The 72,089-nt window shown below is 26.8% G+C and overlaps 4 protein-coding genes across 27 annotated transcripts in view; all 4 read right to left on the bottom strand.

Annotated features, from left to right (window-relative positions):
• The window catches only part of LOC107165905 (High mobility group protein 2), a 10,843-nt gene extending 232 nt beyond the window's left edge, over positions 1 to 10,611 (bottom strand). The window contains exons 1-18 of one of the 23 annotated variants that reach the window (XM_089216982.1): positions 10,322 to 10,611; positions 10,131 to 10,181; positions 9,930 to 10,055; positions 9,715 to 9,839; positions 9,471 to 9,605; positions 9,109 to 9,159; positions 8,436 to 8,480; positions 8,326 to 8,370; positions 8,216 to 8,260; positions 8,106 to 8,150; positions 7,996 to 8,040; positions 7,886 to 7,930; positions 7,776 to 7,820; positions 7,666 to 7,710; positions 7,556 to 7,600; positions 5,927 to 6,026; positions 5,638 to 5,853; positions 1 to 558 (exon numbers count right to left, since the gene is read on the bottom strand). The exon at positions 1 to 558 is cut by the window's left edge and continues 232 nt beyond it. In XM_089216982.1, coding sequence (XP_089073108.1) covers positions 413 to 558; positions 5,638 to 5,853; positions 5,927 to 6,026; positions 7,556 to 7,600; positions 7,666 to 7,710; positions 7,776 to 7,820; positions 7,886 to 7,930; positions 7,996 to 8,040; positions 8,106 to 8,150; positions 8,216 to 8,260; positions 8,326 to 8,370; positions 8,436 to 8,480; positions 9,109 to 9,159; positions 9,471 to 9,605; positions 9,715 to 9,839; positions 9,930 to 10,055; positions 10,131 to 10,167 — 1,341 coding nt within the window. In that variant the 5' untranslated portion in view covers positions 10,168 to 10,181; positions 10,322 to 10,611 and the 3' untranslated portion in view covers positions 1 to 412. Of the gene's footprint in view, positions 559 to 5,637; positions 5,854 to 5,926; positions 6,027 to 7,555; positions 7,601 to 7,665; positions 7,711 to 7,775; positions 7,821 to 7,885; positions 7,931 to 7,995; positions 8,041 to 8,105; positions 8,151 to 8,215; positions 8,261 to 8,325; positions 8,371 to 8,435; positions 8,481 to 9,108; positions 9,160 to 9,470; positions 9,606 to 9,714; positions 9,840 to 9,929; positions 10,056 to 10,130 lie in introns of all 23 variants that reach the window. The other 22 variants (XM_089216981.1, XM_089216984.1, XM_089216985.1 and 19 more) reach the window with 22 other exon arrangements.
• A 13,821-nt stretch (positions 10,612 to 24,432) lies between these two features.
• On the bottom strand, positions 24,433 to 32,382 carry LOC107165901 (uncharacterized). Its single transcript, XM_015514338.2, has 11 exons — positions 32,237 to 32,382; positions 31,121 to 31,297; positions 30,296 to 30,406; positions 29,000 to 29,217; positions 27,567 to 27,625; positions 27,339 to 27,492; positions 26,499 to 26,642; positions 26,219 to 26,390; positions 24,795 to 24,943; positions 24,622 to 24,714; positions 24,433 to 24,509 (listed from the first exon to the last, which is right to left on the bottom strand). The coding sequence occupies exons 1-11, from the start codon at positions 32,311 to 32,313 to the stop codon at positions 24,433 to 24,435; spliced, it is 1,431 nt and encodes a 476-aa protein (XP_015369824.1). The 5' UTR covers positions 32,314 to 32,382.
• Positions 32,383 to 33,983: 1,601 nt separating this feature from the next.
• Positions 33,984 to 51,244, bottom strand: Pu (GTP cyclohydrolase punch). 2 transcript variants are annotated; one of them, XM_089216649.1, is made up of 5 exons: positions 50,729 to 51,244; positions 50,193 to 50,402; positions 38,706 to 38,903; positions 37,900 to 37,984; positions 33,984 to 35,046 (listed from the first exon to the last, which is right to left on the bottom strand). In XM_089216649.1, exons 1-5 carry the CDS (start codon positions 50,895 to 50,897, stop codon positions 34,917 to 34,919), a joined length of 792 nt encoding a protein of 263 aa, XP_089072775.1. In that variant the 5' UTR covers positions 50,898 to 51,244; the 3' UTR covers positions 33,984 to 34,916. The 2 variants fall into 2 exon arrangements, with proteins under 2 accessions (XP_089072775.1, XP_015369831.1); XM_015514345.2 differs by having other exon boundaries at positions 50,741 to 51,242.
• A 19,197-nt stretch (positions 51,245 to 70,441) lies between these two features.
• On the bottom strand, positions 70,442 to 70,885 carry LOC149060773 (uncharacterized). Its single transcript, XM_089230690.1, has one exon. The coding sequence runs from the start codon at positions 70,883 to 70,885 to the stop codon at positions 70,442 to 70,444; it is 444 nt and encodes a 147-aa protein (XP_089086816.1).
• Between the last annotated feature and the right edge of the window lie 1,204 nt (positions 70,886 to 72,089).

Here is a 72,089-nt window from a genome sequence, read left to right as displayed (position 1 = left end):
ACAAGTTGTTGTTGTTTTAAAAATATGTAAAATACAGTCTTGATATTTTCATAATTATTTAAAGTTAAAATTTTTACCTAAGTTGTCAAAATCATGAAAATGTATAAGTAAACTATCTTTTGGTGAATAAAAATGCATACTATTTTCAATTTTTATAGTTGAAAATATATTGATATATTAAGTTAATGCTGCTTGTGTTACATTAAAAATAATAAAATATACATAAGACTTTAAATTGTTACTGGTTTTAAAACAACAATCACTCTGATAAATAATTTTTGAAGGTACTTATATGTACATATTAATTATGCTAAATGCAATTTTTTTTTAAATTTAATTACAAAATAAAAATATAAAAAATCCTTTGGAAAACATATGACTTATACTTTGCTAAAATTAAATATATTTTATATTAACATTGAGAAGGGTCTAAATTAGATAATGCTTTTTTGAAATATGTAATCCAGGATGGATCAGTTTCAGTACCAGCTGTTTGATGTCTGGAATAATTAATGATGTATTCGTCAATATTCTCGTAAGTAGGTGGTGCAGTGTTATCTAAATAAAGAAAAAATATGCTCAAATTATTAAAATAATAAACAAGATTATTTAGAATTTAAATTATTTGTTTATAAAATAGAATATTATATAGTTATTTTCAATCAAATTAAATGTTTTAATATTTACCTAATACCTTAATATTATAATATGTCCAATAATATAAACACTTAGATGGTAAGATATATAATGTGTTTATGACTATACATAATATCATTATATTTTGTTTATGTTGAAGTGTTATACTAAAAATAGCAGTAAGAAACTTTAGGCAGCTAATCCTTTGACATTTATCAACTTACTAGGTATTAGTTTTGCACAATTGAAACGGCTATTAAAATTTTAGATGGAATTTTTCTTTCTATGATGACCTAGATAAAGTGAGTATTTTGTTTTATAGATTGTTAATAAAAACAAAGTTAAATAGTCGTATAGAATATTAATATTAAATATTAAAATAAAAAAATCCAGAGACAGAATTAGGTAGGTAATGGGGAACTTGTCTCGTTTACCTGGATAAGTAAATAGTATAATAATAATAATCTAATATTTAAAAAAGCTATATCATTATTTCTTTATAGTACTACTGTAGTACTGTTACCCACAAATATTTACAGAAAAAGATTATTACCTATATTTAATGATAAAACCAATACATTACATTACTTAGAATCAAAAATAATAGCACAATTTAATTAATTTTGTAGAATAGATTACTTTAAATACAGCTGGGTAATAGAGACGATAAGATATATTTGTGTTAAGTTTCAATTTCACACAAATATTTTTGAGTAAGTTACAGCAAAATAACTAAAATTGTTATTTCAACCCAAATTTTAATTTAAAATATCTACAAAAAAATTGTACTAATACATTTTTTTGGTTTTAGTATGAACCATTTATGATGAAACCTTCAACCTTGTATTAAATTATTAAGCTTTAAGTATAAAATTGAATATTTTATACATTTTAAATAATTTGTCATGAACTCATGAATAATAGATTCTAAATTCACGATTCAAACTACGATTGTAAAACTAAAGCTGTGTATTTAACTTCATTTCTTACATCATGAATATTGTATTAAGTACCTAGATTTTGTAGTCCCGAAAAATTAATTTAAGTCATTAATTAAACATAAATTATTATATAACTAAGTGCAAATTATAATGGTTTATTTTAGATGTTGGATAATTTGGACAAAATTGATAATATATTAGTGCCCCAAAATAAGTTTTCACATAAACCACTAACGCACCTTGTTATAAACCCTGTGTAGTCTATCTTATACTGTAACATAAATGTACATTATTGGACACTATTTTTTTTAAAACTAAAATAACTTAATGCTAGTTATAAATATGTAAAAATAAAAGTACAGAAATAAGTAGTATTAATGATACGGAAGATTCAAAGTTTTATTACTTTGTTATTGTACATAGTTATGTGGCAGACACAATTATGTACGTTTTGTAAGTAAAATTGCAAATAAAAATTGGTTTTTACTTTGCTGTCTAGGCCTATCTGGAGTGGTTTTGCAAAGCAATTCAAAAGATATGTTCAATTTATGGAGCAAAAGAGCTGAGGAGCATAGTAACAAATACTAATCACTAGATGTTCTTTTTTCCAACACAATCCAATACATCCTATATATATTTTCCAAGTGTTAAAGGTATGTATTTAAATAATGACTTATTAATAATCAAAACTTGGTGATTTCTGTACTTATATTTGTATCATTTTTGAAATGTTATTAGCCGATAGCCAGTTAATGTGCATTTTGTTCCACAACTATTATCAGGGCCGTGCCTAGGGGGTTGCAAGAGATGCGTGTGCACCAGGCACTATTGACCACAGGGGCGCCAAAAGCATTTTTATAATCTAAGTAATATATATTACTAAAATACTCAATATTAATTCATATTCTTTTTTCTCGTCGAACACACTATTTCGACATAATAAGCATTGCCTTGATTGTCTACCAGTTGACAAATATAGTGTTTATATTTTTATTTATTTTTAGTGTTAGTATTTATTTTTTTCCCGTAATGACGACGTCGCTGATCGCGATATATATAATATATTATTATTATTGTTACTTAATAAAATTAATTTAATAACATAGACTGCAACATATAACAACGACTGGAACGAGTGGAAAGAATTGTACGATTTAATTTTGAACCCATGATATATAGTGTTCAGACATTGTGTTCACGGCATAGTGTATATTTTTCATTAGGAAAGTCAATTGAAGATCTTAATAAACACGCTGCTGATCTAGTTTTAAAATATAGTTCAGATCTGAATAGTGAATTACTGAATGAAATTTAATGTTTTAAGCATCAAGGAGAAGCAATTATACCTAATTTAAAAATGGCAACTTATTTAGACACATTAAATGGCATAAAAACATATGAACTAAGCTCAGTGTATCCAAATTTAGTTATCGCTTACAGACTATTACTAACTTTTTCTGTAACTGTTGCATCTGGGGAAAGATCATTCAGTAAACTTAAACAAATCAAAACATATCTCCGTTCAAACATGACTCAAGAACGATTATCAAATCTTACTATACTGTCAAACTGTCAATAGAAAATAAAATGACATAGACTATAAATTTTGATGATGTTATTGAAAACTTCGCATCGGTCAAATCTCGAAAAATAAGTTTATGAAAATCAAGTCTAGTACTTATTATATTTTAAAAACTTAATTATTATAGTATTTTATTAAGATTATTTACTATAAATCCATTCAAAAGTTTAGTAATATTATACTAAGAATTAAAATAATACACATTTTTAATACTTATAACATGTTTATACTATTTCATACTTATAAGTAGAGACCGGATTTTTATGTTTTTACATCTTTTTACTGAGAGTATGCAGCTCCGATTGGATAAGCTTTCTGGACGATTCATTTACCTATGATCTGATATAAAAAAGTTTTTAGAGCATAAAAAAGAATATTTCAAGGTTAGAGAATATTTTGTGCAAAAAACATGTTTTAAGAATATATTGGTATATTGGGGTTTAATTTGAATATTTTATTAAAAATCTAATAGTTTATAAAAAAAAATCCAAAACAATTTTTATTGTAGTATCATATTATTTATCTTGACGAAAGGAATATTGAAAAGAACATAAAATTGATAAGAAAATCAATTATAATAATAATTATTATTTCCTATACTATATTCTCTTATCTTCTTTTTATAGATGGACCATGGTAGTTGCATAGAATAATATAGTACAATAGAATAGTATTCTATGGTAGTAGTTCCCGCGTTCTACGTGGGTAGCACTGATCGTGTTCCGCACACTTCATTGTCCTATACTTCTGCGCATGTGCGTAGAGTACGCTAACATCTCTATCTGTTATATACTGATATCACGGAATACAGATATCAAATAATCTTTACAAATTCATTAATCATTTTAATTTTTAATAATTGTTAAATCTCAAGTGTATTACTACTATTACCAACTACTAATACATTTTTATTTTTTGAATTCATAAGCCTGAATTATTTTTTTTTTTTGATTTGTTTTAATACATAATATTATTCTGTTATTCAACAATACATTTATGTTTTTATTATTTAAAACTTGTAATTATTATTGGTTGTAAACTCACACATCTAAAATACAATTAAACATATAGTTACACTAGTATATCATCATATTATAGGTTAAATTATGACTGTTTGAATATTTTTTAACAATTAGGATTAATTTATCTATCTTATACATTTTGTAAACTATTACTGTTATTTATTTTATCAGTAATCAATACATTTTTACGAAAAAGAATATTTTTGCATATTAAAGAATATTTTGATGAAATTATAGAGCATAGAAACATCTTATTTCTATGGTTTTAAGTGCATATAAATCCGGTCTCTACTTATAAGTGATAATTATTATATTATATATACAGATTTGGTGAATTTCTTAGTTCAAATAAAATGTATAATAATTATGAATACTATTGCATTTGTCAATAATATTCAAAAAAGGCTCTCTTCCTGTTTAATTATCATCTTTAGAAGTGTTTGTACAATGTACATGTCGATAAAAATGTTTAATGTGAAAAATAAGGTAAATCTGACGATTCTATCTCCGGCTCTTCCCTAATGTTTTTATATGTATAAAAATATTTGGTAGAGGGGGTGGGGGCGCTAGAAATGATTCTTGGCACTGGGCGCTGATTATGCTAGGCACGACACTGACTATTATTAATTATAAGGACGTCAACATAATTATATGTATATCTTATAAAGAAAACTAACTTAACTATTGTAGTGAGCCCTTCTAGGATCATCAAGAAACTTAATGGAATAATCAACACTTGATGTTTTTGAGTAATATTTTATTTATTATAAGTCCAATATTTAATAATATGGAAAAAATGACTAAGTTCAATTAATTTATTAATGGCAATAACGATATGTGATTTCTAGTGTATTTAGCTTCCAGTTGCTAGTTGTTGGTAAGTTCGTCTGACTATCGTATCACTGAAGAGCTCCTCTCATAGAGAATCCCTAGTCCCTACTCCAGTAATCATATCCATGTTACGCAAATCCCATGGTCATACATGGCGCGCGTGACTCAACCGGATGTCCCTTACACAATTATTTATAGTGTGATATCCGTTTACATAAAACACACAATTCCTGTGTGACCTACTTTAAGGAATATTCAAATGAGTAGTGATTTATATAATGTCATATGTATTATTATTATTATTATTATTATTGGCACTACGCTGTTGCTCTCCAGCACTATTATTATGATATTACTACCAGGGACTCATAAGTAAATATAGATAAAGTCACAGCTCGTTACACTATAGAAGTGTTAAAATATAGATAGTTGGAATTTAAAACAGCCAATCCTATAAAAATTCCTAATCATTATTAATTTTGCTCAAGTGACAAGACAAACTAAAAATTTGTCATTCATCAATAATTTTAAGATTGGAAATTTAATTTGATTATTATTCATTAGATAACTATTAACTTTAAAAAATGTAATAAATCAATTTGTTTAATTACTTTGAAATATTTACCTGGGAATTCAGCATTAACAAATGCATCCAGAAGTTTAGATCGTAATTTAATTAAATACTGTTCATACTTTGAACATTCAGCATTGAGTTGTTCATTGTGAGCCACTAATCTTGTACTAAAATTTTCAATATTTTCAATATGTTTTTCTAAAACACATACTTCTTGTTTTTGATCTGTTACCTTTTTACGAAAGTTCCTTAGTTCAACATCTCTAGCTATATATAATATATATATATATATAAATAATAATAATTATTATAATTACATAAAAATAAAATAAATACCAACCTTTATTGAAGTTTAAGAATTCTTCAGTAAATATAGTTATGTCATGAACTTTATTATTATCACTAGATATAGATAGGTTTCCCTTTTTAAACTCTTGATCCTAAATAGAATAAATACATATATAATTAATAATTAATACCAATCAATTTGCTATTCTACAAAATTCAAGGCCTGTAATATATATTTTTCATGCAGTTATCTTTATCCAAAATTCCAATACAACAAAAAATACAAAATAGAATTCTTTTTTTAGTTTGATATCATTGGATGGTTAGTTAGGATCCAGAATTTAGGGAGTCTTTTTGCCTTTCTAGAATACTGTTATCTTTGTCAGTAACAAAAAAACTTGTGTTTAAAAAAAAAAAAACAGATAATAATAATCAATAAAATTAATATCTTCTTCATTATTTTATGAGTACTATTTGAATCAGTGTTTGCATATTGTGTATATATATATATATATAATACATATGTTACGGGCAAAGTGGAAAATAATTCGGACAATGTATACAATGTTCGAGGTATATGGGGAATAGGTACATGAGGTATAGGACAATGTAAATTGTTAATTATTTATACAAAATAATCTGCATAATATATTATGTTTAATCATCAAATGATAAATTAGCTAAAATTATACATTTAAAATATTGTGAAGTATATTTATTCTAACAATTACCAAAATAATGAATAATCATTATAAATTTATAAATGCTACGTCTATTCTATGATTAAACACACTATATAATCAATTATCATCATATATATCATAATTAATTAATTTTTATATTATTATTATTTTTATTTATACTAATTTATTTCAAATAATTTTAATATTTTTTTTACTAACTATACTATTTATTACTCCATAATATATTATTTTTTTATTGCAAATTATTAATATTGCATAATATAATATATTAATATTATGTTTTATCAAATAATTTTTATATACAATTTTTTTTCTTATAAATTATAAATAGTTATATGCTATGTCTATCCTTTGGTTAAATACTAATGACATTTTGTGAATGCACTATATATCCCGATAGTGCTTAAACAAACATTTATTTATTTTCTACATTTTATTTAAAATGGAAAAATTTAATGCGAAATTGAATATCGTGTTTCATGAAAAAAATGTGAATAATGTGTATTTAACCAAATTAAAATACGGCGAATTAATAAGTTAGAAGTTAGAATAAATGTACTTCACAATATTTTAAATGTATAATTTAAGCTAATTTATCATTTGATGATTAAACATAATATATTATGCAGATTATTTTGTATAAATACTTAACAATTTACATTGCCCAATATACTTCGGACATTGTATGCATTTTCCGAATTTTCCACTTTGCCCGTAACAAATATATAAATGAGGTTAAATTAACCACTTATTTTTTAGAAAATCAATAGTCCAGCAATCGGCTCATAAGCTCATAGTTAAAATTTCAACTGTTAGATGATATAACTGTTATTTGTTAATAAATTATGTATCTACATATTTTTATTTTTAATTATTTAATAAAACATAAAATGTATTAAGGAAATTCACCAAGTTTTATATTTTACATTAAAAAAGGGACCCTTAAGTTTTACATATAGTGGTATTTTTATACTTACGCCACTGCTTGATGTAGATGGTTTTTCTTTTCTAAATCCTTGATCCTAAACAAAATAGATATATAGATAATTAATAAGAATTAATGATTGGATTCAATTCTTATACTTACGCCACTGCTTGATGTAGATGGTTTTTCTTTTCTAAATCCTTGATCCTAAACAAAATAGATATATAGATAATTAATAAGAATTAATGATTGTATTCAATTCTTATACTTACGCCACGGCTTGATGTAGATGGTTTTTCTTTTCTAAATCCTTGATCCTAAACAAAATAGATATATAGATAATTAATAAGAATTAATGATTGGGTTCAATTCTTATACTTACGCCACTGCTTGATGTAGATGGTTTTTCTTTTCTAAATCCTTGATCCTAAACAAAATAGATATATAAATAATTAATAAGAATTAATGATTGGATTAAATTCTTATACTTACGCCACTGCTTGATGTAGATGGTTTTTCTTTTCTAAATCCTTGATCCTAAACAAAATAGATATATAGGTAATTAATAAGAATTAATGATTGGATTCAATTCTTATACTTACGCCACTGCTTGATGTAGATGGTTTTTCTTTTCTAAATCCTTGATCCTAAACAAAATAGATATATAGATAATTAATAAGAATTAATGATTGGATTCAATTCTTATACTTACGCCACTGCTTGATGTAGATGGTTTTTCTTTTCTAAATCCTTGATCCTAAACAAAATAGATATATAGATAATTAATAAGAATTAATTATTGGATTCAATTCTTATACTTACGCCAATGCTTGATGTAGATGGTTTTTCTTTTTTGAATCCTTGATCCTAAACAAAATAAATACATAGATAATTAATAAGAATTAATAATTGGATTGAATTCTTATACTTACACCACTACTTGATGTAGATGGATTTTCTCTTTTAAATCCTTGATCCTAAATAAAATAAAAACACGAAAAATATGATAATTTAAAAAAATGAATTTGTAATTATATGATTATCTTAAGAGGATGCTACACACATACTTGTTGCATCTATCTTACAAGTCTGAAAATAGCAATTTTACACTTAGCAGATAACATTGAGCTTTGTTAATTTAAAAATTAGAGTACATTAACCTATTGTGAAACTTGATGGTCTGTGTTTGTATGAAGGTTTTTTTTTACAATAACTTAGTTTTTAAGTAAATTAAGAGTATTTTAAATTTAGACTTTTTTTATATATGCATGACTTGCTTATAAAATTGAACTATCGTAAAAACCCAAATACAAACAAAGATGTTTATAAAATCAAGTTCCATAATAGGTCAATTCACTCTAATTTTTAAACTAACAGAGCTAAATGTGATCTGCTGAGCGTAATTTTGCCATGTTATGCACTTGCAAGACATGGACAACAAATGGATATGTAGCGTCCTCTTAATCTATCATATAATAGAATAAATTCATAGATAATTAATAGTTATTAACAACTAATTTGTAGTTTAATAACATCTTCATCTGTAATAAATTTTTTTTCATGCAACAATATTTATTCAAACTTCAAATATAAATAAAACATTACCTTTTTGAATTTGGTATCATTGGAAGATTTTTCTTCTTTTAATTTTTGTTCCTAAATAAAATAAAAACATATATACTGAGTTTGTAATTTTATAATAATCTTAATTTACAATATATATTTTTCATAAAATTATATTTATTTAATATTTAAAACAGTAAAAAAAAATAATAAGAATTTTTTTTTTTTAAATTTGGTATCATTAAATTACTGGTGTAATCAATCTTTAATATTTATGTTTACAGTAGAGAATTGACGCAACAGAATAATAATTAAAACTTTCTTGTATAATATTATATAGGACATTTTAACATAATATAAACTTTATATAAAAATCATATGTGTAGTAAAATATTTCAACTAACTTTTTTGATAGGTATATCATATTTAGCTCTGTTTGATTTTAACTTCATAAAATTTCTGTATGCATCAGTCTTTTTATAAGCCTCAAGTTCTTCAACATATTTTACTCGTTCTTGTTCAGCGGCTAAAAGGTATGGCTAAAAACAATAAAAGAATAATATGTAAAATTGTTGATAATGTTTAATATATGCATTTATTAATGATCAATACATTAAAGTCGATAATAAATTATTATGTAGAAATTACTTTTTTTTTATCTGCTGGCATTTGGTTCCATTCAGTAGCTAGTATTTTGGTTATTTCAGAAAATGGTAAATTGGAATTTTGAGAACAAAATTGTTGACGTCTATTATTTAAAAATCTTATGTATCCTGTAAATATAGATGAACAAAGAATTTAATTTTAATACTCTGGAATAATACATTATTTTAAAACTATATAAAATCGTATAAATTAATTACCACTAAGTGGAGGTTTTGGAGCTTTTTTGTCACGTAAATACGTTCTACGTTTTTTACTTTTGGCTCCATTTTTATCAACAGTTTTTGGAGTGCCATTTTCATTCGATTGCTTATCTTGAACTACAACTATATGGACAGTAAGAACGGAATGGTATACACGACATGTTTATTATTGAAATATAAAATTATAAACGTTAGTACCTGATTTGTCCATAGACCCAGTGTTTTTAGAATTCATCACTTGCTCTTTCCCTAATAAATACAAAACGTAAAAACATTTAAACACGCCAACGGTTTACGACTATATTATCCGTACGTCAAAATTCAAAACAGCGGAGAGTTGTAAATTAATATCATTAATCGCGATATGACTAAAAGAAGTAGGTACCTACCAAAAAAATAACGCACTCGTACAAGCTACAACGGCGGAATAGTGAAAACACCAGTAACGTGGTCGGAATGTCTGCGCGGGAATATCTCTCACGTGGATAAAATATGATACACTGCAGCACTGTACACAAACACCATGATAATATTAATTATTATAACATTGATCTACACGATAAACAGCGAATGTGTGTAGATAATAATACGAATTGTGAATAGTGATCATGGTATCAACCACGGGTATAGTATCTATGGTTGCACAACGATCACGGATATGGCGGCTGTGAATGTTCTTATCAAATCTAACAAAAAGTCACATACAAGCGCCCTCTACAGCCATTACCATAATATTATACAATAGTAACATGGTATAAGAGTTCAGCTATAATAATGGCAGGCTGTAGGGCGTTTGTATGTGTCATGTGACTTTTTGTCAGGTTTGATAAGAAAATTCGGCGCCGCTCAGCGCTGTGATTCAATATAGGCCGTTGTGCACCCATAGTATCTATATACGTGGTATCAATGCAAAAATATGAGGTTAGGTTTGCGCCACTAAGTACTAGGTGGTCAACGGTCATTGGTCAGCGGTCAGCGCGGCGGCTGCGGTTGTCATTATAGAACAGGTACCTCCGGCATTCCTATCTTCACCACGGGTCCACGGGGCACGGTTGGCTTATCTTTTTTTTTTTTTTTTTGTTATGCATTTTCGGGAAATGTACCTCGTCAGCTATTCTAAAATCTATTGAGAAACTTTGCCGGCATTCCAAATATAGTTTTATTTAATTATAATTACCTATACTATTTTGTCATCTATGCTTGTGTCGTTATATAGTATACTAGTATACAGTCCAATAACCATTGAAAAAAAATACCATTGAGTATAATATTATATTGTTAATGAAAATATAAGTAAACAAACTTATAACAATATCTATATAACTTATCTTATAACTATAAAATAGTTAAAATTATGTTTTAATTTTTATAATTTTCAGTGTTCATAAATTTGTGTTTAACTATTCAAAAAAAAAATTTAAAGTGTGAAAATACTAGGTATATTATTGTGAATTTATAATCCTTTTTTGCTATAGGTATATATTTATTTTGTCTTTAAAACAATCTAGTATTATTTCATTGTTATTTATAAAATGTATATAAAAAAAAAATCAGAATAGGGCACAGAGAGAAGGTTGGCATCAGAAAAAATATAGTCTAGTGATAAATGTAGGTACTATCTTTAAAGTTTAAACCATTGAAATAATTTTGTTCTGGGTTCCTTAAAGCTTGTAATTTGTAGTATAAAATTACAAAATCACTCCTATTGAAAGATTGTTCTTAATTTTTATCGAAAATTAAAAAATCTTATTAAGTATTTAACTATTTAAGTATAATAAAACTATTTATAATTATAATTTAAAGTCTGATTTAAATCCGTTTTTAAAAATGTAGAAACCAGCATATAAAACCGAAATCAAAACCATAATTTCCTAATATTGATATTGGAAAGTTGAAACCGAAATCGTAAAATTTCAAAACCGGTATCCAAAATCGAAACCGAAACCGAAACCGAAATTTCGTAATACCGATATTGAGAAATTGAAACCGAAATCGGAAATTTTAGAAACCGATATCCAAAATCGAAACCGAAACCGAAATTTTGTAATACCGATGTTAAAAAATTGAAACTGAAACCGAAAAATTTAGAAACCGGTATCCAAAATCGAAAACGAAATCAAAATTTTTTCAATCGGTTTCAAGCCCGCCTATAATATAAGATATTCGGATATCATACTTATAAGATAAGGAATATCTTAGTCTCGAAATTAGATGTATCGAAAGGTCATATGTATCACCAGCACTGCTGAAAATATTGTTAAATCCGTCAACCGACGCCACTTGCCAAAAATCAATGATATTTTTATTTTGAAGTTATAGTCATATTATGACTTTGTGGACATCCTTCCAGTCATCCGGTCACTACTCACCGCAGTGGTGTATGCACAGGAGATGCTGTCGGGCTGAAGCACTCCTCCCCCCTATGAACCATGCTATTTATTATTATTTGATTTTATATTTTCCCATGGTTTAATATTATATCTTTAATCGTGCATTTTCCTAATAATTACAATCATACTCTAATAATATATACGTAAATATAAAACTACTCTATATGACTAAGAAAGTATTAACTTTATTTTTTAAAGCTTATCTAGTTATCTTGATACAACTGAGTGATTTTTTATTTTCAGTACGAGTAGTAAATATAGACCCTGCGCAAATAACTTTTCTGTTTTTTGCCCGTAACACATTTGGGCACAAAATAATATTTTTAACTGGGATTTGGGAGAACGATTGGAAACACACGTTTAAATACACATCAAAATTCGACCATAACAATTTTCTCCAATAAAATAAAAATAATTCTTGATCATTTTCCTCCAATAAATAAAATAGTAAAATAGTTAATATAAATAATTTATTATGCATAACAAAAAAAAAAAAAAAAAAATTGATTATAATATAATATTATTTTTATAATTATAGGAAATTTTAGTCACGGATTAGATATTATATTTAATATTTACAAATAAAATTAGACATAATATGAATAGTTATTTTATTATTGTAATTATATTCAGATTAGCGATTTTCGATAGCTGATATAAATAGGCTATACCAGAATGTAATCATCAACCGTTAAGCGCAAAATATGATCCTAGCCTTGCTCCATCATACGCTTGCTAAAATGTTGGGGGAAAATAGAAATACTTGCTGTCGAAAATAATGTGGAGGAAAATGGAAACCAATTTTTTTTCTGTGGTGGAAAATGGACAATGGAGGAAAAATTTTTCTCGTTTTCGGAGGAAAATTGAAGCACCCCAAAATTCAATACAACGTTCGGGACTTGAGTACATCATATTTTGTAAATAATGTCACATTGGGTACCAACGCAAAGGTACGCATTTTTTACTTTTATACTTTAACATTTAATTTTTTTAGAGCATTACTGAGTATACACAGCGTGGAAGTTGGCTGTAAATAGTATCCGAAAAATGATAATTATAATTAATATTTTCATCATTTTATTTTTTCATACTACTTTAAGATATTCATATTCTTCTGACAAAACTTGAATCAACGTTATAAGAATAATTCATTATATTATTTTCAACTTTAAACTCTTGGCGATATACCATTAGAGTTACAAAACCATGGCTTTCTCCTTTAGACGATATAATACTATACACAACTATGATCAAACAACTTTTAAGCCATTTGTAGACATCGAGGTTTTCCATGTGATGCATACATTATTTTTTGTTACTTTGTATTTTACAGAACTAACTAGCCTTGACTCAAATAAAAATGACAACCTGATTTCAAACATTTTTTGAAAAATTCTAATATAGGTATTATGGTCCGCTTTCTCAAAGTGTAAATGATTTTGGATGTGTATAGCTTTTTCATGGAATTAAAAAAAAATATTTATTTTATTTTTAATTATCCGTCAATATAAGATTGTTGAGATTTTGGTTCCATAAAAACATATAGAACTGGTAGATAAAATCCATTTATGCATATAATATGTACCTACCGTATACTTTTATAGGAATTGTTTAGGTGGCTATAAAAAGTACCATTAGCAACTATATTACATGTTGCGCATTATTTAATAGTGATAACTCACTAGCAGTCATAAATAAAGGAATACTATCAGCAGATTTCAGATTTCAGGTTTCAAATTGCTCTTCCTTTGAAAGAAAAAACAGTTTTATTCATGGTTAAATATATTATGGATGAAGCTACAGCGTATTATTGTGATTCCGATGTTAGTGACAAGTTTCTGTATTAGGTGTTTGAGCATGTGTGAATGTGTGATTCTATATGCGCAGACGTGATTCATTTCGTTGCATAATTATCTATAGGACGTACACAAAGTCAAAATATAACAGTATAACATAAGGATAAAATAAGCGTCGAATTGTATCGCACATGCGCATAACGAACACTTATTCAGAGACTCATCGCTAATATTGGCAACATTTTTTTTGTATTGATGGTATTAGCTGTGGCTCCATCCATACTATATGATCTAAGGTTATTGGGTATTGACAACGATTATTATCATCAAATTTAAAATGCTGCGTAAAGGGATATTACAAATTACAAAATATATCAATTTTTTCTTATCATAAAAAATTTGCTGCGGCTGGCTAAAAATTCCAGCGCTTATAAGTTTGATTATTATTGACTCCCTTTACGCTGCCATTTTTTTTCTTATCATCAAATCCTACCGTGACAACCTTATTTAACAACTTGAATAGGGATAAGCATGGTTTTTTCCTTGCTTATCCCCTTACATAAATTATAAGTGCAATAAACAATGATCGATGTCTTCTCGGGTCGATCTGGAAAAGTGAGCGAAGTGAGGCACGTATTGTATACTTCCAGAGTAGACACAGGGTGGATTTGTGGGATCCTCTCGAGTATTTCATTTGGGATACCTGAAGGACCACCTGCTTTCCCCGAAGACATCTTTATGGTAGCCTTCAGAAGCTCTTCTACCGTGAACTTCGGAATCACAGTGCTGAATGCCAGTTCTTCCGTATTCAGATCGAAGGGCTCGAAGATGTCCCTAACCTCCGGGAGAGGCATAGTGTCCCAATTAGTGATTGGAGCAGCCGGGAACAGGTGGTCTGATATCGCTAGCTCGTGATATTTGCACGCTAGTCTAGAGGAGCCATCGCCAAACTTTTTCATGACCAGTTTGTAGGGGTTTCCCCAGGGATTTGACTCGACTTGACATCAGAGGTCCTTCTACCCCTGCTCCTTGGACTTTCTTATCTCCCTGCGTAGACCCTTCCTGGCTTCCGAGTAGTCAACTCTGGCCGTCGCTGCTCCGTCTGCGCCGAGCCTCCTTAGGTGAGACAGGTAAATCCTCTGGAGAGTTCGTGATTTTGCTCTAAGCTCCGCGATAATGTCATTCCACCAATACATGAGCTTCCTACCACTAGGACTGGGAGTCCTAGGGGCATAGAGGCGTCGCACGCATCAGATGTGTAATTTTCCAGGATTTTAGCAGCATGTAAGGCTGCGTTCTCACTGACTTCCACTCCGGGCAGAGATCTTGATTTGACATGCTTATGGAAAGCTTCTTGGTAGTTCTTCTTTAGTGCCCATCCTGGACGTGTAAAAGCTGTGATGTCTGAGGCCAGCTAGAATGAGGATCAACAGGTGGAGGGTCGATGGAGAAAGTAATATAAGCGTGATCACTCAAGTTAACTTCATCGAGGACAGCCCAGTTGTGGATCACCACTCCTTTGTAGAAGGGGAGTCTTTGATGGAGGTCGCCTCTCCTCTGACGAAGGTGGGAGTATCTCCGGTGTTAGCTAGAGTGAGACCCAAGTTGGCCACTAACCCTGAGAGGAGCTCACCCCTCGGGTTGTTGCACCGTGAGCCCCACTCTATGGTTCAAGCGTTGGAGTCACCTCCAAGTTCCAACTATCAACCTTGTGTCCCCCATTGATCGAATGACTTGTTCCAGATCCCTTTTTACGGCTGCAAGAACTGCCTCCGCGGTGGAGGTAGATTCGATATATATGACCTCCATGTCCACGTTGAATCCTGATGATTATCAGTGGGATCGCTGCAGTCCTTGACTTTTAGCTCCTGTCGAGATCTACGTCAGAGACTACGTATCCTGGTGGGATACGATGCTCGGTATCACTGTATCACTACAATGTATGAGTTATTAAAATCCGATAACAGTATTGTGGTATTAGATTCAGTACCGACCGGATAAAACACTATAGTTATACTATAAAGTAATATTGTCTCATTCTGGAAAACCTACCTACTTACTGAAAAATCTTGACATGGATAACTGATGATATACTACTATAATTCTGAATTAATTGTTATAGAATATAAATACATATTTATAAATAGGTTTTTAAAAGGATTTCGTAATCAATGTGTTATTTTTATCTTGATAAGTCATATTTAACATACAACATTTTGGTTATGGCGATTGGGTACTGATATTGGCCATAATTAAGGAGTTGTAAATAGCCAATAATTATGGTTTTTCTTTGTTAACTGCTGCCGTTGTGGCTGATACCTTCACTGATCGGACTGATTGAATTCAGATGGGTATTTTGATGGAAAAATTGGCCAGTATATCAATAAACTTAAGATTTTCAGAATAATCAAGATGACTCTGTTATAATAACAGTGTTATTTTTTTTAAATTATAGTAAGTTTAGACAATAAAATAAAATAAAGTAATAATCCTATTTAATTTAAAAATTAAATCCTATTAATATTTAATTATTACATCAATTATATTATGTTTATTTAATTTTAACTTTTAAGGTAAAAATACTATTGATTGCTTTCGTAGGCTTGTTTTTTGATATTTAAATTTTCAAGCAATTTCATGAGTAGTACCTATTTAATTTTTTTTTTTTAATTTCAAAATTTTAATTAAAAAAGAAACTAACGTGGGGCTTTAAATAATATTTTATAAATATGATTTCATTATGTAAGATATTACTATGATATTACTATGATATTATAAACAACAAAGATAATCAAAAAAGAAATAAAAAATGGATAAACCTAAATGCGAAATTTGATTTATTGAAAATTAGTTCAAAAGAAACTACACTGAAACCTCTAAATACCGGACACTCTCGGTCGCTTAAACGTCGTCCGCTATTAAGAGGGGAAATACAGTGAGTACACATTTCACCGTTCCCAAAATTCCGTCCGTTATTTGGAGGTGTCCGCTATTGAGAGGTGTCCGTTAAAGGAGGTTTCGCTGTAGGTATACATGTATGGGTATGAAGTTAACTTAAGTCTTGATTGATAATTTTGGGAGTGGACCAACTGCGTCGAAAACAAATATTGTATTTTAGGGTCAATAAACCAATTGCATTGCATATATTTTAGGGTCAGTGTACCAATTGCGCTAGATCATTTTAAAGTCATTGTAACAATTGCACCTCTTATATTTTACGGTTAGTGTACCAATTGCGCTCTTTATATTTTACTTAATATATTTCAAATAGAGCATATTTAACAAAAAAATTAACAATCAATTGACAATTCTTATATCGAGAAATACAATTCTGGCGAAATTAGCAGAAAAGAATTTTTGAAAGATTGTGTGTTATTATTATTGTAAAAATGTTTAAATATGAATTATATTATTACCTATATAATATACCTATTAATACTCCCAAAAAATCATTTATGTGTTTATATATATTTTTATTATATTTATAATTACGATTTAATTTTGAATAATTGACAATTAAATATGTGACTGGTTATTAGTGTACGTATTAATTAATTTTTATTATATATATTTTTTTTTTTTAAATCAGCATGTTATTATTATATCTCGTGATGACCAAATTAATTACTTTATTGCAATTGCCATGTTATACTTATGATTATATTCTCCTTTCCTCATGGTGAACAAATATATTATTCGGTAAGCTAACCTATTATTCTAAATTGCTATACCATGCTCAAATTAGTATTTAAAAAAACCATTAGGTATTATTCTTAAGTCATGCAAAATACAAACATGATGATTACCTTAAACTCGAAATCTTATTACTTTATGATTTAACCACCTAGGTATTCTCTTATTATTATTTATATTATTTTATTTTAGTTTTCATCAATTAAACTGTATAATGGCTTAATTTCCACCGACTTGGGCTTAGGGTCAACACGCGGCTTATAGGTCATGAGTTAAGTATTCCTTGATTTATAGGTGGTAACTAGTGCAAAGGTAGTAAAATACTAGAAATCTCACAATGTATTATTCATTAATACTCGCAAAAAAATCGGTTAGTAACTAACTAATAAGTTTTCCTTAGGTAATGTAAAATGTATAGAGCGCAATTTATTGGTCTATCGACCCTAAATTTTTAAAGCACAATTGGTATATCGACCCTTAAATTTTTAGAGCCCAATTGGTATATCGACCCTAAGTTTTGAGCGCAATTAGTAAATAAAAAGGTCATTATAAGCGCAATTGGTAAACTCCCATAATTTTAACCATTAGAGATTAAGACAATAGAATAGAATATAAATATATTAAAATGAAATCATTTATCTGATTATCTATTAGTAATATGTGTATTTATAATGTATGTTTGCATTTATTATTGATATACAATGTTATTGGTATTATAAAATGGTATTATTTCATAATAAAATAACCGTAAATAATTGATTTACAGAAAAATAACTATCTAAAATTGCATAAATTTTTTAAAAACATACATTGTGATCCTTTAACTCCCTGTATAGGCCTCTTAGACAATTTTATTCAACTATAAAATTTTTGAATAATTCTTATTCTACTATAATATGCTAGTATTTTTTTTAATGTACCTGTGTATTTTTAAATGATTTTAAATTCCGAGTGAAGCGATAAATGCATTGATTTTAGAATGATGTTTTATTATAATTAATTGAAGAATTACGATTTTTAATTATTTTGTTGTAATTTAATAGTCAAATTATTTATTATTAAAAAAATATTTTTGGGTAGGTATTTAAAATGTTTAAATTTATTATTCTTTTAATACTCAAATTTTAAAATTTAATTTTAATTGGCAAAAATTAATTCAACTTTGAACAATTCTTTTTACCAATAATGTCGTAAAAATAAATAACATACTTAGTTTTACATAGGCTAATAATCAATAGAATTTTTTAGTTCAGAATAGTTTTTCGCATACAATGATTTTATATAATTGAATTAAAATCAAAATTTTCCATTATAATTTATAGTGACTCTTTTAGATACCCTGTGTACAGTTAACGGTAACCAATTGACCAACTGTTTCTCTTTTTTTTTAATTGGTTGCCGGGTGGTAATAAATGGGTTTCGTTTACCGTTTCTGATTTTTGTTTTTACTTCAAGTAAAGGTACTAGTAGGCTATATTCATAGCTTTATACACACTAGATATTGGAAGTAGTTAATGATCATAATACATCATATTTATTGTAAATATTAAATAGTAGACAAATGTGTAAATTGATAGTATATCATTTTGTAAATTTTGTACCTCATAACATGTAGTTTTGAAAAAAATATTTGCTTTATATCCTTGTTAGGACTTCTTTTTCTTATCTGAAAATACAACCAAATACTTATAATATTAATAAGAAATAAGAAAAAAATGTTTTTGATTATATTTTAGAACCATTGAAGATCCTGCATCCAGGTGTATATAAACTTTCTTAAGAGAAATAATGTATTTCCATAGGTACTAACGAAGTGTTAGGAAAAAGAAACTATTGATATACAATAGTTAAAGATTATACAGCGGACGTCGCTTGTAAGACTCACGAATATAAAGTTCTGTCTCTTAGTAGACTCAAAATCGTATGGGACGATCAGGACGTATCCAATTACATTATAAAAAATTCGGTTATAAGGTTTACCATTTCGTTTATAAGACTCAAATTTCGTAAAAAAATATGAAGAAAAATAAACATTTTTGGTTAAAATTTAGAAATTAATTTGTTTTTAAAAATAACATATTTTTATTGATTATTATTGGTTTTGATTCATGCTCTATAATGTGTGTACCTATGTACAATTGGTGATCATCATTTTTTCATTTATTCACTAATAAGTAATTTATAATAAATATGTATTAAAGTAGGTAGCTTAAAATAAAAGCTAGGTATGTAATTAAATAAAACTCATGAGTATTTTGTGTTTTTTTTTCACTTTTTCTATAAGATTCATTTGGTTATAAAACCTCGCTTTATGTTGGCCCCAAAGTGTGTCACATTTATGTGTGACTTATACCATTAAATTTATATATACAATACCTTATGCAAAGACTTTTTCAAAACATTTAGATTTATTTCTTGCTATTGACTATTTATTCCATAAACCTATAATTCACATAGCTCTACAGTAAATCAGTCGGTATTAATTCAAAAATTAATAACAATAATAATATACACGATATAAAATAATCTATAAAAGCCAATGCATCACCTTTCATATAAACCATAATACTATCACACTTAAATTTTCTCCAATATTATCACAAATAAAATATACATAAAATCTCTATTGAATATCCCAGATACTCATACTATTGAATACCCTTTCTATAATAACATTTTTTATAAAACACTAGCAGATGTTTTTGATGAATTAGATAATATAAAATTAAATTTGTCAACAGGTCCTGATTACCGGTTAGTTATATTTTTATATGAATGCTCTTTTGTTCTTGCGCCTTATATACATTTTATTTTTAACCAATTACTAAAATCTGATAAATATCCTAAAATTTGGAAAACTGTATTTATTTCCCCAATTTTCAAGAGACTGAACGTTCATCTTTTGTAATTTATTACCATCCAATTTCAAAAATGTCTATACTTTCAAAAATAATAAGTGCAAATTTTAATTTAATGAATAGTTTTTCTTATGTAACACTCGATATGGTTTTAGTAAAGGACATTGTACTATAATTAATTTAGTCATATTAAAATACAATATTATTGAGCCTTTTTTAGCAATATTCCAATTGGAGGTACCCCGACAAAATATCACCGGTAAAATATTGTGAAATAATTATATCGTAAAGAAATAATACGGCCGTACATTATTATCGCGTCTGTATATTGCATTTGACTTGATCTTATCTAATCATATTAAAAGTATAGTAGGAAATCCAAATACGCCAAATAAAAAGAACAAGACAGTCAGTTGGGCTGAACGAGTAAAGAAAATAGTGGCAGATTGTCATAATCGAGAGTTTGAAGATTATCTTCAAGGTATTTTATTGAATATAGGTATACTTCCAATAATTAATATACATACTTAATTTTTTTATACTATATATTAATAATAATACTAATACTAATACTTATATCAATTTTATTAAATTATGCATATTTTTATCAATTTTACTATATGTATATCAATATAACAATATTATATGCTTGAAATATATTATTTATTTATAATTAAATTACTGCTATATTTCATGCTGGCTATGTATACTGGCGATATTTATTCCATGTGATATAATGGTTTCGCGATATTTTAGTTGCGATAATTTGGTCACGCTATATTTTTCCGGTTATATTTTGTCGTGATTCCCAATTGGATACGTTTTTTACTGATTTTGAAAAAACTTTTAATAGTGTGGATCATTTTCACTTATACATAACCTAAAACAATTGAATTCTGCAACCCACGAATATGGGCTACTTATTGGATTAGTAAAATTATATTTTACTGACTTAGAGACTACGCGTTTGATTCTAAACAATGTCTTAATGGTCATATTTATAAGATAACTAATATAGCTTTTCTAAATCTTAGTTTCATTACACGTACTTGTTTCACTATATATTTTAATAATTTATTATATAATACTGTAAATATTACACTGCATTCTGAATTCGTATCTGAAGATTGATAATTTTCGATGTTAACTATCTGTTCTTGTTCCAGAAAATTGACACGTCTTGTTGGTTTGTTTGAGAATCAGTATTTTCAATAATATTATAATAATAATAATTTTTTAATGTTCAGTAATAATAAAAATAAATACGATAAGATTAAAGATTAGCTATATAAAACATAGTAAAGTCGGTGTCCAAATAACGAAAATTATGGCATTACAAGTGCATAGTTTAATATTGGTTATTTGGTCACACTACTCAACGGCGGTTCTTACCCACTACCACAGATATAGATAATAAACTAGATTGCTAACTGTGATAAAAAAGTGAAGTCAGATACTAATCAAGCCGCCATCTTTAAAAAGGGCACCGCAACAATATTACTAATATTAGTGATGAGTACTTTCATTTAATTTTGATGAACTAATTCATGTGACAACAATATTATACTAAAGAAATTAAAAATATTATTTATTTTACAAAATTTTAGATTAAATAACGAAGTAGTTCCTAGCATAGGCCTTACTAGGGGGGTTTAGAGCGGCTTAGACCCCCTAAATATTTTCATAGCCCCCTTTGATAAAAAAATATTGAATCTCAGTATTTTGTGAATTTTGTGATAAATTATTTATAAAATTTAATCATCTATCTAAATATCAATATTTAAACAAAATAATTATCTAGTTTGAAAATTATTTGTTATTCAGTTATTTTTTATTAACTATAGAAAGTGGTTTTACCACATCAGTGTATTTTCGTCCATAGCTCTATCGGCTAATTGATTCTGTTGTAAGAAACCTTAAATATGGATTTTTCAAAGAGTAAACTACTCATGGCATGCTCTGTTGAATGTTTTATTAAAATGGATTTTGTTGAAAGTTCATACGAGTTTACAAATCTATAATAAATATAAATATAATTACAAGGTTAATTTTACATTTTTTAATAATATTTTTTTCTCAATAAATTTATTGTAATTTTTATTGTTTTAGGTCTTAGGATGTTTTCATAATAGATATTCATGCTTTAAAATCAGAAATTACTGTAGCAAGAAACTGCATGATTACTATAATACTTGATTTTGATATTAATGATATTAGCAAAGTGATTGAAAAACATGTTTATCCCAATCTTTATAAGTTGTTACATGTAGCAATAAGTATTCTCATAAGTTCAACCACTTACGAAAGATCTTTTACTTCTATGAGACGTATCAAAAATTGGTTACGAACCAGTATAGGTACTACAAGATCGTTTCACAATTTGTTAATATGTTTATAGGTAGGTACTTTAAATAACATGAATGTTATACTTGATATTACTAACAGTAACATTGTGATTAAATTAATATTTGATATATTATATTGTCTTAACTACATTATGCATATTGTGATTTGTTTGTTAGTTACACAATAAATTATAAATTATATTTTATGGTGATTGGTGGTACATTAAATGAAAGACTCAAGAGACAGGCACATTATTAGTAGCAGGTAAATTGGTTGTCAACTGGGTGAGGTTGTTAATCAATTATATGTGAAATATGTATTTTGTGAATCGTTTTTTATTTATATACATCAATGTTATAAATGTTTATTTATTAATAACGAAAATATATTTGTGTTGTGTTTTATGTTTTGTTGTACCTTTTATATTAACATCCATGTTAGGTACCTATGTTTCATGCCTTAATTGAGTTATTTAGTATTTATAGTATGTTTAGTAAATTTAAATAACAACTTGAAGGAACAAGATGCATAATATAAAATATATATTGTAATTTAAAATAATATATTAATATAACATGGTTCTCTTGTGTTATAATTGTTCAGCTGCCCTTTTTAAAGATGGTGGACTACCGGCTCGGTGGCTTCAAATTTCCCCATTGCCGATAACAACAGTTAGCAATCTAGTTTATTATCTATATCTGTGCCCACCACCACCCTCATATCAATCCTATGGGGGCTAACAGCTCGGCTGCCAGCGGCCACCGATAGCGCTTCATAGTGGCCATCAGCTTTTAATTGTTGCCGATTTTTTTCCTAGCACGGTCTATCTGTATATTATATAATCAATGATGTAGCAAACCAGCAATCAGAATATCCTATTCAACAATCACTAGATTACAATCTAATTACATCAAATCATCTATCAAACATAAAATGTATAATAACCTCGTGGTAAAAATCTCGGTATTCCATTCCTTCACAAATAAACTTATCTAACTAAGAAAAATATAAAAAATAGATATTCCCTGAGCACATTAACAGCTTCCAAAAAGTTGCCATTATAAGAATTAGATTTGACCAATCGTTCGTCACTTATCTTTTCTCATTTACAAAATTCCTTCATCCAAATGCGAAAAATATCAGACCAAATTCTCCATAAAATACATAATTCAAGAATTCTCAAAATGTCTGGATATACGTAAAAGTCATTCTATTTCTTTGGACATGGAAGAAGCATAAAACGAAATCAACGTCATCAAAATTATCACACTCTTAAACAATAAAAAGCTTACAAATAAGTTCTGATATTGTACAAATCTAATACCTATATCTTTTAAGTATTTCAGGTCAAAATGTCTTCGATTTAAAATGTCTCTAATAGAAATATCTCAAATGAAAATATTTTAATAATCCATCTTTAAGAATCATCATTAACTGTATTAATCATAAAGGCTGACGGATAACCTTCGTTCAGAATCGTATGAAATGATTTATCTTTGAAATTAAAATTTAACTTTAACACACATTACTGTGATTATAATTTTCATACCTACTGTATAGCAAAATGGTTATTTTATTGTTATTATACGTATTGTAAAATTATTACCGATCACCAACTTCGCGAGTTTCAAAATCATGGGTTTGTTTCGTGTTTCGATTTTGGCTAGCATATTTTCCAAAATCAGCGTGTAACTATCTTCTTTGTAATTCCAAAAAATTTAAATTACACCGTCTTAAAACAGTTCAGCTAACATCACAATTCATTATGAAAAAACTTACTAAGTTGATCTGGAGTTCCGGACGAACGTTTCACTACTTTTATCGATTTAACATGATTTACTGCGATTTGGTCGAAGAATATATACTCTTGTTCTCTTTGCGAATCCTGGATGCTAGTCATCGTTGATGAATTTTTCCACAAGTTTTCTCTAAAAACCACATGCATTTAAGAATGCAAAAATTTAATTCTATTATAGAACTTTAGTATGTGTATGTTAAAGAAATAGTGGAACGGCTCCACTCACGCAAATACAAGTCATCGACTTGGCGTTGCGCTTATGAATGGTAAACAATTAATGCTCATTTGTATGACTGTACTCTTTGTCCATCCTACCGATTCACCTAATAATGCAACAATATTTCAAAGTACTGATCTAAATTCGTTAGCGTGTCTACCAGAGAACAATAAATCAATATTTTAATTGAAAAAATCGATGTTTGAAAATTACTAAATTTTAAAAAATTCAAACAAAATTTATAGGAATTGAGTGGGGCGGTTAATATTTGGATAATTGAAGTGATCGATCTCAAGTAAACATAATAAAGAGTTCAAGCCAGTTTTCAAAAGTATTATCACGTTACTTGATCGTTTAGTATGATTGGTAAAAACTGGTTACCACTAAACCCCTTAAAACTGAAAAATATACAATGAATATTTGTTTCATAGGGATTACGTTTTATTATGATTATTTTTCAAACAATTGTATTGTTTATTTTCGTTTGTAAACAAACTATACAATAACTAATAACATTAGGTACATAATAATTAATCATGTTCAACTTTGTTGGTGTGCCCAAAAATACTAACAAATATACAAAAATGTACAGTAAATTTAATGAAAAATATATTAGCTCAATAATTTAAAATAAATTAATTTCATTAAGATGAATAGTTCTAATTACGCTTGCGCCATGACTTATAAAGGCTTGTTGTTTTTCATACGTATATTATTAAATCAACTCTTTTACCTAAATAAATCGAAATATTACTCACAGATAACTATCACTGACATTTCAAGATTAAAACTGTTTACAAATATTGTAATTATTATGTGGTTAAACAAGATTTCTTTGGATTCAATTGGAAAGTTTTGATTTTGGAAAAATAGTTTGAATTTCTAATTTTTTATGCGATTTACCGGTGGAAAAAGACATTTAGTGTGTACCGATGCTGAACTGAGGTATTTAGATAATTCAATCTTCCATGATTGTTTCAAATAAATTTGCCCCTTACTAGTTACTGTTCAAAACAACTTTTAATAGAGGGTTAAAATCATTTGTGAATTATAACCATACACACTATTATAGTATGATTCAGAAATAATATAATTTTCAGTATTTAGGTAGGTACACTATTTTCTTTACCATCACTAAATTGCCATTATATATAATATATAATAATAATATCAAATATGGGTAGGTACTGGTTTATAGAAATTTTTGCGTTGATTAAATTTTCATTTGAAATTTGAGAATTGACGTCTGCATTTTTTTTGACATTCATAGAACTAACTGAAATCTTTGAGGAATTAACGATCGTTTCCTTATTGTTGATGTTTGTCCACTTCTTGAATTCAACAAGATTTTTTTCTCTCCCTACATAAACATAAAATGTAAAAAAAAAAAAAATAATGGGAAAATGTAAAAATAAACAGTTGGCACGTTTTAAATTTATATAATTTAATATGATTTTAATTTGCTAACTTTTATTTAAATCTTTCCATTTTTTTAGTTTTTTCTGACTGATTTTAATGTTACATCCAAATGAAATTATTGGTTGGTGTGTATAATCATTGATCCCTAATGACAATTTTAACCACCAATGTTGATAATTTGGTCTTTTTATTCCTGTAAAATAATATAAAGTTTTATCAATAGGTCCTCAATAAAATATGTTAGTATATATAATATGTATTTATAGATTGTTATTATTATTAATAGGTGCAATCAAAGATGTTATTTTTTTTTTTGTATTTAGACATAAGTTTTGTTATTGACTAGTATTGTTGGGTAAGATTGCTATCATTTCTAAAGGTATTATAGTGGTTATGACTTGTTGGATAACGGATGAACACATGGTGATGCTAAATTGCCTATACAAAACGCCGTAACATTATCGTATGATACTAAAATTATTGAAATGCTCGTTAAAACATAATACGTTAAAACGTTATACTAACTGCAATAAAAAAAGAAATAGTTTAGATACGTAGTTTAAACTAGACTTAAAAATTAAATTTGTAGACTAACTTTTTATAACTATTTTGATATTTTCCAACTTTAGACATCAATAAATCATTGGTGTTGACAAAATAAAATAAAAATATGGAATTCGAGAAACATTAATCACGCACCTATGTATAATGTATATTAACTATAAATATTCTGCATAAATTGTACGTATTTGTGTAATTGGTCTAGAAATATTATAATTAGACGTGCCCATACACGCCTCTAATCTCTTAGAATGATAGAGGCCAGCTTCGAAGTTTTATCCTTATTAAATTTAATATAATGATATCATCTACAATATTTCATATTTACCAGGTTCCAAATTGACTAATTTCATAATTTTTGCTTCATGATTCATCGCAGGTGGGTGTTCAACAGTCAAATCCAGGTTATTACACATCAATTTCACGATACGTCCAGAATATATATTTCCCTTATTTGGAACATGCATTCGGAATTTACACCCCTAAAATAAAATAAAAAATTATTCTTACTTAACATAAAACATTGAAATAAAATGAAATAAAATAATGATCTTACGAAAGGATTTTTTACTAGTTCAAATCGGAAAGCTCTTTCACCACAACATGGATAACGTCCTGTATCCAAATATAATAAAATTATTTATTTATTTTAATTTATTAACAATACTAATTATAACTAATGAGGCAGAATATTAATTGGTAGGGACTTACTTCCCTAAAGAAATGTTTTGTGTGCACTACTGAATCTTAATAAAAATAAAAAAAATAAAAAAAATAAAAAAAATGCAGTGGTAATATTGTTCTAAATAGTATTTTTTTTCCAACTAATAATAATTATGTTCAGTGTGTGTAAAAAATTGAGGGAGGTTCTAGTTTTTCTATGATTCACTAGTATTACTTAATGCACAACAAATAATTTAAATACAACCAGTTTATTAATACATAATTAACAAATTGTGTATAGTAAACATGTTTGTTATATTGTAATCTTTAGTATTCGAGGTACATATAACAATATTATAATATAAATAAGCAAAAAAAATACATATATAAAACCGATCGTCTGTCGAGCATATAATATTATATCAACCCGTGTACTTATTATAACCAAACGCGAATAATTCATGCCGCATAATACATAAAAGGCAACAAAATGGCTCCAGTTAATCAATTTGGTATTATTAATTAGATAAAATTTAACAAATGTTCGTATTTATAAATATTTTATGCAGGGTGTTGCTTTGATGTGAATTGAACATCAATGAGGATTGTAAACTCTACAAAAAAAGGAGATAATAGTGTACATTACAAGTAATTCGTTTTGAGTTTTACATTGATAATAATAATATTATTTAAATTATTCTTAAATAGCGAAAATCAATTAATGTCTACGAATTTTACTGATTAAACATAATATAACGCAAAAAAATAAGATTGGGTACCTATTTAAGTTCAAGTCAGTTAGGAAGAGCCTCGAGTTCTATAATACGAGTATGATTATATCAACATCAACCACGATGGTAAATCATAGTCGACTATCAATTTATATAGAAGAATATCCTTAAATTTATGTAGTTGTATTATTATATTTTTCTTTTTCTTGTCTATTACTAAATTAAAAAAAAACTGTTATTTCATTTATGCTTGAAGGGTTAAATTATATTTTCAGTTAATTATTATAGTTTTATTCATTATTCAAACCATGTATAATAGGTACATATTAAAAAAAAAAATATTTGAATTGAGTACAAATTTCACACTTAATTTCAACCAGGGGTGTCTTTGGTACTTGATAAAAATGAGAGGACGTGGAGTTTTCCATTTTTTATATACATATATCTTATAAAACAAATCATTTAATAAATATAAATATGTTTACGCTCATATATACATACTTATATTTTGAAAAACGTATAATTAAATTGCTTGTCACAATGTATAAGACGTAGGTATATTATATTCTAATAAAAAATATGTTATTCGTTATACCTATGGGTTGCTCCAAGCCTAAGTTTCCAATCGGAAAATATTCAGGGCTTTCCGGATGGTACTGGCACATTGCTGAGTTTCTCACCGGATACTGAAATTTACACGTGGTGCAAGTTAAGAAATGACATTCCGACCATATTTGCCAGTACGTTTTTTCCCAGCTTCCGGTCTTGTTTGCTAGGGAATGGATATATTTTGTCAAATCCAGTTTTTCGCATCTAATGACATTTTCAACACAGCTTTTCATTCAGTGATTATAATTGCGGGTTGAAGAGGGCCGGATTCGACTGATAGTTTCGCGGTGGCACTTGCCCCGTGCATAGATAAAATAATGTATAATTGTTAGTTTGTTTAGCAAACGAAAAAAATTTTAGTTACGGTTGATACCGGACTTGTTACCGTATCGGCGGTTTCAGCAGAAGTATAAAAAGCGTGTCAATGGGGAAAAATACGTATGAGAACGATTCTTTCACCGGAATTGATTTCAAAATATTATTATTTGTTTGTATTTTTAAGATGGACGAGTATAAAGCTGATACACTTATTATAACAAATAACATAATAATATTCTTAAAGGTCTGAAACTGTACGACGAATATACATGTAAATTGTATGAATAAATATCTCAAAAATCGGCTATCGGGCGTAACGACATATATGCAAACAGTATGCGTTAATCATACAGACATCTACTGTAGAGACTAGAAACCATGTCGACTGAGATTTTTAATTTCCAATTTATGATTTTTTACATTCCTGTCTTCACTGCGGTTGTCGTTCGTCGACGCGCAGTACGGCCAGGATATTATTATTTATAAAATATTTATGGGCAAGTTGGACTATTATTTTATATTCACCAGCGTTCAAATATGTATCGGTTTGTTGATTGCAATTAATGCAATAATATTATTATGTTTTAGCCAATTGTATTTTCGTGTCCACGATACGTATATTATAATTATTAATAATAATTATGCTGTGTATTGTAATATGTATATAGGCACCATATTATATCTTAAATCGTTTTTGTTTTTTATTTAAGTTATAATTTTTTAATGGTCTTATATAATTATAGTATGTAGTTACATTTACTAAAAAAATAAATCTGAATTTGAGCAGACTATCATGGCGTAGTGCATGCGATAGTCGAAATCCGGCCCCACTCGGACCCTCTCACAGCCGAAGTGATTTTATTTTACTATATTTGTAAGTTGTAACACCAACACATACAAACCCCCACACACCCACACACACATACAGAGGCACTCTTTTCGCCTCCTCCCGCCGTAAGATTACTTAGAGTGTACGTAGATCACGGTACCGTCTTGCTGCACGATAATCTCCGACACCTTACACGGGATTTGGGAAATGTTCTTTGGCAGCAGCATCATCTGACAGTCATGGCAACTGCATGGACACGAAAACGGTGATGGTTGATTTGAAATGTAAAGAAAAAAAACAGACCATGATAAAAAATAATATTATATAATATGTAAAATTGTAAGATTATTTTCGCGGATCGACTGTTAGAGCATATATTATCATGTTATGTAAAAAGCGTCATGAGCAATGGCGACGTGAATATTTTTCTTCCTATGAAGCGACTATTTAAAATTAGTAAAACGATTAAAGATATTATACTTTAGTTGTACAATTGATTTGTAAAATAATACAGATTTGTGGCGTTTTCTCGTTTAGGTTTTCAAATGTTTGTAGAACTTATGATTAGTGATTTTAGCAAAAAATTTCGATAACTAGATCGGTTTTTATAGGTATATATTTATCTACATTATCACAATATTATAGACAAAACCAAGGTACATAGTACACTACGTAAATTGTTTGAATTTTTTTCACCAGGAGTGCTAAGTTTAGTTCTACAAGTATTTTAATAACTAATCAGTAAATTTTTCCAGTGTTAATGTGTGGATGGTTAACGCCTACACCATCCCCACCACCATATCCAGTTCGTAAAAGTACTTAAATTTATGTTCAAGTTATAAACGAGGCTATTATCAATATACCCACCCCCACTTTTACATGATATAGGAAGTGGTTGATTTTTGAAATAGCGTTTCATGCCACCACTGCTGAGGTCGTGTGCCGTTTATATGAACTCACTACACAGCATTGGCGTAAGACTCGAAATGTCCGTACTCGGCGTTCGGATGTTTTTCGAGCAGGTCATTTATGAGGTTTGTGTATGAAAGTTGAGTTCGGTTCTTGCGTAACGGATGAGTGTTATTTGTGTCGGTATCGTCGGTAGAACTGCTGGAAGTGTCATCGTCATCATTGTTCCTATAATAAATAGGTAATATCAGTATATCACACAACGTTAACTGACAAATAATAAAATAAAACAATGATATATTATATTATACATAAAATATTTTCTTGAGGGCTTAAAATTGAATTACAAATTTTCGATTTTAATTTCAATTATTTCGCTTACCTATTGTAAATTATTAGTTTTGTTTTTAAATTTATTATCAATTTCAATACCTATACATTTTAAATATAAATATTTATCAACAAAAATGTTCATTTTTAATAAATCTTTTGAAAAAGATTTTTAATGCTGTTTTTAGTAATATTTAAGATCGTAATTTGACCATGTCAAACATTGGTTTAAATTTTAATTTCATAAAAAATTAACTTCAACAAATTAATGTTTTAAAAAAAATATTGCCTTTATTTTTTTGTATTTGAGAAAAAACTCCTTGGATCTAAAAGGAAGCTCGAATTCGACTTTCAAGACTTATTGTATACAAATGTTATTAACATTTTATAAATTATTAGAAGTACAAACTAATCTTGCAAATCTGATTTGGATTAATTTTTATGATAAACGTTTGGACTTCAAACGCTCATAAAAAAAATTATCGTCCACATGATATTTTAATATTTTTTAATTACAATTTAATACATCTTATATAGTAAATTTTTAAGCTGTTTGATGAAATCTTAGCTTTTTATCATCACTTAAATACTTGAATGTATTCTTATTAGGTATCTATGTAATAATCATATCCTAATCTCATCGTTAGAACAGTACCTAACAACCTAACATACTGTGATTATTCTTTAATATCGAACAAAGATGTTGAACGTAGATGTTCATACGTAAATTAATTTATAGAATAATATCTATTTAATGTGTATATTATTATAAACTAGTAGTAGGTTTATTGTTTAATATTCTGAATATAAAGTAAATAAATTGTATTCAATACCTACATTAGACGATTCATCGAGTCAATAAATGTTTCTGTATCCACCATATCCATACTCCATTTTTTCGGAAAATCCTTCATTTCATCAAAAATTTTGAAAATTTATTCAGCTATAAAAATTTTGGGTTAAAAACAACATTTTAACAACGATTTTTTTTTTAAAAATATTGTTTAGTTGCCATGCGAATATAAAGCTACTCATAAATTAAACACATTTATTTGAAATATAGTAATAATAATAAATATTATTATAGCTAAGCAATTTTACTCAGTGGTTCATAAAACATGTATTGTCACTTAAAAAGTAAAAGTAAATTAAATGTAAAAAAAAAAAAAATGAAATGGAAATTATAGCGTAAGCAATATAAGCATCGTTATTTCAAAGTATGTGGTTAGCATAGTATTGCGTGAAATTATACAAAATTCATTTATTATGTGTCAAACGTCTAAATTAAAACTACCTTGTAGGTTAAGAGTTTGAAATAGTGTAATTTATTAAATGGAATTCTGAGAGAAATATTTGGTATCAATCATAAGTCTGTGAGTTAAATTGAATTATTAGCCAACTTTGTCACAACAAAATTAGTTTAATGTCAATAAATTAATTTTAGAATTTTAACTATTATCATTCTAAGTTACAACTTATAAATATGTTGTATCTACCTATCAACTAGGTAGAATAAAATTTAATTTGGACACTATTTGAATTATTAATGTGCAATAACAAATAGTGATGTGGCTGTAATATATAACACACCTATAGTTGTTTTGGTTGATTTAATGAAATACATACATAACTAAAGAAATGTGTAAATAATGATATTTTTAAGCGATACTATTCTTAAATATAAATAAATACACTCATATAGTACGTCAAGCATATTATTTGACAAAACTTTAAAGAAAAAAGAGTTCTTTTATATAATATGTATAAAAAATATAAATAAAAATCAATATTATTGATATTGAACAATATGTCAAACAAACAGCAAGTGTTTTGAAAATAACTATTTTAATTGTTCACATTAATTATCAAATTTACGATTCATTTAAGTCTACATGTTACTGATTTCTTAAATCACAGTCATATTAAATAATGATATAGCATTGTAATTAGGAATAGTATTATGTTTAATGAGTATAATAATGCATATATTATTATCCACAGGTAATTAATTTAACAATGAGAGAACGCGTTTAACATGTTGTTATTCTATCGATTCTATCTTTAAACATTAAAGTTGAGTACAACAAAAAACTCTTTTAACGAATAGTTAATAATGCGCATTTAAAGGATCGTCTTTTTTGATTTTGACTGCAGTTGTAGGTAATAATAACGATAATGAGCAACCTAAACTTAGATTATGTAGCAGATGAATTAAATACCAAACTTATGTATTTTGAGCTTATATTTTCGGGGGAACGTGGATGAAAGTAAAATTTGAAATGTAATTAAAATACGAATATAATGTTACAACTATTTATTTTTTTTGTTTTTCCCAGGAGTTTAAAAATGCGTCATCGATATTGCTATACTTGAATCTTACCGATTAAAGTACGTATTTGAGTGGAAGGATAACGGGTTCACATTTTATTCATTGCGTAATATTGAATACACGAAAATAACGTTTACAATTTGAATTATAATATATAATATAATAATAATAATATATTATTTTATTATTTTGTCATACAAATATTTGTAATAATTTATAATGATCAATATAATATAGTAATTAATAAACGCAAAGTATAACCAAACCGTGCACAAAGCGAATATATTTTATTTCAATACAATTTGGTTATAATAGAGTATAAATCAAACCAGAACAATAAAATCTATTTTACGACAATAACACTTTGACAAAAATATAAAAACAATAATATCATATAGATTTTTATTTTTAATAACAAACATTAACACGTTTAACTCGTCTCTGAGGGAAAAAGAAGCGGGGAGAAGAACCACGGATTATTATGGTTAACAGTTGACTAATAATTAAAATAGATATTAATGATTATGATAGTTTTCGATTAACACTTGGTTGGACTTATCTACAACAATATAATGGTATGTTAATATAAACAAGTCTAGACATTAGTTGATAATTTATTTTCTGAATAATATCGTTAATTAAATACTGCGAATAATTAAAAAATATTATGTATTATTTGGTCACATATAGATAATGATAAGTTTATAGTAAAAACAAAAAAAGGATTAAAATATTAGTCATCGATTGAGTTACTGGTAACGTTAAAAAAGATTACTAAACATTCATATCTAGATATAATCTATGGAAACAACATTAACAAGTTTCATAGATTTTCATTATTACGATAATCTGATTAAAAAAAAAATGAAAATGTCAATGCTGATCCTTTTATGTATAGATATAAGATATAATATATATATAATATCGTGTGTGTTTTCAAAAGTGCGCACACATATTCCAGGTCTTCTTTTACTTGTGTATACGTAGGTAAAAGTGAGTAGGTAGCTAAAAAGTTTTGTGTAACGCTATATATTATATATAAACCTATGTATATAGATAAGTACTTATATATATATATGTGTACGAATGATAATAGCAATTTGTTGGGGTAAAAAGGTTCGTTATCGTGTAATAACACTGTAGTGGGTAGTTTTGTGAATGCAATGTTGAATGCTGTTTTGGAAAAATTCATTTTGACTGGACTAGGTTCAAAAATTCTTCGCGTGTCTTTGAGTCGTCTCTGAACACTCCCAACATGGTAGACGTGACGGTTTTGCTGTTTATCTTTTGAACGCCTCTCATGACCATGCACATGTGACTGATGAAATATATAGAGAAAAAAAATAATAATTATCACGTAATTCTTAACCAGGGTACCTGTTCTATTATGCGCTTGGCTATTGGCAATGTCTACATTATTGTTATAATAAGTGCGGACTACAGCAGACGTTATTATAATGGACTGGCGTCAAGATAATATAGGCTTTGGATGTATAAAGCGGAAAAATTGGGTATCAAATGTCTTGTACTTTACTCTTGTACCGAACGTATAAAAAATCTGAGTGTTTTGAACACCACCACCAGCAGCATAATTTTAGAATTATTGTATTTTTTTTTAATAAATAGGTTCCTCATTTTATTGCTTTAGTTCAATCTTTCAAATTATAATTAATTTTTTTTATGGTTTTCGATGTTTTCGGTGAATTGATATGTTGCACTATGCCAGCCCACTTTTTGTTTTTAAAACAACCAACGGCGATACTATATTACCGTCTATTCGTATTAGTATACAAAATAGATATAGGCAGTTTGAAATTAACCCTTTTATCGAAATGAGTGGCTTTCTCTTAAAAATATTTTTTCAATTTATTATCTAATATAATGATGTTTTACGTATTTATAACGTTATACGTACTTTTGTTGTTCAAATGATAACTACAATTTTATGATTTATTTATTTATTTGAAACAGTTTTAAAAGCTCATACCAAGTATTTTTTAGTATTATTATTTTTTAATGTTATAATTTAAGGAATATGTCACATTAATTAAACGCCAAAGCATGTTTTTTATATTAACAATAACAGGAATGAAATTTAGTATTTAGATTTAGTATATACACAGTTAATATTATTATATAGTGTGGTATTGACGGTATTGTGGTGGTAGTAACAATAGTTATAATAACTTAAGACAATTGAATACCACTTAAACCTATTATTTAAAATTCAATAAACTTTCAATGGTTATGGTAAAACACGTATTTGACGACTTGTGGAATTCTTATTTTTATAGCTCGAAAATTTATGGAAATTGTTAAAATATTTTTTTTTGGTAAATTTAATTGTTAAATTTAATCTTGCTAATTACTAAATGCTGAAACCTTAATAACTTTCACAACAACTATACGACATAGTGTAAATATTATAAGCATTTAAGTAGAAAAGCATTTAAAGCTTAATTTTATTCCACGAAGCACAATAAATGTGTTTAACTATTCATTAAACTAGGGTGGCCATACGCCACGTTTAAAACAGGATTGTCTCTTTTTTTATCATCACATCCCGTTGTCCCAACAAACATAAAACGGGACGCTTTTTGTCCCGTTTTTTATAGATGATCTTGTTTTAATTCTGTTATCTCCGTATAATAGTATTATTATGTGTAAAAAAAATTAATCAAAGTAATAAATACAAAACAATATAATATATAACTACAGTTTAAAATTTGAAAGTTATTAAATATAAGAGTTTTCGTGAAATGATTGAACAAAAACAAATCCAAGTAAGACGTGTTACGTTAAAATATTAATTTTACTCAACATTATTTAAATTTTATAATTAATTTAATATATTAATTTAAAAAAATATTAGATTTGTATCTACCTTAAACTCTTTTTCCAGTTTTTTTCCAATATAAAAATGGTCACTCTATATTATATTTACTGTTGCTTTGTATATTATAATGCCATGATATAATTGTTTAAGCATTTTATCTAAAGGTTAATTTTTTAATTTTAAAATCAATTAGTAATGTACACTTATAGATTTATTTAGATGTAAATTGTACGAGTCGCGGAAGCAATGCTAAAGCAGTTCTCGCGGTGTCGTCGACTTCAAACAGAAAAAAAAAAGATGTAAATTGTACGTACATTTTTTTTCAGTAATTTACCGTGAAAAAATTACGTAAGTTTTATTTATTTAGTATCATTATAGGTTTAATAACGATCTCGAAAATATCTATCCTTTCATATTTAATAAATGCATAGTTACGTTATGGCTTATTTTGATATTCTGTGTATCAAATATGTAGGTTTCTATATATGGTGCTTTTTGTTAATTGATTGAAAATAATCAGAAAAACATCTGTATTCTACATATTATGATTGTAGTTATTAAAAAAAGATTTTAACTAAGTCAATTATGATAACAAGATGTTTTTAACTTTGTATAATGTATTGGTTTAATGGTTTGGTATTTCTTTCCAGATATTATAAGTAAGAATTAAATGATATTAATGTAATAAAAAGTCAGATTTATGTTACAGGAACATGTGTGACTGTGTGAGTACCAGTTTAAAAATGATTAATTTCATTTTATCTATGATGAACATAATATAAATACATTTGATATGAAAATCAGAAATCAGAATTATATAATATGACTGTTTTTGTTCTCATAACTTAAAATGTTTTACCTATAACTTCTTTTACATTGTAATATTGTAAATATTAAACTCGTTAAACGTTTAATTTTAGAGGACATTATTTTTTTGGTATAAAAATAGATTTATTAAAAAATCAATACATTCATATATCTGTAAATTTAGCAGGACTACATATTTGTATTAATTCAAGTAAATTAACCTTTAAATTTAATTGATTGACTTAGATTTTACTACGAAGAAACGAGCAAAAGGTGTGATACAGCTTTTAATACTCTCTATTTTATTTTTAAACATCGCACAACAAGTGTAATTTCAACAGTTGATGATCGTGAATTGTAGCAATAAATGTTTGTTTCCATGTATTATTAATCAACGTGTAAGTCCTGAGACTAAATCCTAACACTATTAACTATTATGACTTGTAATTGAAAATACTTTGCCACATTTATAAAGTTATAAGAATGTTACCATAGACAAAAGTTTTTCGATAAAAAAATTTAACTTACACTCCCTCTATGATCACGGCAACTCCAGCAGGTTGGATCGCTTGGGTGACAGCCACAGCAATCTGTTTAGTCAGTCGCTCTTGAACTAAATCACAGACACAAAAAAAATATATATATGATTATTCAATTTATAAATTTATAATAAATTGCATGGTATGAATTGTGTCAAGCAACATAACATTTTTCCCAATTAAATTTTAATTAAATAAAAAATGTTAATCCGTTGACTACGTTTATCGGTTGGTTTTTTTTATATTAATAATAAATCTAACAAGAAATGGTGTTCCGTGGTTTGTTAGGTAGTCTAGTTATACCTATATCTATATATAAATTCATAAGTATTATATTTTAATTTCTATAAGTTATTGAAAACTGTTAAAAGGGTTTTTTTCTTCAGCACAGCCGGGAAGAAGCTATTTATTTATTTTATTGTTATTTTTATTATTCTCTTGAATTGAATTATCTACAAAAAGAAATTAAAAAATTACGTATAAATATATTATATTGATATGTATTGTAAATATACGAAATGTTTAAATTTTTTTTCCGTAGTATTGTTTTTACTTATCATATTATTGTATATTATTCTTATAATTTAAGATGTCTTTAAAATTATAAATTGCTACGTTTTGTGATAAGCCTAGAAGTATAATTTTACCATTATTATATTAAAAAATTTCAATTTAATGATTGATTTCTAAGTTAAGGTAATAACTGCATAAAAATATTTTTTTTCTTCTAACAACTACTATAATTAAAAACGCTTGGTTATTTTATTATGAGCATAGTATTTTGTTCGTTTTTACCTTGAAGTCTTCTGCTGAACATCTCCACAATGCGTGCAAGTTTGCTGAGGCCTAAAATTTTGTTTTTTGGCAAATATCCAATTGAAACTTTTCCGTAAAACGGAACTAAATGATGTTCACACATACTAAACATTTCAATGTCTTTCACCACAACCATTTCATCGTGATCCTCGTCAAATACCGCATCGTTAAGTACGTCTAAAACATATTTATACAATAATATAAATTAAATACTGATAAAATATAAAAAATATATTTTTAACACAAAGAAAATGTCATAATTTATGTAATTTTTTATTTGTAGTATTCATAATTTAACTTGAAAGGTAATTTTAAACGTTCTCAGCATATAATTAATTATTTAGATCACTACGACCAATGCCATTTTACTTATATATATAAAAAAAAAAACATGAATTTATTATAAAATAAACTCTCAAGCAAATTAAATAGTTTCAGTTATTTGTATGGGAGTTTTTTTTTATTTTGGGTGAAGGCAAAACACAAGGACTCTTCCTGAAAACATATCATCTTCGTTAAATTATGATTGATTTTTAAGTGGTAATTTCTAATTACATTTACTGGTTGTTACTGGTTTGAAAACTTTTTGATTTAATAATTATTGAAATAATATAATATTACATTTTCTATAATTAACATTAAATTAAATTTTTAATATAAATATATTCTATATTCTATTATAAATATATTCTATATTCTATCATAAATAGGTATAACACTGTACACATACATGAATTCCTAGTCGTCAATTATCTGGTAAGGATTGTTAGAAAAATTAATAATTTAATTAATAATTTAAAAATTATTTTTAAATAATAGATTTTTAATATAAATATATAGTAGTATCTTTAAATTTGCTTTCAGTAAAACCTTTATAAATTACACAGTTGTACTATGGATAATGATTGTATTCGGATCACGTTAAAAATTATTTATATAAGACCTTCAGAATACAGTTAATATTATTAAAAATATAATTTATTGGAATTTTTAGGTGTGACTTTAACGATGAATAAGCAATATAAGAAAAGCTTATATCACCATCTCCATGGATTACTTACAAAAGTATTAATTATAAACTGTAGTTTATTATTGTAATTGACAACTTGTAATCATAATATCGCATATTAATCTAATTAAACTATATTTCGTAAAAACGAATGTTTATTTTGAGTTATACCGAATGGAAAATATTCTGTGAAAAGTTAATCTACTCGTTGAACATTGTATAATATTATTCCCTGTTGTCTCCTTTTACTAACGCACATAACGTAGTAAATCTTATCTTAAAAATGATTCATATTATATAGTATGTATTTTTTTAAAATATTATAGAGTGCGAATTAACTTATTATTAATTAAAACATCAAGTGAGCATATTATGTTTTAATTATGAAGCAAATTTTAAAATGTTTATATCTCGTTTTAAAATCATACATAGGGCCCAAGATATTATTCTTGCCTTTTATTCACTTTAATACTAAAAATAATAAAACAAGTAAACCGCATTATTCTGAACTTAAAATTTGCTATTCTGAGTGTTTGTGAGACATGCGTGGGCAAAACATAGTTCTCTTAACATTAGATCGAAGAAGGGTATTAAAACTTAATCCAAAATCACTAAACCCATTATACGCGTGAGAACCACGAGTGATTAGAAGTAAATAATATACGTGACCTGGAATTATACGATACTGAGATGATGGATATTAAAAGTTTGTAGTTAGGTGAAATATATAGGTACATAATGTATATTATGATAGATTCAAAGCATATAACTATGGTGGTTGAGTTTAACATAGAAATAGCCACCTTTGAATGGAATTTATTAATAAAGTCATACATTTTTACACCTAATAATTAATAACAATACTTAATAACCTTAACTCTGCTGGGATAAAGTTTTTTTTTAAATGATTTTTATGTCCAATTAAATTACGTTACCCCTTTCTTTGGTAAATTTAAAAATGCTTCTGTTGTGTATAATTTATTATTGCCTGACATAAAAAAAATTGTTTGAAAACGTCTAAAAATCTTTGAAACGAGATCTACCCTACAGCACAACAAGCATATTAATTTAATTTAATATAAAAAAATTGTATGGTCCATCTTAAGTTTCACTATTTAGAAGTCCTAAGTAGCAGTACACTTAATGAAAATGCAATAAGTAGATAATGCGAGCAATGCATCTTGAGTAAAAAACGTAAAAAAAAAACTGTTATTTTTATTTTTATTTATTAGGTATCTTATATAATTGATGATCAATCACATCTTATTAGCTACTAGCCTTTATTTTGACTCCAATCATTGGTGACTTTTGTACGTAGGATTTTCACTGCATTAGTTAGTTTTAAGCTTAAGCTAATCACCTTTAGTTTCTTGGAAAATCAATAATTGTCTAAAATATTGGATTCAAAAATGCATGCCAGAGGTATAATATTACAGTTTAAACTATATTATAATTACTTAAAATCCATTTATTGTGCGAGAGCTAAGATTTATATTATGTCATAAGTTATTACGAACAGCCAACAGCCACGATAAAATGTTTGGATTATTAAATATTTATTTTAAAAATGCAATTTTAAAATTTTCTTATTAAATTGAGTCTTAAGTATATAATCATTTATGTTTCACATATATTTTATAAATTACATATACTTTAAATATACAATACAATTAAAAAGTATAAGACTTTGTTGGTCTTACTAAAGTGACATCATGTTCAGTGAATCCAAATATAAAATGTATTCCTATTTCAATAATAATACATAAGTATTATTTAAGTCTTAGAAACTTAAAAAAATAATGAACTTTATGGATGGTTATTGATATTTGAATTCATGTAGGTATGTATAGGTCCCATCCGTTCTTAGTTTTTTTCTGGCAATGAAAAAATGTGTATAGGTATAGGTACTTATAGCTAAAACACAATTTCACTATAATGAAAATATGTTACAGGAATGTCTATAGAAAATGTATTTATTTTAATTAAATTACAAAATTTAATATTGTACATAATTTATTATTCTTTGTGAAAACACCAATATTTAATTTTTTTTTACTAAAATTAATCAAATCTTTAAATCATAAATTATTTTACTTTTTATTTAAAAGGAATCAAAATATATGATTTTGCCATGTTTGAATTTAATTTAGTTCTTAACGATAATTAATTTTTATTCTTTAACGTGTAAGAATCAAAATAAACGATTTGGTAGTTGGAAAAATTTGATGTTTTTTTAAATATTATTTATTGTAAAAACCAATTGAATTTAAAAAAAATTGTTTTATCCATCATTAGGTTTTTGGTATAAAATAGTTGTGATAACACTGATAACTGTATTGTTTGTGCTTTGAAATAAAAAAAAATTGTTGTCACACGGTTTCATTATACTGGTCATCATGGCGGATATACGTAGGTACTTACTGCTTTGGGTGCATCTACAAACTATTCTACGTTAAATGTCATCGGCAGATAACGCGTTTGAAGCTGTACCCAGAAAAGGTAATTGGTACCCTTTGTGCGGGCACTCAAAGCCAGCAATGATAAAACATGATTTAAATATGAAATATACGGAACAAATTACAAAATTGATGCCTGTTAGAATTTGCTGCAAAATATTAAAAGCATAATAATATGTACCTACTCACGAAGTGTTTGAATTCGAGTATATCCACTGTGAAAATAGGTTGGGATACAACGAAATATCATACTTTAATATAAATGAACTCTAAAAACTAATACGAAACAGCGTACTACACAAAACGTATGTACTTAAATTAATTAATATAACATAATACGGGTACTAATTTTAAAATGTATGGTAAGCAGATATCATTCAATCATCGGTGTATTATTTTTATTTTTTTATGTATGAAAGGATTATGATATTTTAAGTGTCATTATGGCATAATATGATCTATTACATACAAATAAACTTTTTTTTTTTACTTAAACAACATTTTAAAATTTTATATATATTATATACATAAAAATAATATGTTTAGTTGTAGTTTTAATTGATAACCATTATGGTTAATGTTTGTTATTAAAAAACTAATCAAACAAATGATTGAATACAACATTAGTTTAAAATAAATCATCTATAATATCAATCATTTGAGTTGTTTCATTTGTTCTAATATAATGTATACGCATCTATATATTATGTTTTTAATATGTTTTTATTATTAATAAGTTTTCTTTTATTTAGATAAGTATCCATATAGCTTAAAATAATAACGTAGAATAGTACGTTATAGGAATCGAGTATAAACCAAATAAAATTTAATAACCATGTTAATTATTGTATTGACACATATAAATATTGTTGATTTGGCTTTGTGATTTCAATAAATTGTAATTATTCGTTGATGCATGACTGGTAATTAATAAAAATAAATGTACATGTCTGATGATAATAAAAAAAATAACGATACGTATATTGATTACAATATCCTCACAATTATTGACTTGTTATAAACATATTATGTACGTAATATAATATCGTTAACACAAATCGCCCCTCCAATACCCGTGGCATATATATTTTTTAAAGCGGATAGTGGGGAAATGGGGTATGGCATTCAATCAGAACGTCGGCAACCACTTGTAACCGGACCAGTATTGTACAATACCTCAAAAGTACGATGATTTAAAAGCTTTTCCGTCCCATTATAGAAATGACGGCAATTTTCAATTTGCTGTTGCCAAGGGAACAATGCGTAGACGGTTTATCAGTATTATCGGGTCGATATGTACGTATATTATTTAAAAAAATACTTAAGGACCAATAAAGTACATTATAGCCCGACAATGTAATCGCTGTCGAACAAGTAAGTAGTTGAATTTTAGTAGGTTTTTATCTTAAAATGTCAATTTAATATTTTTGAATTGACAAATCTTCAATTTCATCAATAAATCATATAATATAGTGTACGAAATTACTTAGTGTATCGTTTAACGGTATAATGACTATAATGTATATAATGTATAAATGATTTTGCACTCGAAATTATTAGACCTTTTATACAATAACGTCCAACTCACACACGTGTGCTATTGAACATTATTATGTGATATAGCCCGAAGTGTTACATTGATTTTTATCTAATGAAAATTCAGAGAAAAACATAAACGATAAAATAAATTGACATACTTCCCGAGGCATTTCCCAGTACTTTTATTGTTTTTAGAGCATAGAATGAGCGAAGGACACATAGACGCTCACACCCATTCACATAAATGTATAATATAATAGTATATAGTATATATATATAATATTCAGTATTTAATTATTTTCAATAGAAGTTGGAAGTTAATAACCTTAAGACTAAAAAAATGCATAATGCATATTATGCATATAGGCGTGTTGTATATTATAGTAGGTACATAATGGAAACTCTTAAATCAAACAATTGAAGGGCTTTAATTTTGAAATATTATTTTTATATAATATTATCTTGATAAAATAAATTTATAAAAATATTTTTGAAGGACTTAAATTTTATAAATAATTTAGTTACTTTTATCTAATATTTGGTATTATATCTAATTTATTTTATTTTTTGAAAAAAATAAAATAATCACATTACTATCAACTATAAACGTATCTAATAACCAGAATACCAGATATGAAGTTATTAAAAAAAGTTAAATCAAAATGAAAAGTAGCAAATGAAAAATAAACTAATGTCCCTTCAAGTTTTTCCAAAATATTGAAATAACACAAAAACATAGTTGGACACTATTATTAATATTATTGGTATAACACAAGACTACAAGACTTATCACACATAACTTATAGTGAAAAAAATTAAGATAACAAAAAAAATGTATCTAAAATAATCAGTTAGGTACAATCATTTGAAGGATAGAAAAAAATGGTTCATATTGTTTGATAATTTAAAAACTCTCAATAGCCCGTTTTCTTGTCCCCTCGGGGTCCATATATATGTATTTACAAAAAAAAAAAAGCTACGCATTTATGGTTCGACTACATTTGATGATTTTGAAACGTTGTGAAACACTATTATAAGATGTATTCATTCGATTATCACCAAAGCGGTTAAACTATATTATTTAAAATAGTGGCTATTGGCAAAATAATAAACGTTTTAAGAGGACGCAGCAGGTGCAGTATCATAATTATTTCAAGTTTATTACAATATTAAATATTTTATATAGGTAAATGAACACAAGATAAGGTCTTGAACACGATTAGTTACAATTGTATGTGAATATTTGGCACCTACAACGATGCAACGGTACGAAAACGTTTAATAGCAACATTATGACTAATAAATGTGTACCTACTACTGTGAACAATCTTGTGGATTATGATATCGATACATATCCTTGCCAATTATTTTAATATTGACGGTTGATTTCTTGACTGTCAATTATTTTTAGAGATTTATAAATCCACGATATTATCATATACCTACCTATGTTTATATCGTGTTTATTTTGTAACACAAACAGAGGAGATACTTAGAACTTATATTATATAGTATATTGATATTATAAATTATAAATTTTAATAATTTATTATTATTATATAAACACCATCACACATTCTATTATGTTTATAATATAATATAACATAACAATGACACGTTCATATTGTTATTTACTTGGGGATATTACGATTTATGGTTTCAAAGTTATTATGTAGGTACTAGATACCATATACCGTGTGTCCAATGCATGCACTACTCGTATGACTAATGTCTAATCATATATTATTGTAGGTATTTTAATATTTCGGTAAGCCAATACCGCTATAATATACTGATGCCTGATAAATAATTTTTTGAATACTTAACTGTTTGTACTGTAGTAATAATGATATTCAATTAATTTTTTCTTTTACATAATATATATTAAATTAATTTAAATTATTGCAAACTAGTTTACTTCGTGACAACTTATAGTAATAACCTAGGTACTCAAAAAAAAAAAAAATAAATATTAATTTATTTTATTTTAAGGAGCATCGTTGAATTCAGTAAATATTTCTGAATTCAAATAAGTGTTTTTGTGTTATTCTAATAACTAACTAATTAGTATTAATAATGTATGTGTTATTTAAGATAAAGATTTTTTAGTATAATATATGAATTCAATTTAAACTTCCAACTTTTTTTGGATTGCTGCAACAGAATTCGGCAAGTTAAAATATTTTATTCTTAACACTTCCCAAAATTTAAATTAATGTTATTAATATTGCAAAATAAGTTTTACTTGTTTTATTTTTAATATTTTAGACACGTATTAAATAATATTATGATAAATCCATAAAGCAGTTTTAACGTCGAAACATTTAATAGATGTAGGTAGGTAGTTTAAAATACATTTATAAATGAGTATTTAAAAACGAACCGTATTCCCGTGAACTATTCACTTTACTAAGATTGTACGTCAAAATCAAATTACTAAAAGCTAATGAATGCTTCGCAATATATATCAGCAGCAGTAGCAACTATCCCGTAAAGTATTGATAGAATTTAATATTCTCGAACCTGATGTAATTTATAGCGTTATAATTGTATTAGTTCTTACCCACCCGGCACCCGCACTCTCGAAAAACGTCAACGTCACAAACGACATAAGCTTATACTAACAGTATGTATTGAAAATGTTTACTCATAATAATTTAGTATTGACAGGCAATTTAAGTTTAGAACAACGTTTTTATCCTTGCGTTAAATCCAATAACACTATTTAATATAAAAATGTTGATGAATCTATGTTCACCAATCATATATTATTTTTATCGCTACTGTTAAATCATAAAAATAATTATGTACCAGCAGGTACGTATACATATACGAGATCGTCAAGGTGAGATAGTGTTATACATATGCACACACGGTATTTGCTTTTTATTGAAGTGTTATTTACTTATTTTTAATTTTTATATCCTAGACATAGTTTCTCCATATTTTCATTGATTACCGTGAAAATTGTATAAAATAAAATTTATGCAAATTAAATGGCAAGACCATTGATTGAGACCACAAACCAAACTCCATGAAATCAAAAATACAGTAAACGAATGACCAAATTCAAATCTCAACAGAAAAGAAAATTAGTAGTTTATCCTCTTTGAATGTATCACACGAAGATAAAACACAGTTTCTAATAGCTAAAGAAGAATTTCGTATCATTTTTTTTCAAGAGAGTGAATTTTATAATTTTAATTCGTTCAAGTGCGTTTTCTTGAATTAAAAGGTTGCTTCATCGATCAAATTTCAAGAATATTTACCTACAATTAAGTTCAGAACAAAAATAATCTACGATGGTTCTATTTGTTGTAAATCATAAAAATTATACTCGAACCGTTTTGAATTATAAAACATATAATTTAAAATTACGATTTATATGGTTTCCGGAAATAGTATATATAGAACAACTTAATTGAATACATTTATTTACACAGTTTTAAGTTAAACGAACCGACATTCGAATTGAAGGTGAATAAATTATTTGGAAAATTATATTAAATATCTTATTTATTAATATGTTAATATATAATATTAAAACCCTTGATTTAACTCGATTTAAATGTGAAAATAATTTTATCGATTATAGGTAATTATATTATGAAATGATTAATAGTAATACATATTGATTAAAGAGAAACAAATTAACCGTCAATAAGTAAATGTAGAGTTCAATTTAAATTTGGTATTTTGATAGAAGTATAAAATAATGTTGTCATGTAGTGTCGCATTTAATAATTCTCCTTAAAATAATAAGACATATTTAATAATAATAATCAAATTATATAAACTACTCTGCAATAAAATATAATACCATTTAGGTCAGGTTATTATAATAATCAATTACTGAATAGTATAAGTGGTGAAAAATTAAAATTTAACGATTAAAACTCGATTGTAGAGCATGCGGTAATACATTGTTTGCTTAGGAAAATATTATTTTGTGCGCAAAATGACCAAAATCAAACAATTTTCACGTTGTCGCTTATTGTTCTGCTATTATTTTGCCCTGATAAAGTACAGGAGACACCGATTGAAACAATAATTATTATTGTTCAAAGTGATTTAGGTAGTCACGTCACGTCGACGTCAGTGATATGCGTGGTATTATATAATGTGTCATAATGTGATGTCTGAGCTTTGCCCTACACTTTTTCCCTGGCTTAACGAATTACACAGTAATGCACTTAAAAATCACATTTTGAAGAGCCAGGGGTGGCCGATTGGGTAAGAATGGGCCTGCAGTTATGTTCATGTATTATTCAATAGCGAAACCTTTTTCCACATACGTGTATATACATCAAAAAGATAGCCACGAAGTTATCTCAAGAAACTGGCGGAATCAATTACGGCGAAACGCTTTCTAAATCTCCGACACTTTGCCGTTTTAATCAAATTAAGTACTGGAAATAAAAGGATTCAACGGCTAAAATGAGAATAACATATGTACCTATACCCATTAATAAAAATATCAAGGTTGGGTTTGCATTGGAAACGTTTTAAGCGATATATTATAACAACGGCTGTAGATTTTTGTTTTTTAATTTTCGTATATAGTTATTACGCCACCATGTGCCACATAACCATGGTATACCTATACCTAAGATTATGGCAGGTAAAGAGTATTGGCTACGCTGAGTTGTGTTAATGTGTCCACCGCTGTTGTAGCTGCAGATAGACAAGAAAGTCGTTTGTCAACGAAAAAGCTAATACCCATGGCAAACCACTATATGTATGTATTATTTTTATTTTTAACTATAAGCTTCTTAAAATTACCTACTTTTTTGTTGTTGTGAAACTGGTCTCGTAATTTTATCGTGTGTGATAAACATTTAGTTCATTTACTTAGTTTCGTATATTTACTATAGTTTATAATTCACGGAATCATTTCGTAATTTATTTAGATTCATGAAATTAATTAATTTTTTGTTTCCATACATGGCATAATAATATTATGTTACACTGAAATTTAAAAAAAAAAACACAACGACCCAAACGATTTTTTATTTGCATCATTGTTCTTTAGATATCACCTATAAAAATATATATTTGCCATTTACTTTAATTTTCATACTTTATAGTTATAATAACAAATATGCCAAACATTAAAAAATAGTCAAAAATTTCAAAAAGTTATCAACTAATGATAAGAAAGATATATTGTTTTATGAAAGATAAAATATAACATGAAATATTATAAAGTCTTAAAATTGTAATATCATGCTTATTTCTATTTGGACTGAATCACAAACTACAGACATATTGAAAGGAAAACAAAACAACCTATTGATGATAATATTATAGTTATAACAATAATCCCCTTCACTTACAACTACATATACCACAAAACATATATAAATATCAACTTCCTGTAACTAATACAATTCTTGACACTACTTGCACGTTATTCCAGTAATTAATGAATAACTATATTCTGCTTAATTATCTTATCATATTATAAAATAATAATATAGGTACTCACACGCGTGAGAGTTATATTCAACGGTGCAAGGCTAATTTTGCAATATGTTCCTTAGCTACACCTTATGATTTGTGCTAAACGTAGATTGTTGTGAATAGGATTTTTTTTTGAATTATCTATAATGACGTCGAGACCGACATGATAATAGATATTATTTAGTGTATATTTATTTATTGTGTATATGTAATGTGTATTGTAATGCACTACAAGTGTTTGGATAAATCGTCCAATATAAGAATATATACCGTGGATCCGTGTCGACGATTCACCCAACATGCATATTAGCACTCACTCCCATTTTCTATTTATAATATGTTATTTAATTTCTGATTTTTGAAACCTTTATTTCACTTAAATTCCATACTTTCAAATAGTTGGTTTTTTTTGTATGCCAGTGTCACTTGTTATACTGCCGTCTCCAATGATAATTATAACTTTTTTTAACTAAGAACGACAATTTTTAACGATAAAATGTCGGGATTTTAAAAAATGATTTATTTTTAAAACGTTGATCCAATTTGAATAAGATATCTTTTTATATTAAGTGTAGTTGTAATATTTATTAAAAGTCTAAAAAATTTATAAATTATAACGGAATTAATAACAAATATTATATTTTCAAATTATCATAGTCCTCACATTTTTAAACTTGTAACGATTCTCATGAAATGTTACCTTAAGTACTTAAATCATAAGAACCAAATCGTTGGAATTTAATTTACAATAATGCAAGTTTGAATACAAATTGCCAACGAACACTCCTTATTTGGCATAAATTAAATGTAAGTACTGTAAATATTGTTTTATATCTTACTAATAAATTCGAAAAATCGAAATTAGAAGAAATTAATCGTTATAACTTATAAGATAAAAGAGTGGTAAGAATGCTGGTTGAATCACCCTGTATATGTAATTTATTGTATTTGACATAACGATTGTCATGTATGATAGTAATCAAAACCATATAAAATTACCCTTTAGCGTCTGATCGTAGCCCTTTGTGAAGAACAGCATTGCCTTGGCAGCCCTCTCCGGAGTCTTCAGCAACCCTTGGCGCTCGGGGTTTTCACCCAAAGCACTCAAAAGCATCTTGTATGAGTCAGTCATGTCCGGCAAAAGGGCTTCCCGGGTGGGTGGCTTGTGGTCCAGCTCTAAGTCGTGATGAAACGTGCAGTTCTCGTGACCTGTGGACCACAATCACATTCGTGACATACATTTTTCATCTCAAAACACCCATACACACATACACACACACATATGTTATACATACACACAAACTATTAACTTTAAATTGTAGCAAAAATAGAGCTCTATCATACACGGTCCAAACATACCATAAAAGTCTGTAGGTATATGCGTATATGTATGTATGTGTAGCATGCAACTAAAACTACCCACGCATTCGTCATCGTAAATGTACGATAGATAGATGGTAAAATATCATACCCAAAACCAAACTATCGGTATTGTTATAATTATAATTAATATTAGTCAATCGCTGTAACCGTACCCGGTGTCTTACCTGGCGTGGTGGAAGTTCTGGGCGTTTTCGTGTTGCCCGTGCCGTCGAATTCATTTTCGTCTTTCCATGACGCAAGTTTCTTCAGCGCCGGAGGTTTGTTCTTTTTTAGCAAGCTCACCACGTCAGTGCCGTTGCCGTTGGAAACTGTCGTGGACATGACTGTGGAAATCGCTGGTTTGGATGTGAATATTATATTATTATTATGTGGTATTATCAACGAAATCGGCAACACCGAACGGTGACGATAACAGAGCGACGGGCAGAAGATTGGAATATACAATATATTATATCAATATTAATATTGTGTGTGCCTTTGTATTGTTGCGGGGGAGAGAAAAAGAAAATGTGATTGACAGGTGGACTTGTGGCGGCGGTGAGTGCTAAAGTGAGCTGGACGTCTGGTGACGGTCAGCGAACGTCACTGAATGCGATTCCGGGAGAGTATCAGCGCGGCTCTCGTGGTCCGGTCGGGTCTTCGGAAGAGTGATGCGCGCGTGTGCGAAAGAGTGCGCGCCGGACGAATTTATATGCATGACGGCGGAGGGGAAGTATAAATAGGTGCCGCCACCACGTATCGTTTGTCAACTTCGCACTTTTCTCCCTCTTTCTTTCCCCTTAACCCCCTCAGCACACTCACACGTCGTATTCGTGTGGTTTTCGACTTTGATTTTTACGAAGCATCGACGATGCGGTATTAAAATTATGTAATATTTACCTACCTACTATTTACAATGTATAAATGTGTAACAAAAAGAATAAAATTAAGATATTTACAATATAGGTATGACATTATGAGTCTCTATTTTACATTTTATATTATATTATAATAATATTATGCGTGTGATTGGGCTAATCGAAATTTAACGAAAGAGAAAAGTGTTAAGTATAAAGCATAAAATATGTAAAATGCGTCAATTAATGCGATGCAAATTTAATTGATTAATAAGTACCGTAGTGATATAGATATTACATTTTTCGAATAGAAGTGCATTGCAAAGTGCTTTTGGGATTTTATAGAATAAACATTATTGGTGGATTTGTTTGTTTTCTCTCAACTCGGGAGAATGTCTCAAAATACTGCAAATAACGATTTTGTTTTATTGAAATTCTTGTGTATAATATAGAGATATTATAGGGTTTAAAACCTTGATGATTTTCTGTGCTTGGACCTAAATGCCACCAACCGAATAATTGTTGTGTTAAATATAATTACATGTCTCGGATAAATGTATTTTCAATCATTAACAACGATGAATTATTGTTTAGACAAGTTTTAAAAAGTCGGCTCATACTATTATAATATTCATATCTGACGATGTGATATTGTTTTATAGAAGATTTGAGATTATATTAACATTAATCGATTAACTAGGAAATCGGTTTATATATAATTTTCGTTTAAAATATATATAATATTTAATATGATACCATAAAGAATACAATTAGTGAAATCGATATTTATATATTATTTATTTAGATTATAATTATTTTATCTTTTATTGAACTGTAAATAATACAAAATTCAAAAAATCTGTGCATTTATGAAATCGTTTAAAGTACAGATGGTAAAATAATTAAGCATACAATCAATAACAATATATTATAATATTATGCATAACGTAGTAAATAAATAATATAATAATGTCTATATAAGTTGTTGATTTATTGTACTGTCTACTGATATATTAGGTTCTTACTAACAATATGTTCTTTCTGGGCTACGCGTTAACCCATCATGTAAAAAAGTTTACGGTTTTGAAAGGTATATAACAATATATATGAATGAGTCAAGGACCTTATTATAATATTAATAATAAACATACGGTTTGGCTAGTTGTTTAGTAAAAAAAAAAATATCGTCTGTATATGATAATATCTACGAAATTAGTCTGATTAAATGACCCTGACACTTCAATAGTAGGTTCGTACATTTTTTAAGCAAAAAGTACTTAAATATGGAACTGCTGAGTTTTTACTTTTTATCAATTTAATCGTTATTGGATTCCTTCAAATAATGCAATAATAAATTTAAACATTTAATAATTATTTTTTTATTGGAATTTATGAAATATCAACTATTAAAGAAATGCCATTATTAGCTCCTAATTATTTTCTACTAACATTTTGGAAAAATTAGTTTATAAAAATTGATTTTGATAATTATTATAATTAGGTGGGTCTTAAGTAAATATAGGTAAACGCTAAAACCTTTTCACAGTAGCCAGGTATATTTAAATCAACCTGTGTTCAGAAACTAGTTTACTATATTGGTTTTGATATTTCACTTTTACCTACCCGTAATGATATTATACGTAATATACATTATAAAACTAGTTTTCAAATATTAATCTCATAAATTTTACATTATAGGCATTAAACTTTTATATATATATATATATATATAGTATATTTGTATCTTTTGTTTGAATTCAATGTGTTTAATAGCTATGTTGTACACATAAATATGTTATTCAATGTGTTGTTAAATCTTTTTTAACAAAAAATCATAAGTTTATTGATAAATAGTGAGTAATGAAAATATTGTTACAATTGGAACACAATATTCACCAATAACTTATGACAACTGAAGCAAAAAAAAAAAAGATCATTCGGATTGTTAAGTAACAAATTATTCAATTCAGCTAAATTAAGTATAATCATATAGGATAGTTTAGTATACTATAGTTAATATACTATAGTAAATACATTTTATTCATTGACATTATTGTTATCAGTTTCATTATGACGGAAAATTATTTTAATTTGAATCTATTCAAATCAATTCAATCTATTCATAAAAATCAAATAAAAGTTATCAACAAAATTGTTTCTTAATTAAAAAATAATACATAGGAATCTTAATATACTCAAGTATTTACGAAATTTAAGTCCCATGTAATGTGTTACGTATAAATAATACAACTAATTCGTATGTATTGATTTATTGACAGGTAAGTTGTTCGACATTCATATTATAATTTGGCTATTACATTGATATGAAAAATAATTAAGTTATGTGAATGTTTAATTTGTTAAATAAAGTTAGCTATTTATAGTTTTAACTATATATTTTATCTCTTTTATTTTTGTTTTTAAATAAATTTTTTTTAATACATATGATTATTATTCAAAATTCTAATATGTTACGTAGTCTTCAAAAACAAATAATATGAATTTCAACATAATACAAAGAAACTTTAAGCTCGGTATGTAGTAATATATTTTTTCGTAAAATAAATTCTATAGTTGACGTCATCGATATCAAAAATCAAATAATAATACTTTTTATAGCTTTCCAAGTTTGTAGTTGACCAGAAATGTATAATTAATATAATGCAAGTAAATAATTATCAATTATATATTATGTTAATATTATATTCATAATAGTATTTGCATTGGAAAACGAAAACAAATATTAGTTAATAAATTGATAAATTCTTTTTTAATTCAGTTTATGTAAAAACTGGTTTTGTGTAATAACATGGCTAAATTAAATAAATAATAATAGATTCCATAATATGAATCAGATGATTAGTTATTTTATAATGTTTCATCACTACATTGATTTTCCTGAAGTATTGCTAAATATTTTATTCAAATGATTATTTGAATATTATATGTCGCGTGTAAATAAAATGTTGTTCGAACCTGTTACCTGAAATAAAATAACCTTGCGCTCTTAGACTGATTTGCATGTTGTTTAATTATTTTTGTTGATAGAATTATTAAATGAAGTAATCAATTTATAAAATGTGATTATCTCTACTGAAAGTATTGTTTTAATTATGACCAGCGTAAGATGTAAGATGTACTTACTTAATATAATTAACAATATAAAAGTAAAATTATAAAATTTAAAATCTAAAATTTAAATTTACAAAATCATTATGAATGTGTCTCTTAAAAAATACCTTTTAGTCGCATGTCAAAAATATAATAACATAAAAAAAATCAAATAATTTATTGATTAATAAAATTATTAAATGCATAAAACATTTTTTGTAAATAAATACCTAACACAATTCTAAGGTATATATTATACCATTCAATTCATTTTTTGGCGATAAATAAAATTGTTTGGACATTTTAAATAAGATGTATTTTAAAATTAGTTTATATAATATAATAGGACTTAGATTAAATATTGTAAGAAAATAATCACTGCAATAATTAGGATGTTGTGTATTAATATTAGCTGAACGTATACAATATACGTTAGACAATAATAATAATAATAAAAAAAAATTGGTAAACATTTACGTGTATGAACAACGCCATTTAACAGGATAAGGTTTCAAATACATTTTAATCTATTTGCCGAAAAGTAAGAAGTCAAAGTGGAATGAACCAACTATAAATCCAATTATGAGTATGACATTCCATTGATGATTTTGTTACCAACTCCTATTATGTTATAGAATTATATAACTAATTAATTTTAACTATTGCGTAATACTATAGGGTTGTATAAGAACACAATTATAAGTCAATATCAAATGTCCTTAACTGGAGAACTTCTAAGGATTCCGTATTGTATGCCTCTTATCTAAAACATATTTTGTCAATGTTTTCCTTGCAAAATCTTTGGTTACACGAGTGCATAGAAATTATTCACCCTTTCGATGAGTTGTCATTAAATTAAATAGGTGCCGACATATTCATAATCAGTGACAAAATGAATACCTACCTAGGAAAAATGATATAACAATATGATTTTAATGTCGCCTAGCTATTAGTTATTAATAATATTATCTATCTTATAATAATATGGAAAATATTAAAAACTAAACTAGGAACGAACTTATATTATAGGAGACATGTTTTGACTGTAATTGTTTCAATTTGTGGATACTGTTAATTATTATTAACCGATTCTGAGTAAAAAAAAAATGTCAATTAATTTATTCAATTAACAAATAATAATAATAATATTATCGAACAATAGTAAAAACAATCAATTGTAATTTGTAGGCATTTGTTCTTACAGAATTTACTACATCCACAATCATTCTCCTGAATTTATTTTTAATTCTTATAAAGTACGAAATCTAACGTTATTTATGTTTTTACATATTCAAATACAGACACATTTTATGTTTTTTTTTTTTTTTTTTTTTTTTTTTTTTTTAATCAAATGTAGAGCTGTATATTATTCCTAAAATCTCATGAACAGTACATATTAAGCATTGCTAGTGAGGTTTTTAATTTTTTTTAAATTTTTTTTTACCATGAAAAATATATTATTATTAAATGTTGTTTACTAGCATGTGTCACCAGTCGATCATTTCATATTTTTTGTAGTGGACTTGTAAGGTACAACAACACAATAATTACCATGTTCGTATTGTTAATATAATATTTTTAATCGTGTTAAAATCTGTGAATTCCATTCTGCTATAGTGGTTTTCAATCAAATACCTATTTTCTTAATTATTAGATTAAATTTAATCCTTTGTTATAACTATGGTATAGGCATTGCAGGTGTATATAAATGTACTTTAATAATATGAATATAGAGTCACGATGTATCGTCATTAATCCCGTTGTAAACATTTAAATTGTACTTGAACGATTCACTTACAATTGTTGCTTCAATTTAACATTTGCTAGTCCGAAGTACCCAGAAATGCAAATGGTAATTATACGACGTCGGAAAATACTAATTAAAAAAAAATTATTTTTATATTTCTGTGATTATAAAATTTCTAATGTGATCGTAGCAATTGCAGTGACTAAAAAACATGATATCGAAAAACCGTAAAAATATAATCATTCTGTTAATGAAAATGACTGACGTCCCTGAAATAAGAGTATTTTATATTTACCAATCTATCTTTTTCATATTTGATTGAGCTGTTTGGGAATTATTTCGAAGTCTTAAAATATAGTATATAAATTGTTAATTAATTGGCATCCATTTATAGAACATCATGAGAATAGTCTACTTATTGTGTTGAATAATTGATTATTAAGGATGTTTTTAAATCACCTACGTGAAATTTTATAAAAAATAATTATCAAATTAAGTTTTAGGAATTTAATATAATGTTTGTACCTATGAAATAATTTGTACTAACTTGTAGTTATGTTTTATTACAATCGAAAAAAAAAAATTTAACAAATTATAAGACCCTTACTAGTGTGTAAAATTCTACCTAAGGCATTCTGCAGTTATACGTATAGGTTGCGTTCATAAAAACATTGTATTTTTTTTTTTAGAGCAATGAAGTCTATGAGATCACATCTGTGGCCCTCCAATCGGGTCTGGCAGACTGTATCGTATTAGACGACCAATCTGCATATCAGCCCATCAGCCAAATAATTGTGAAATCGTCATCATTATTGTTAGCTTAAGTTCTTATCTATCGTATTATAATCAAGTATCTTTTAATTTAAAAAAAATCTTTTAACGTGTGATTTAATTATATTAAATACAAACCATAGTTAAACATATTATACAACATTTTTATAGCTTCCTAAATTTTTTTAATTTCAATTCGACCCTCCTCCTCATCTAATGGCGTGAGGTAAAATGCAACACTAAGTAATCGCTTTAATGATCCCTCATAAAATCTAAGTACTTTTCGAAAAAATTCTACTCATGATCGTTTATTTATTTGAATGTATTTGATTTGATACAGATGTTGTGAGGGTTTTTGTTTTGACTGAATATTGTATAATTCATTCATAAAAACTGACAATACACGATTGTGTTGTATATGAGTGTTGAGTGTAGGTACTTGTATCAAAAGATTTAAAGCCGGGGTACACGTTTTTCTGTGTAGTAGATTTCTACTCCATGTTTTTGAATACTGAGTAGATATGCAATGGATTATGGATATGCCAAATTTCAATTGAGTGACCAAACATTATGTATCAAAAACAATTCTGAGCAGAAACGATATGTTAGCCTCTATTTCATTGAACATTATATACCTATTTTTTTTTTTCTAGTTAATTAAGTTAAGTTAATTAATTAAGAATACCTACATTAAGGATATTTTAAGTAATATCTGATATTTTTATGATAAACTAGCTGATCCCGTGCACTTCGTTGCCGGTTAAATGTACCATCTCCATATGACTAAAACTTTATTCAATTTTATTCAATATTTGTTATTTAATTTAATTTGTATCACCTCCCCGTCACCGTACTCGTCCTATCAGGGCAAAAAATTCTCCTGAATATAACCACCACCCTGGTAATAGGGCGTTGTGAATAAAAAATAATTAAATAAAACATATATAAGCATTTAAAAGTAAGTAATCGCTTTATTGTTAATCATGTCAATCATAATTATTAACAAAAATCAGTTTTATTTTCATTGTAGTGCTTTGTGATATACGAAGTTTTTTGTTTGATTACCTGGCGTATAGACAAACAAATCTGATGGTTTCCCAACACGGGAACAGGCAACATACAATCGACCAAGTGAGAAACATGGGTTTTCAGATTAATACCACAAACACTTAATGATTGCCCCTGGAATCTGTCCCTATTTCTGAAACCAATGAGTACAATGGCTCTGGTGGTGGATCCAATGGTATCAATTTCACTTTACCATTTGCGCAACACAATCCATTTGCTTCATTTTTGTATTTCAAAGCCTTACGATATGAGCAAACTGAGTTCATAGAACCAATAACAACACAGTGGTAGTTACTGTAGTCAATTGACACATCGTAACTGAAAGCAGCTCGATTCAAACTTGCACGATTATTAGTTGAATGTAGCGCTCGCGCTTCACGCGTTTGTGATATCCTAATTCTTTCACGTTCATTTCGGTCGTCACGTTCTTGTGCACTTTGGTTAGATCGGTAATTACCTTGGTTTTCATTTTCGGGATTTTTCAGAATTTCGGGTTTTTCTACCTAAATTGCTTCGTCGTATAGGAGGTATATCAAATATAAATTATTGTGTCACATGCAATAATTAGGTAGGTAGTGATCATAGGTAACATAACACTCGCACAAAACACGATATACGAATTTAATTCGTGTATCAGTTGACAAAAGCAAACTCAGTAGAGTAGGACAGAAAATCCAAGAAAAACAACACTTACGACATATTGACAGTTTGTTGATGTTTAAATTTTCAACTTTTTTAGTAAAAACGTACGTCTTTAAATAATATACATACACGAATAATTAATAAAAAATGTAATGTCATTGTAAATTGTTCATCTACCAAATCATTTTAATTATAATCGTTCATTAACAGAGAGCTCACAAATAATTGACCACCGTAGGATGTTCTTGATCAGTGATTATATTGCCATGAAGACGATCAATATTATATTATACATATTATAGTAAGGACTGTTTTAAAAAGAAAAGGGCTATTTTAAGGGTTTTCCTAGCAATTATTTGAATTTTTCTCGCTATAAAAACCATCCTTGGACTTCAACGAACATTAAAAAAAAATAATTGTCCAAATTGGAATTGGTCCAGGCATTGTTAAGTTATGCGCTTACCAACACATTTTGCAATTAATTTTTATATTATAGATTTATAAACATTTAGCATTATATACAGAGGATACAACACAATTTGTATCACGAATATATTTATCTTTTCATTTAAATATTTAAAATTATGTAGAACACTAGTTACGACTTTGTATTTGTTGAGCTTAAACTACTTTTACGAAATCATCACATATTATTCATTATTTATATTATAATTACTGTAATATTATAATTTATGGGAAATAATATTGCTATCATCTTAGATTTCAATATCGAGTAGAACGGTAGATAAATACGTGTATGGTATAAATAACTTATATAATTAGTTTAAATATTTTGAAAATTTCATTGTGCATAAACGTATAGAATATAAAAATGTATAATATACTGTAGAACGATTTCAAGTTTCTATAGAACTGAGTCTAGACGATTAAATTAAATATTTTGCCACTGAAAAATTACTAAAATTGACGGCGGAAAAATATTTATTTATTTTTTTTTAAATTTAAACAGAATAAACTGTTTAATGAATTGCTTATACTATCGAATTGGTATTAGAACGACTTTGTATTTTTTTTTTTTAAGCTTTTAGACTGAGAAAAATAATTGATTTTGAATTTAATGAAAAAACAATCAAAATTAAAAATTAAAATTTCTTTTATTGGTTAAACAACAGCCAAGATATTTTTTTTAAATATCTCGAAAATACTAATATAAATATTTTACTAAACTCCAATTCTCTACGGTTATTCCTTTTTGAATTGCAATAATATATACCTTATAACAAAATCGATTTTGTAGAAACCCAATGTTGCGTAAATATAACCGTTTTTCCGTAGTTATTTTATTAAAATTGCAGATTATATAAATTTAATTTGTTACCAGAAACTATCCTTAGTGTGGGAAATTGAAACATTTTTTTTCTTCTAAAACGTGCAGAAAGACACACTAAAAAAAAAAAAAAAAACAAATCATCTTATCATAATATTATAATATTGTAAAACGGTTCATCTGTTCGCATCTTAGACATCCTTAATGTTTATAAATGTGTTTTAATTTTTTTTTTTTTTTTTGTAAAAAAACCATATTTCATGAAAATATATACCTACGTATAGGTATCAATATTTTATAATGTATTGTAACCGTTTATTGGTTTGTATTATGATTCTATCATTTTCTGGCGACGACGACGACGACATGGCACGACGTGATATAACGGACATTATATAATAGATACGTTCTTCTTTTAATAACATCGTAAACTATTGTATATTTGTATCGGTATAGATATACCTAATATAATAAATATTATAATAAAATAAATATATTGTTACATTATAGTACAATACATATTATTATAACTAACAATGTAATCAAAAATTCGTGTACTAATTTCCTAGTTGTCAATGTATATTTCAAATCAATAAAAAATACATATTATTATGATTATCGTCTATATATACCGACGTATATAACTCGATGTCGGCCGCGTCATCAATGTCTTTATATTTTTATTTGCGGATTCGTCGATACGTATGTTGTATAGTCGTGTAGCCATCGACGTCTGCGCCAGTGATCCACTAAGATTTTCCACATGCACCAGATGATGTTATATAATATTACAATACCGATTTGGTAACATACCGTCATGGTATCGTTTTGAAAATTCACTCGACTCTCGTGGTCCGTATCAATAAACTAAGGACAGGTTTGTTAAAAGTCTTCTCATTACGTATGTAAGGCATAGGCATAATAATAATAATGTGCTACAGCCTATTTACATAAACGAATATATAATATTACAACGAAAAAAAGATATATTTGGCAGTCGGCACAAGCGGATACACATCATGTTATTATATTACTTATGACAACACGTATTATATTATAATATTATACATATATATTTATATACATAAAAAATAAAATATAATATAGTATATAATTTTCGTACTGAAAAGACGTCGTGGTATTTTTATTTTTGATATTATATTTCGACCATTGAAAGATGTGATAACTATATTTTTGCGTTTTTAAATAACTAATAATCTACTTCATGTCCACATACATTAAATTATATAATGTATGAAAAATACATTTTTTACAAACGGTTAGGTTACTTTCTACCAGAACGATTTATATAAATTGTATGCCAAAAGATTTCTTATCGAGACCTAGAAGATGTTTATAGCTTCTTTTTTAAACACTTTATAGGTTGCTGTTGCTAAACAGGGTAGCTCACATATGCAATTCACTTTGGCTCACAAAAATCCAATATGTTTTGATTCTTTAATGTATAGTTGAAATTAGTTACAGATTAATTTCAGTGAAAAATATTAACATAACTAGTAATGGTCGTTCTACGTTGCCATACATTAAACACTTTTTTATTAAATTATATTATTCACCATCATTAGTACCTTATCTGATAATTATATTAACCAAATACATAAATACCTAATAAAAATTGGAGTTACAATTTAATAACACTTTGCATATTTCTAACACAGCCAAAATTAAGGTATAGGAATCGGTTTCACTTACTGAGGATTAACATTTTTTTTTCATATTTAATATGGTATTTTAATTTTGCATATTTTGGAAATTTTGAAGAATATTGTTTATTTTAATATTTTGAAATATCTTATGTAATATTGTTGAGTTTATTTTGTAAAATGTCCTAATACCAACGTCAAAATTTATTTTATGATTTGTTTTATTTATTCGTTCTCAGTTTTAGTTTTTGCTTGGTCTGATGCTTATTGTTTATTGAGTATCGCGATCATATTTTATACGTTTATATAATTATATAACTTATAAAATTAAAAATGCCCACTACAATTTATATGTGTTTAATAGTATAAAAATACTATATATTTTGTTTTTAGTAAATTAATTTATTGAAGTTGACTAAATTGTTTTAAAAATAAATGAATATTTTTGATATCATTTTTATATGATTCAAATTTATTAGGAAATACAGTTTTCAGAAAAATTTTACTTTTATTATTTTTTTAGGTTATTTAAATTTTAAATGACAATATTTCATACTTTAGTTACATATTATTCTGTAGTGGAATTTGAGAATTTGATACAGAAAATGGAATTTCGAGCTAGTTATTAATCAATTATAAGTATATTTTCTAGTTATGTTGAGTAACGTTTTGCAGAGCTTAGATTGTTCTACTTTTCTGTTTTACTCCAACCATCTATATTTTAAATAATTTGAAGTTATAACAAATTAAATTCTGGCTCTTATTCAATATCATAAACTTTTTTTCAGAAAAGTGTTTTGCTTGGAATTTGAAATTTAAATAAAAGTCACTTTAAAATAATAAATTTATTTTCAAAATTTCAAATACTTTTCATGACAAAGAGTGTTTACTCGTTTACTGTGAAGAGAATCATCCCCTAATGCATTTATGTATGATACATAAGTTATGAATATGTACTAAGAACTAAGAAGGTTGTTCAAATTGTCTTAAACAAAGTTATAAAGCCATTTTTGATATAAATTAAATGCGATGTTTTAATGTAGCCATGTAGGTACTTATTATATCGATAATTGGTACGTCTCACCTATTTACAAATAAATTGATATTAAATATGACGTATAAGGAGATATAAGTATGAATAATTAAAATGTTATAGGTGATGGTTGGGATTAATTTTTGGGAATGCCATATGTTTTTTTAAGTAAAGATATTTTTTTATTTTTGTATTGTTGTACAATTTGATACTTAATAGATAATATAGTATAATGCAAAATTAATCTTTTTTTTGACAGAACATGGACAGTGAAATAAAATGCCGTAATAGCATAAATTCATTGCCACAATATAATTTGTCACGTAATACCTATCTAATAGTGTTTCTCTTAGTTTGAACGATGTTTTGATATGGTTTGAAAGGTACCTATACTATATATAATACACACCACTGCACACACAAGACAAATGACCACTACTATTACGTATTTTAACAAATGGTGGAGAGCTATCGAGTGAAATAAAATTGATGATTTATTTACGACAACTGTCGTTGATATCACTGTATCATTATTGTGTTATACACACAATAATGCTTTGTTGTTGCAATATTTTATTTGGGTCAAGTCTGCGAGTAAGAACCTGTTATTATTTTATCCGTCATGTCAATGAAACACTGCGGTTTTTAACCGATATACTTAGTTTGCTGATTATTATTTACCTTCTCAGATTGATGGAGTGAGTTCACACGAGTGGAATACTTGTTGAGGGAGGATATATAACTACGATGGATTAATTTCAGCCAGGGTTAACACGGAACATAATACCGAATTATCAACATCATCATCGTCGTCATCGTTGTTGTCACCGCAAGTGATTCGTGATGACGGCCACGGTGCAATGATTCTAATTCAGTGCGTCAGAGACTATGTTATATATTATATTATAGTACTTATAAATTAAAATTGAGGCATTTTGAACAGATTAACAATATGATAAATTATTAAAACAATTTATAGTCAAAACACAGCTATAGGTAGATAACTATATATTCAGATACTTAATTCACAGTTATAGTGTTAATTAGTTAATTTAAATTATGGTAAAAATATAACACAAACTGTCAAGAATTAAGTAACTTTACAGAGAATCCGTTGTACACATTCATTCTTAAGAGGGTATAAGTAGGAAATTTTAGTGAATTTATGAAAAATGAATTCTAATTAGAGTTTATTTGAATGAGTTAACAAAGTAATAAAAACAAAAAAAATTGTGTGAACAAACATCATTTTGGGAATATAATTCACAATAGACTGATCAAATGACTGTTACATTAAAATTTTATTTGATTTATTTGATTTTTAATAACTTTAATCAATATGTATTCATCATTTCATCAAAATTTAAAAAATGACACATAAATGCAATTATATATGCAACTGAATTATATCGAATATTGAATAAAGAGTTGACATATATTCTATCTAATTATACATTTGTAAATATAAAATAATTTCTTATAGGTTTGAGGTTGATTTGTTCCCTATAATATCCAAAAAATACCAAATACCATAAAATCTAGTTATAAATAACGTTGATAAAATATCAAATATTAGATGTACCTATCTACAAAAAATAAAATATAAATGAATAAACGCAAGTTGGCTTTTTAAACCATTTTTATTATGATTTGCATAAATAATTTTATCAAGTTAGGTATATTTTAGCAAATTAATTATCGATAAATAATAGATATTAACCAGTAACCACTACAAAGAACTTCTTTGATTAAATATTAATTTTATTGCCAAATCCATTAGCTTGAATTAATATGACTTTAAGAAAATTTGTTACTATAAAAACACTTATTTAAGCTAAGTGTTTAATTTGTTAAATAATGGTTATTTGTGCAGATCTCCCCCCCTAACTTTGATTTTTAGAATTTGCAAATAATTCAGTAAAATATTGTAAGCTGAAAACAATTACCGGGAGCAAACTTTACGCAGCCTCTCGACTTTATCAGATCGATTCCAAAATATGAGGATGTTTTGAAAATTCATTGCAAAATGGATTTCAGATAAATTTAATTTGAAAATAAAATCTATTAAATTGAATAGAACAAAATCTAAATTGAAAAAGTGATTGAATTAAATATTTTTTATTCAATTAATATTTTTAATTTCAATTTGACAATTTATTCAATCAATATTTTTTTAAATTAATTAGGCAGGTACAAACGATTGATTTAGGTTTTGAATTAAAGTTAAAAGGTTGGGGTGCTAGGGACATAGGCTTTTTACATAAATGCAAGATTATTAAAAATGTTATTTTAATAAATTATTATTAGAAGTACCTATAATAAAATGATGAATATGAATTAATGAATTATTTTATCATCATAAACGTACTTAGTGGAAATCGAGTTAACAAACTTTATAATATTATTAATAATAATATTATATTGTAATTATTTGTATACACTGTTTATTTACTATTTAGATATTTAAGTTGATAAATTATAACTGTTAATAATAATATAATAAATATATTAAATTATTAATCCTTGGATAGGTACTTATTGGTATATATATATATATATTTTTTTATTACCTAGCTTTTAGTTTTACTATTATACTCAACTGGATAGGTACTTAGATCGCTATCTACTGGAATAAATATACAACTATAGTTTGAAATAAAACTGTTGAATGCTTAACGTCTAGAATGCTCTTCTATACGTTTTTGTGGTAAATTAAAAATATTTGTATCATTTTAAAATTACTTAATTTAATATGCTATTATATTTTGCGCAAGTATCTAAACAGAAAAATCAGAAATACATTTATAATTTATAATATAAAATACATTCATAATTAATAAATTACCGTATGCCGCGTCTATTAGCTTATATGGTCGAGAATAAAATAATAATAATGTGAACCACGGTTTAAGATAGTATGGTTACGTAACGAAACGAGAAAAAGTGTGTTGTGACTTGTGAATGTTCTTAACATTTCTCAAATGCATTTTAAGCAATTTCTCAAATTAATTATCAATACAAAATTAACAGCCTTAAGTAATTTAAATTTCAAAAACTTATTTATTTTACAAAAATGTTGTTATTAATCTTTATTGGAAAAGAGAACGATGATAATACCATAATATTAATTATTATTGTAACCATTTAAAATATAATTTAAACATGTTATTAAGACTATTAAAAAATTAAATTAAAATTCCAGGTGCAAAGTATAATACCTACATATCATATTATTGTACCTGCGAAATCATGGAAAACATAACTTTAGATATCTATTACAAAATTTGTTTACTTTCGATAAAGTGAGTTAAAAATAACACAATCTAATCGACAAATTTGATTTAGAATTTCATAAAGAGAAATAGATTCAAAACATTTTTTAGCTCTCCAACTATCAAATCAAGTATGGTTCATAGAAAATTGATAAGTGTTTTCTTTCCTTCGTAGAAAATAAAATACAAATAATTGTGTAATGAAAAAGTTAAAAGTCAAGTTTTTATTAGTTTTTGTAATAATGCTCTGGGTGATGAATGTATTGATCTTGCAACTTTAATACCTATGTGTTTTTCTTATTTTGTGTGTGTGTCTGAAGTAACCTTTTCTAGTAAAAACCATACAATCATTGAATCATATCAACTTTGAGTGAAGTTTCAGTACCTAGAAATTGTCTATTATTTACTGAAAAAAATGTGAACATTTCTTCAAATTCTAATATTATTTTTTAAATAATTGTTCGATAACTATATTCGCCAAAGGGGGAAAAAAGATATAAAAATATGACTAATCAGTGGATTAAAATTTAACACGTCATCCATTACATTGACGTGGTAACTATATTTGACATGGTGTGAGTAGGTACACCAGTGAACAGAATGGTATTAGTATATTATCTAATTAGCCTATTTTTTGCTTTAAAATTTAAATAGTAACAGACCGAAAGTGGACCATTTGTACTAGTCGTAAAAATTAGGATGGGAATTAAAATAATAAAATACTTTCCGACGTTTTAAGATATTTACCTTATGGCTTATCTATATAATAATTAGTGTTTAAAGTATGAAATATTTCACAAAAACGTGAAACATTGAAATTTTTTCTAGTACAAACACCTATTAATAACCTAACTAAAGAAAACCAATACTAATGAAGTTAGTGATATTTTCCCCTAATATCATTAAATTGTAAAGATACGTTAGAAAAATTATACGTAAAAATTAAAATTATTTAAAAAAAAAAAAAATTATTTTAATACTACTGAAATATTTCACAATTTTAAAATTCATAAAAATATACAAAAAATCTATTTTTTTTCAAATTATACAACTCGAGTTAACTTCTAAATATTCAGCAGTATACATATATAAATTACACAGGGTGATTCAAAATTTATGTTACAGCCATTTTATCAAATAAATATTCAAAATAGTGAAAAAAATATGATACAAAAGTTTTTTTACTTAGAAACTGTCATGTATGTTTATGCATGTACATGCATGTATTGGTTTATAATCATCGGTATCGACGTACTGCGCAATTACCGACTTGAACTCAATAAACAGTCTTAATTAGAATGTAGGTACTCGCTCGCCTTCGTTATGTTGTCCCTCGTCCATGGGCTATCGCGTAAATGCAAACATGATAGAAACATCTATTATGGTTTCACAATTTAATAATTGTTTACAACATTTTAGGGGGGTTTTGAGGGGTCAACTTTAGAAATTTAAATGAAAGTCTATATTTTTTTTGCAATCATAATGTGAAGGATCTTTTTAATACATTTTAGTGAATGAACAACATTAATTAATGCAAAACTCTATGCTTGAGAGCTATTCAAAATTTTTAGAAATTGCATTTTAAATTTTTAACCATATGACGCGTGCCGACAGGGTAGCTAAGCTAATGGAGTAATGGATCGCTTATCAGTTATCACGTCATAATGTGGCGCTTCCGCACAACAGTACAAGAGATTATAATAATATACCTGTTGTATGTTATCTGCAATTCTAATAATACATTTTAATGTTTGTAGTGTGTTTACCATGAAGAATAGAGTTATTTTAATTTTAATTATAATCTTTATGATGGTGTTTACCTTCATAATGATACTATTAGGGGTACGACATTCCCTATCATTCTATGTTAAATAAATGGGTGACCTTGGATGCCGCCAAGTGCCGCCGTGTTGGCCAAAAAGTTTTGATAAGAAATTAAACAATTTTGATTCTTGATAACAAATTAATTTATTTTCATGATTTTGTAAATATAATAATATACACAATAATTTTTGTCACATTTGAAACTTAAAAGTTAACAATTAACTTATAACAAAGAACAAACCTTATAATTTACTTGTAATGACAATTTTGTCTACATTCTAACTACCCGTTATTGAAATTGTTGTTTGTATATGTACGATGTACCTATAATTAGGGATGTTGGTTGTGTCTATAAATCTTTGGCCAGTTAATGAAAATAATTAACTTAAGTTAACTTAAGAGTATATAAGATCAATAAGTTAAAAGTTAAAATGGAAAAAATATATTAACTTAGTTAAAAAAAGTTAATCTATTTTTTTTTTTAAATTAGTATGTAAATCACATAAAGAATGAATGTTATTTCCTTTCTAATCTAATAAAATATATTAATACAACAAACAAAATTATGTTATAAAGATAAAGAATAGAAAATATGTTTGTGTTACTATAGTATTGGATTATTTTTATTTTATACTAATATAGCAATATTTTTTTAAGTCAACTAGGAAAAACTAAGTTATTTCAACTGTAAATTAAACTAGTCAAGTTCATAAGCTGAAAACTATATAATTTTATAATTAATTGATGTTAAATTTACTTATTATGTACCAAGTGTATTGCATAAAGTATATGTTTTAGTTATTTGTTTAGTTGGTGGAGTGGTGGGAGGTATATTAGGAGCCGCGATGGCACGATTTAAAATTTCGCGTGTCGTTTCTTGTTTATTCTTTGATACTATACTATCATAGTCTTATACCACGAACATAAAATAGTTTTATACCAGGTCTTATACCTGTTTTCTTATATCACTATCACACTCAAACCCATAGATAATTATATGCACGAATTAAAATATACTGGATACCCAATGACCTATATGTACAACTATTTTTTCTTGGTACCAAACTGACTTGCCAGAACAGCTGTTGCAAACTACACCTAGCGCTTGTTATCATATTAGTGGCCACTTTTACGAAATAATTTACCGCCAAATTTGTAAATATATCGAATTAAATAAATTACTATGACAAAATATATTAGTCATGTTAATTATACTTTCATATTATTTTATAACCAGGAATTAAAATAAACGTGTATTACCTTAATTTTTATTAATAATTGTAATATATTTCCCATTTTTCGTTAATCCAAAATATTTTTTCAAAAACAAAAATGAGTTGTTGTGTTCCATTAAAAAAGTACTTTTGGTGTACCTAAAGATTTAGATTTATGGAAAGTTTGGAATGAAGCTTTAGGTTTTACATTAAAATCTAAATCTCGGATTTGTAAAAATCATTTTAAGCCTCAGGATATAACAAGATAATTGATATCAGGTTAGGGAACTAATAAATATACGGTATATTTTTAATTGGTTTTCAAATCATGATGGTATGTGAAAAAGAAAATTCACTAAGACAAAATATGGCAAAATATGAAAGTGGCCAATCAACCCGTCTTGATTATATTAAGAAAGTATCATTCAAGTTTTTACCAATTTTTTAATTTTATAATTATAACTTTTTTTACATTTTTAATTGCATAGGTAACAATGATAAAAAAAACAATATTTTTAACCTACCAATAGTCGTAATTTGGTATCGACAGTCCTAAGTCTGTATGAAATGAGAAGGAAAATAATGTTTTTACGTTGGGACGCAATTCGTGTAGTCGTTAAATATCTTTGGGACGCTATTCATGTGGAAAAGGGATTTCGGGACGCAATTCATGTGCAGCGAAAATGACAACGGATTATTGTATTACCGTCCAAGACCAAGGTCTATACCAATTTTCAGAATTTTTCATCGTCAAAAAGTGCCTCAAATCGAGCGCGCAAGATTTGATTACAGACAAACAGACAAACAGACGTGAAAGCGACCTTAAGAAAAGTGTGTAAAAAAACATTTTATAGATATATATTAAACTTATATTAAAGAAAAAAATAACATGTGGCTAAGCGAGTAATCAAAATTGTATTACTAAATAATAAAAGAGTAACCAGTATAATAATGAACATGATAATATAACAACAACAATAATAATAATAATAATAATGATAACATACTTATATAATAAATATTGATAGTGAGATTACTACAGGAATTTAACACTTCTCCCTAATCTCATACATTAACATAATACAATATATTAGATAGGTACATAATTTATTTTAAACCAATATTAAATCTCATTTTATTAAAAACAGGATATGCTAGCGGTTTTGTTAGAAAATCTGCAAGTTGGTTTTCTGATTCCACAAATTTCAACTTCACTTGTTTACTTAAAATAGCTTCATGAATGAAATTGAATTTAACATCTAGGTGTTTCATTCGATGATGTCTCCTTGGCTACTCTGCAAACTTAATGCAAGATTGATTGTCTTCAAATAAACAAGTTGTATCCTTAATATCCAAAATGCACATTTCTTCCAACAATACTCTTAACCATATACATTATTGTACTGCTGATGCTAATGACTGATATTCAGCTTCTGTGGAAGACAAACTGACTGTAGCCTGTTTCCGTGTAACCCACCATACAGTTGAACCATAAACTTGAAACAAATACCCAGATGTTGATTTTCTATTCACAACATAATTGGCATAATCTACATCTACATAACCCTGTAGGATATTTGCATCATTGTTTTGATTATATGTAAGACTCAAATCCAATGTTGCCTTTATGTAACACAATATTCTTTTCAACTGTTCAAAATCGGCATCTGTAGCAATAGATTGACATCGACTAAAGTAATTAACTGGTACACTTATGTCTGATAACATAACATACATTAAACAACCAACCAATTCTTTAAATGGTTTTTTAGTAAGTTCACTATTTTGGAAAATTAAATTCTTTTCAATAGGTGTAGTCTTTGGTTTGCTGTCTGTCATTAATTTAATATCTTTTTTTTATAATGAATTAATCCTACTATGATAGAGATAACAAAATTATAATAATGTATACATGGTTATTAAATATGCTGACAATCAATATTATAAATTAAAAACTAAAAATGTCTACTTACTATACTGCATATTAATTTTATATTTTGCAATAACGTTGACACAGGAATTTAAAACAATTTGTGGCAATAATTAATTTTTCTAAGAACTCTTTTAAACGCCGATAAAATCACTAGTCTTCATTTTTTTATTTACTGTCTTGAATCTTTAAAGCTTAAATATTATTATTTTGAAAACATAAAGCTTAATTAATTTTTATTCATTATGATATATTTTTTTTGTCTTTCTGTTAGTTACATTTGTATTATTATCACCATATCTATTACCTAGTTTCTTTGTGTCAACAATTTTTAACATTCTAGTTCTTATATTATTGTTAAAAAGCTTGTGCCTGTTGATTATTATAAATTAATAAATATACAAAAAATCTTATATTTTGGGAGAAAACTAGATTATTCAAAAATATTTTAGAAATATTCAAGTATTCAACTGGCTATTTATATAGGTACATATATTATATTTACATAATAACAAAGTTGTATATTCATATCAATACTGCGCTTGATTATTCAGATAGATTAGTTAGGGACTGTCGATGGCATAATGTAAAAATATCATCTCCAAGCCATCTATTTACATTATTTCAAAGTGAATAATAATATATTATTACGTTTTTGAAAAAATAAACGATCACTCATCATCAAGAGATATTTTCATATTGGACCAACGAATATAATAACCGAATAAATTCTATCAGATACTATACGAAATATTATATTAAATTTAAAGTTGTATTATTTACTAAGTATCAGCTTGTCCACGGGAGGTTGTTTAGTAGGTATATAATTATTTAAAAATTGTAATAAGTGTTAAAGATTTCCATTTCTATGGTCACGACCGCAATTATTCAAAATAAGGTCCATAATAACTATGCATAATTTAAATCTCAAATTTTATATGTGGTTCAAGGTATATATTATGTATACTTTATACACTGAGTGAAGTCGATCTGTAGTCAAAATTATCTTGAGATAATGACAAAAAAACAGAAAAAATTTAACCAATTGGTAATTTTACAAATTCACATTGTAAAATAAAATTCAAAATGGAAAAACATTTTTATTAAAAACGA

Source organism: Diuraphis noxia, unplaced genomic scaffold (genome assembly GCF_037042655.1).
Source record: "Diuraphis noxia isolate RWA-SAM2 unplaced genomic scaffold, SU_Dnox_SAM2 contig0001, whole genome shotgun sequence".
Taxonomy (NCBI): domain Eukaryota; kingdom Metazoa; phylum Arthropoda; class Insecta; order Hemiptera; family Aphididae; genus Diuraphis; species Diuraphis noxia.
Note: the sequence above shows the minus strand (reverse complement) of the source record. Positions and strands in the feature narration are given on the sequence as shown.

Coding starts and splice junctions, on each gene's coding strand:
- LOC107165901 (XM_015514338.2), bottom strand. CDS start 32,313: ATGAAGGATTTTCCGAAAAAATGGAGTATGGATATGGTGGATACAGAA. Junction 29,218..30,295: donor GTGATCTACGTACACTCTAA/GTAATCTTACGG, acceptor AAATGTCATTAG/ATGCGAAAAACTGGATTTGA. Junction 27,493..27,566: donor AACTAGTAAAAAATCCTTTC/GTAAGATCATTA, acceptor ATTTTATTTTAG/GGGTGTAAATTCCGAATGCA.
- Pu (XM_089216649.1), bottom strand. CDS start 50,897: ATGTCCACGACAGTTTCCAACGGCAACGGCACTGACGTGGTGAGCTTG. Junction 37,985..38,705: donor GTTCAGCAGAAGACTTCAAG/GTAAAAACGAAC, acceptor TCTGTGATTTAG/TTCAAGAGCGACTGACTAAA. Junction 35,047..37,899: donor GCCGTGATCATAGAGGGAGT/GTAAGTTAAATT, acceptor ATATTTCATCAG/TCACATGTGCATGGTCATGA.
- LOC149060773 (XM_089230690.1), bottom strand. CDS start 70,885: ATGACAGACAGCAAACCAAAGACTACACCTATTGAAAAGAATTTAATT.